The sequence below is a fragment of the Schistocerca piceifrons genome, chromosome 2 (assembly GCF_021461385.2).
Source record: "Schistocerca piceifrons isolate TAMUIC-IGC-003096 chromosome 2, iqSchPice1.1, whole genome shotgun sequence".
NCBI lineage: Eukaryota > Metazoa > Arthropoda > Insecta > Orthoptera > Acrididae > Schistocerca > Schistocerca piceifrons.
In genome coordinates, this window is record NC_060139.1 from 1,546,548 (window position 1) to 1,613,545 (window position 66,998).

Below are 66,998 nucleotides of genomic sequence, written 5' to 3' on the forward strand. Positions count from 1 at the left end.
GGAGGGTAAAAATCGTAGAGGGAGACCAAGAGATGAATACACTAAGCAGATTCAGAAGGATGTAGGTTGCAGTAAGTACTGGGAGATGAAGAAGCTTGCACAGGATAGGGTAGCATGGAGAGCTGCATCAAACCAGTCTCAGGACTGAAGACCACAACAACAACATCGCAACGATTTTAACAATTCCGATGAAATGGTATCCATCCATTCTGCTTTATTTGTTCTCAAGTCTTCCAGTACTCATTCACATTCTGCCTCTAATTCTGGATGCCCTAGGTCTTCCTTATCGACTCAAGTTTCTTGCTCCATCACATCCTTAGACAAGTCCTTCCCCTCACAGAGGCCTTGAAACACGTATGTAACATAGCAGCGATGGCGAGGCATTGTAGCATCTGTGACCAGAGAGTATGCGCTTGACCGCGCGAGTGTTGCGAGCGGTTCTCAGTCTGTCAGTCAGTCGTTGCGAGTCTGTAGCTCTGTCTAGTTGAGAGCAGTACTCTAGTAGTAGTCGTGCAGTGCAGTACGCCAATAGTCGTCATGGAGAGCGGTCGGCAACACTGGTCAAGATGGTGAATAAGGTATACTGTTAATTAATATAATTATTAGATAATGAAAAATTTTATTTATTGTAACTATTCTCCAACAAGTCCCCAATAACAATTTTTATTTCAAAAGCATTTTTTTTCAAAAATTTAATTTTAATTGAACTAAAGATTTCGTTGCACTTCCCATTTCACTCCACTTCTTTAAAAGAAAATTTTTAGTAAAATCACAAAAAAAGAGAATATTATTATTTGCAATGCAGTTCCTCCAAGCGGTGCGCAACAACAAGAGCAGAAATGTGACATCCGTTTATTCTGAGGTAAGACTTTAACTCTGATTGTTTTACACAGGGCCAAAGACCGATATTTCGGTTTAATTGTATTTTCTTGTCACTGAACGGACTTTAAATTTTGTGAAGAATTTATATTTGAGTCAGATTGCGAATTTCACATTTTTGTTGCCATTTTCAATACCTCTCATTGTGGGCGAGGTTACAATTAGCGCAATGACCATTAGCATTCACAATTAAATATTGTCGTATTTCTTTCTTTCAAATTTTTGTGGAGAGGTTACAAACGGCTCTTATTTGTGTTAAATATTGTCATTTCATTTCCCTTTTAAATAACGGTGGGGAGGTTACACTTGGCGACACCCAGTCCAGGATCGAATTTCGTTGAGAGTCTTTTGAACAACAGTCAGATATCTGCTCTTGTTTGCTTAACTATAATTAGGATTTGGCGCTACGCTTTTACTAATTTTGTGACTCTCTTTCCACAGATCAACGACAATTCGTTTGCTCTGTTGTATTTGTGTGTTGCTTTTGCATTTGTGATTATTTGTTTTGTGAATATTTGTGACTATTGTAAAAATGCCGCGAAAGACTGTGAATAGTGTATCGCGAGGTATTGTGAATGAAATTACCGACTTAAACAGCGTGATCGATAGTAATTGTGACACGCAGTGTAATGATGACAATCCTGCGTTCACTGACAATCAATGCATTCCAACTACCAATAATGATGTAGATCTTAATGATGAACAAACGAACTCAATTGTCTCGTCTGTTAATTTGACGACAATTGATGACGCGGGACGCTCTATTGCAATGAGCGCTGCCGAGCTTAACACACCCGATTTGGAAAATTCAAGTAACGTACAGACAAATATTTTTGATGAAAATGAACAAGCTACACAAAGTACGCCGGAGTTATTTAATTCCGAAATAGTGAATGAGAGTGTACATTTGACAGGGAAAGCCTTTTGTGAACCAAAGAATGACCAAATGGTCACACAAAACGCGACAATTGCAAATACGCCGTCAAATAGTACAGAGAATGGAGTAGATAATGTTACATTGGGTCAAATTATGGCAATATTGCTACAAGATAGTAAAAGACTAGAAATGATGGATAAAAAACTTGATGAGCAGAACAAACGACTGGAAGAAGAGAACAAACAATTTAGAGAACGGAACAAACAATTTTCTGAAGGTATTAAACAGCCGAGAGAAAAACACGATAACCTTAATGAACAGAACAAACAAGCTAGCGAACAGATTACAGCTGTTACCATACAATGTCAGGACACTAAAGTACAATTACGTGAGGATACTAAGGCTTGTGCTAATAACAGTAATGAAGAAGGTGGCACTGTTGCACAAGAAATAAGTAGCACACGTGTAAGCACAACAGAATTACATAAAGACGAAGTTAATGCAGTCACTGAACAATGTTCAGCAAACGCAACACAGATACACGAAATTAATGCAGTCACCGAACAATGCCCTAAAAACGCAGTACAGATACGCGACGAGTTTAATTTAGAGCCACTGGAAGTTTCACACACTCCGAATATGGAAGTTGACGAGAAATTAGCAAGACAGATCAACCAAATTGACGAAAGTGTTACAGTAACAGAGTTGAAAACTATTTCAGTCACCAATACGTCACAGAAACCGCCACTTTGCGAACATTTGTCAGACTTACGCAGCGCGTATAATGTGAGCAATTTACAGCAACTACGCGACTTAAAATCCGAAAAGCCACGCGACTTAAAATATGAAAAGCTACGCAACTTGAAATCCGTAATTACACAGACGAACAGATTCACACACAAACCTGAACGTGTTATCAAATTCAGTGACGAGAAGGTTGATAATAAACAGTTTGCATTTGTAAGAAAATGTAAGGAATTTAATAATGACAGCGTACAGGTACACGCTTTGCACTGTATACAACAATTTATCTTTGTACATTCACCGCTATTACCTGTAATGCAGAAACTAGCTTTGAACCAGATGCGACAATTTATTTTTGTGTTTACAACAGCATTGCCTATAATGAAGAAACTAGAATTAGCATGCAGACAGCAATTTATTTCTGAATTTGTACCGCCATTGCCTATAACACAAAAGCTGAAATTTATTTGCAGTGCGTAAAGGACCTCAGGGGATTCATTACGCTTTAATGAATATGTGCCGTAGCGAGCATAGGGCCCCGAGCTGTAGTAGTGCTGTTTCATCTTTAGTTTTCTGCACTGCTGCCTTTTCTTCTACTATCCTTTATATCTATCAAAACTGCTCTTTAACTATTGCTCTACCTAGAATTAAGAAACATTGTAATGAAAACCCGATATGACAAATCTTTTACCGAATGCGACAATTTTCAGTAGGCACTCCCGTAATGACAACTACCGCCGTAATTTTAATAACAGATAAAATCGTAATCATCAGTATGTGTAAAATTTTCGGCAGTCGCAACCATATTTTTGTAACAATAGACCTTTTCACCACAACAGCATGAAAGTCAACCGCTTAGCATACCTAACCAACAATGCAGTCTACAAGGTCAAGCAAACTTTAATGTTTCGCCGCGTGCACGTATAGTCCCAGCTCCAACAAATAGTAACGCATGGCAGCAAAGAAATAACCACGTACAGATAACACACTATTCCAACTCGTATCGCAATGCGCCGTATAGAAGTTACTATCTTGACAGACGTAAAAATGATGAGCACAATTTTCAGCGTACATTTAATAACAGTCGATCTTATGAGCAGCAACAACATCAGCAACAACGAATAATCATGAATGAAACAGACAATAGGTGTCATCCATAGCGTAACACGTCAGTAAGAAATAACAGAACAGTTCATATAGTGGATATGCCACAACATTCTCCCGTAAATAATAACACGTACGATAGATTTTAACCAGATACAGCACAGATTGCATATTCCAGTAACGTAAGCAATAATTTTGACACGCAGAATCTTCTTCACGAAAATGTTATTATTTTTGACGCCATCCGACACACGTTTGCATTAAAGACAGAATCACGACGTATGTAGACGACATTCTTATCGCAGAAGCTAACTGGTCTGAACACAATCTGATTCTTGAACAACTGTTACAAACTTTTCATGCACAAGGACTTACAGTTAACCTCAGTAAATCGCATTTTGGCAAAACTTCTATAAAATTTCTTGGACACGTAATTTCAGCAGAAGGCATTGCACCTGATCCGGAAAAACTTCAAGCTCTACGTGACATTACTGTTCCTACGACGAAGAAACAACTACGCAGTTTTTTGGGTTTAATTAACTTTTTTCGTAAATTTATTCATCATTCTGCTTTAGACACACCCAGATTATGTCAATTAACAGGTAAAAACAGTATTTGGTCTTGGGATAAACAAGCACACTCTGAATTCATGAACCTGAAACATGCTCTGTTGAATGCTCCACTTTTATCGCACCCAGATCTTACTAGGAATTTTTCCATTGCTACCGACAGTTCCAACACCGCTTTAGGCGTACACATTTTCCAGGAAATAGGAGAAGATGGTTCAACAGTAATTAAAAACATCGCATTTGCAAGTCGCATTTTGTTACCCGCTGAACGAAATTATTCCGTTACAGAATTAGAAACATTATGTGTTGTATGGGCTTTCACGAGATTTAGGCATTTTCTTTACGGCAGACATACCACAGTTTACACAGATCACAGAGCGATACAATTTTTACTTTCGGCCAAATTCACTCACGACAGATTAAGCAGATGGAAACTATATTTACAAGAATTTAATTTTACAATAGTTCACATTCCCGGTACACAAAATGTCATAGCAGACGCACTATCGCGTTCTCTCAGCAACAATCAGCAAGACGTAGCAACCAACTTCTGCAAAACAAATTTCAGTGTCATGTACATTCAGCAAGTTGCATTTGAAAACTTTATTTCATCGTCATTACAGGACATAGCAAAGGAGCAAAATAAAGACAATGTGTGGAAAGAAATTAAACACCTTTGGCAAGATAGGAAAAATGTTACGATTAGAAACCATTACACTGTGCGCAATGACGTTCTGTTTCGCCGCTCTCATCCTGACAGCAACAATTGGTTATTATGCATACCTGACGAACTGGTTAACAAATTAATTTGATACACTCATTTAAGTTACGCACATTACGGAGCACGAAAATGTTTTCTTATACTGAGACAGAACTGTTATTTTACCAACATGGAGAAACGTATTCGACGAGTTTTAGCGTCTTGTAAAATTTGCCAGAAAGCTAAATCAGACACCACTTCATATATTCCTCCATTATATCCCATTATACCTGTTAAATTAAGACATATGGCCGCTGTAGATATTTTTGGTCCGATTCCCAGAACTAACAGAGGTTTTTGCTACATATTTGTCGCTGTTGAGCTTACTTCAAAATTTGTTACTTTCACTCCATTACGCAAAGCTACTGCTAAAACTGTTTCGAAAGCATTTGTAAAACATTTTCTACTTCATGTAGGGCATGTAATGAAAGTAATTTCTGACAATGGATCTCAATTTCGTAGTAGCGTATGGACACGCATGTTACGAGCCAGAAACATTTCTCCGATCTATATATCCAAGTACCACGCTTCTTCGAACCCTTGTGAAAGATTAATGAAAGAAATTGGTAAGCTGTGCCGAATATACTGCCACAAAAGACATATTGATTGGGACACACACATATTCTCATTCCAAGATGTAATTAATTCCATTCCAAATGAATCCACTATGCTATCTCCGTCTGTTATACTGAAAAATGCTGAACCACCTAACAAAATTAAAGAATTAATAACATTTCCTACATCTCGTCGATTACGACACCACGAAATAATTGACATTGCGCTGAACAACATCAAACGTGCCGCAGAGCGCCGGAGAAGACAGCAAAAACAGGTTTGTACACGCCGCGTCTTTCACGTTGGACAGAAGATACTAGTACGTACACACTATTTATCCAGCAAATTAAAAGGTAAGTGCAGTAAATTTGAACTTCTATACGCAGGTCCATATCGGATTCGCAGCATCCCTCACCCCAATGTTGTACACGTCGAAACTTTGAGAACCAGAAAATCGAAAGGCAATCACCATATCTCAAACATTAAACCGTTTATTGAGTGAAACCACTGTATGATTCAACACACTACGATGCCACTTACTAATGCAATTATTTCACCTGACTAATTACTGATGATTATTGTATTTTTTCTTGGCAAGTGCCCGGCAAGGTAAGGTTAGCAGGTCGCTTTTCTTGTCGTTACACATCAGACCGTGCATACTTTTCCAGACGAACTTACGTATTTTATGACTAATTATGCAATATTAGCTAATGACATGTTAATTTCATTACATTTTTTATTAAAGTCTTTAATTCTCGCCTTGATTAATTACACTACATACAAGCTGAACACAACGAACGTCACATTTGTCTTTTTATGTACGATTGTATTCCAGTTTTGTTAGTATGCACTGTGAAATAGTTAGGATATAACACACACCAGTTGACTTTGACATTTTTTGCTTTATGACATCTCAAGATCGTGACTGTTTTACATTTTTTGCTGCTGCATCGTATTATTCTGTGTACATTTTTGCATCTGAACACTGTCAATGTCTTTGACATATTACGTTTTCTGTCATGTTATGCTGTATGGCTAATTGTGTCACCATAAACCAGTCATTATTTAGTGGGTATATGATTTAAATGCAGGACATTAATCTTTGTTCATCAATTTCAGAAAAGAATGATGATTCTAAGAAATAAATTTAACATAAATGGGAATTTCACCTACGGAATAAATGAAAGAAGATGCAATAACTTTATGAGGAAGAGTAAATGGATCAGGATTAACAAGCATTAACAAGAATATACTATACTCATCATAGAATAGCAGTCTTAACTAATTTTTTCTTTCAGAATACAAGGCAATTGATGCAGGCTGTCAGACTGAACTACACATCTTAGTTTTAGTGATGAAATATGCTAGAGATAAGGAATAGTTGTACAATGAGTAATGAAGTGATTTTTTTTGCAGATGATAATGAATACTGATGAATAATGATGAAGGAAATGGTATTATGAATAATGAAGTTTTTCTTTACAGGTGATGATGATAATGAAGTTATGATGGTATTGATAATGAAGTTTTTTCTTTACAGATGAGGATAATGTTGAAGTTATGTATTTATGCTACGTAGTTATTTAAGTATTTGTTGCAGTTTGTTTTGACAGCAGGTGTTACATTGCATAGTAGGATGACGGAAAGTTTTGGAAAGGACAGCTATGGAACACATTTTTATACACATTTCACTACCTGTTAATTCGAAGTTCACTACTTTTCAGCATACTAATGCGTTTCTTCTTTCAGGTCAATAATCCATTTTGTATTTTTTCAAGAGAAGCTTTTCATGATACTTGCTAAACCTGTTACTTATTATACCTGTTCTAGTACTTGCATTTTAATTTTTTACCCATTTGTGTTTATCATTTATGAATGTGATCACATATACTGCCTTGTTGCATAACCTTGCTACAGCTGACTCATGACGAATGACGTTACCTATCCTCATTTGCAGCAATAGGTCAAAAGCAAATAGTGTTATGCCTCAGCAATTAATTATCGATCCCAACGCAATGCATTGCTAACAAAAAAAAATGTTACCAGTCCCAAATAGTGATACCAGTTTGAGAAAATTCTGAATAATACTGATTAGCTCTGAATAGTATGTCACTTGAGTAATGACTTCTTAATGAGACAAAAAAAAGTATATATTTAAAATAATGCTTTGTCACTAGTTAATAACTGCCACTGTTTATTGTAATGAGACTACTTATAATGCCTATGATTACTAATGCTATGACTAATTAACTGATTTTAATAATGACTTTGTAATGATCTGAATACTACTGAATGAGAAACACTGTTTATTGTAATGAGACTACTTATAATGACTGTGATTATTAATGCTATGACTGTAATTAACTGATTTTTAATAATGACTTCGTAATAATCTGAATAATACTGAATGATGATTCTATTCAATACTTGCTGGCCACTGAGTGCCAATAATTAATGTCACTTGAAGAATTGTTATTAATTATGCCATTAATTAGCCCTTTTTTCCCATGTTGAGTTTTCATGTTTTGGTTAATGGCCAATGAGTGCCAATAATTTGTATCACTCAATGTATTATGTTAATGCTAGGCCAATAATTGACTCTCCTTTTCAACTAAGACTTATGATGAACATTATTCTGTCATACTAAATATACTTTGTAACTGGCCAAGGACCGCCACTGTTTATTGTAATACGATTACCCATGATGCCAGCTAGTGATTCTTAATAGATTGGAATGACACATAATTAATTAACTATGGTACTGTTTAATAATGCTTTGTAATTAGGAGAAGACTAATAATTCTTACTATTGGAATGACAAATGATTAATTAACGACAAATGATTAATTAACTGTAATTAGGAAAAGGCTAATGATTATTATTGGAGTGACAAATGATTAATTAACTGTAATTAGGAGAAGGTTAATGATTCTTAATTACACTCTGTAACTGAAAAGAATGCGATTATTTAATAATGCTTTGTAACCAGGAAAAGAAGGCTACTGATTCCATGTAAAACAATTAATGAACATTTTTCTGTAATACTACATACTCGGTACAGAAATGTTCAATAACTGGGCTATGAATGCCACAAACTAATTAAGTCTCTAATTGTCAATATTATGTGACTTGATGTCCTTCACCTCATAAGCTGACTACCCTGAATTATTGCAATGTCCATTTGTCCTGTTTATCCTAGTGATCATGGAGCACTATCTTTGGTTTTGCACTAATTCTACGTTGGTGTGCCTTGTAAGAGAGTGGTGTTGACACGACATGCTGTCCACCACCGTGAGCAATGAAGACGTTATTATGGTCCCACTGTTTGGTGTACGTAATGTACTGCCAAAATGAAAACATGGAACATTACTACGACAGTTCAGTGTCTTGGCTACACTGATAAATTCTGATGGGAAAAGAACTTCAAGTTGTGTCACTTGGTGTTGTACTTCTGTGGAAAGATATGGACTTTCAGAACAGCTGTGTGCAATCTAAAGTGCTACAACCATGATGCAATCCTTCCCTTTCCTATCCTGATTCTTGTCACATAAAAAAAAAAAAAAAAATTTTTTTGGTAACATCATTTATGTTCATAGGTTATACATTTTTCGATTTGTTGAACTCCAGTGCGAGTACACTTATGGCACTGGTCGACATGATGTTTTGTCATTATGTTTATTTGTTGTGAAAATGCTAAAGACATTTTTTTCAGTGCGTGTGCACTTTGGACATGATTTTTTTGCCATTATGTTTATTTATTGCCAAAATGCTAAAGACATTTTTCGATTTGTTCTGAAGTACAGTATACAGTATACGTATGTACACTCTTGTCTTTTATATTGTTTATACATTTTTATTTTTATGATATGTTCTGAACTACAGTGCATGTGCACTTCTGTTAGGTGTTAATATGTTTTCTACTGAACTTCAGTGCCTGTGCACTTTTCTCATTTTTCAATATGATTTGTACTATTCTGTATATTCAATACTTCAATGCGTATGCACTTATGTCATTTGTTACTAATTGTATTTACATTTCATCATTTGCTGATATGTTCTCAACTCCAGTGCGAGTACACTCATGTCACTTGTCAACATAATATTTTTTGCCAGTCTGTTTATTTGTTCTGAATATGCTAAAGAATTTTTTTTCAGTGCCTGTGCACTTTGTTATCTGTCAAATAATTTGTATATACATTTTTCTGATTTGCTACTATGTTTTGCACTCACATTTGTCTTTGTCTGATATATCTTGTACTTAGTGCGTGTGCACAACATTTACTTTATGTACTACATCTAATTATTCTGTAAATTGTAGAAGTTTATTAGTTAATTAAAAATTTTGCCGCGATTGGCAAGTCCAAATGACTCACCATCGCTGCCAAATTTTTGCCCCCCCAGTGGAGGGTTATGAAACACGTATGTAACATAGCAGCGATGGCGAGGCATTGTAGCATCTGTGACCAGAGAGTATGCGCTTGACCGCGCGAGTGTTGCGAGCGATTCTCAGTCTGTCAGTCAGTCGTTGCGAGTCTGTAGCTCTGTCTAGTTGAGAGCAGTACTCTAGTAGTAGTCGTGCAGTGCAGTACGCCAATAGTCGTCATGGAGAGCGGTCGGCAACACTGGTCAAGATGGTGAATAAGGTATACTGTTAATTAATATAATTATTAGATAATGAAAAATTTTATTTATTGTAACTATTCTCCAACAAGTTCCCAATAATAATTTTTATTTCAAAAGCATTTTTTTTTCAAAAATTTAATTTTTATTGAACTAAAGATTTCGTTGCACTTCCCATTTCACTCCACTTCTTTAAAAGAAAATTTTTAGTAAAATCACAAAAAAAGAGAATATTATTATTTGCAATGCAGTTCCTCCAAGCGGTGCGCAACAACAAGAGCAGAAATGTGACATCCATTTATTCTGAGGTAAGACTTTAACTCTGATTGTTTTACACAGGGCCAAAGACCGATATTTCGGTTTAATTGTATTTTCTTGTCACTGAACGGACTTTAAATTTTGTGAAGAATTTATATTTGAGTCAGATTGCGAATTTCACATTTTTGTTGCCATTTTCAATACCTCTCATTGTGGGCGAGGTTACAATTAGCGCAATGACCATTAGCATTCACAATTAAATATTGTCGTATTTCTTTCTTTCAAATTTTTGTGGAGAGGTTACAAGCGGCTCTTATTTGTATTAAATATTGTCATTTCATTTCCCTTTTAAATAACGGTGGGGAGGTTACAGCCTTTAATGAAGCCTTACCTCCTATATGCTCTTTGTTTTGCGTTTAACAGTGGAGTTCCCACTGCATTCTTAATGTTACCATCCCTACTTTTAATTCCAACTATGGTTGTTTTGACTTTTCTATATACTTTATCAGTCCTTCCAACGACCGTTTCTCTTCGATTCCTTCACATTTTTCCTGCAGCCGATTTACCTCTGGTGTTGAACACATCCTATTTCTATAATTTCTAAGTGATATATTTCGGTGTATTCCTGTCGTTTCCTAGAGCGCTAATGGGTTGCTTTCTGGACTCGGGTAGGCGCGCTGGCCCCAGATCGAAGGCGCCCAGCGGATTGCCGACGTCGTTCATGATTCTTCGGGGTTATATGGCCGTGGTCCATGGAATTCTGCTATTCCTAACGTTTCGTCCAATGCTACGTTGGACATCTTCAGAGGTATGGCTGGTCCTGCTGAGTCGTGCAGGCAGGAGGATGTTGTTGTTGTGTTTTTCAGTACAAACACTGGTTTGATGCAGCGCTCCATGCTACTCTATCCTCTGCAAGCTTCTCCATCTCCCAGTACCTACTGCAACCTACATCCTTCTGAATCTGCTTTCTGTACTCATCTCTTGGTCTCCCTCTATGATTTTTACTCCCCACTTCCCTCCAACACTATGTGATCCCACAGAATGGCCTACCAACCGATCCCTTCTTCTAGTCAGGTTGTACCACAAATTTCTCTTCTCCCCGATTCTATTCACCACCTCCCATTAGTTACGTGATCTACCCATCTAATCTTGAGTATTCTGCTGTAGCACCGCATTTCAAAAGCTTCTAGTCTCTTCTCCTCTAAACTATAGTCCATTTTTCACGTCCATACGTCGCTACAATCCATGCGAATTCTTTCAGAAACGATTTCGTGACACTTAAATGTATACTCGATGTTGATGAATTTCTCTTCTTCAGAAACTCTTTCCTTGCCATTGCCAGTCTACATTTTATATCCACTCTACATCGACCATCATCAGTTATTATGCTCCCCAAATAGCGAAACTCATCTACTACTTTAAGTGTCTCATTTCCTGATCTAATTCCTTCAGCATTCCCTATTCTAAATCGATTGCATTTTATTATCCTCGTTTTGGAATTTTTTATGTTCATCTTATATCCTCCTTCCAAGACGCTGTCCATTCCGTTCGTCTGCTCTTATGAGTCCTTTGCTGTCTCTGACAGAATTACAATGTCATCGGCAAACCTCAAAGTTTTTCAGAATGAAATTTTCACTCTGCAGCGGAGTGTGCGCTGATATGAAACTTCCTGGCATATTAAAACTGTGTGCCGGACCGAGACTCGAACTCGGGTCCTTTGCCTTTCGCGGGCAAGTGCTCTACCAAGAGCACTTTCCCGTGAAAGGCAAAGGTCCCGAGTTCGAGTCTCGGTCCGGCACTGAAATTGTTAGGATCGTAGAGTTGCATATGCAAATAGGAAGTACAATTCTGGTTGAATGTGAACTGGCGTTACTAATGTTTTTATTTCTTCTCATGAATTTTAATTCCTATTCCAAATTTTTCTTTTGTTTCCTTTATTGCTTGCTCAGTGCACAGATTGAGTATCATCGTAGATAGGCTATAGCCCTGTCTCACTCCCTTGTCAACCACTGCTTCTCTTTCATGTCCCTCGACTCTTATTACTACCATCTGGTAAATAGCCTTTCGTTCCCTGTGTTTCACCCCTGTCACCTTCATAATTTGAAAGAGAGTATTCTAGTCAACATCATCGAAAGCCTCCTCTAAGCCTACAAATGCTCTACACGTACGTTTGCCTTTCCTTAACCCATGTTCTATGAGAAATCGTAGGGTCAGTATTGCCTCGCGTGTTGCTACATTTCTCCGGGATCCGATCTGTTCTTCCCAGAGGTCAACTTCTACCAGTTTTTTCCATTCATCTGTAAGGAATTCGTGTTATTATTTTGCAACCGTTATTTATTAAACTGAGAGTTCGGTAATTTTCACACCTGTCAGCACCCTCTTTCTTTAGAATAGGAATTATTATATTCTTCTTAATGTCTGTAAGTATTTCACTGGTCTCATACATCTTGATCATCAGATGGAGGAGTTTTGTCAAGGCTGGCTCCCCCAAGGCTGTCAGTAGCTCAAACGGAATGTTGTCTAACACCGGGGCCTTGTTTGGACTTCAGTCTTTCAGTGCTCTGTCAAATTCTTCACGCAGTATCGAGTCTCCCTTCTCATCCTCATCTACATCCTCTTCCACTTCCATAATACTGCCCTTAAGTACACCTCCTTTGTTAAACCCTCTATATACTCCTTCCACCTCTCCACCTTTCTGCTTTCCCTTCTTTGCTTAGGACTAGTTTTCCATCAGAACTCTTTATATTCATACAGGCGGTTCTCTTTTCTCCAAAGGACCTGCTGCAGGCAATGTCTGTATTACCCTTAGTGATACATGCTTCCACATGGTTACTTTCCTGCTTAGTAGTTTTGCACTTCCTGTCGATTTCATTTTTGAGACGTTTGTATTCCCTTTCACCTGCTTCATTCATTTCATTTTTACGTTTTCTTCTTTCGTAGATTAAATTCAATATCTCTTGTGGTATCCAAGGATTTCTACTAGTCCTCGGCATTTTACCTACTTAATCAACTGCTGCCTTCACTATTTCATCTCTCAAAGCTACCCATTCCCTTTCTTCATTTCTCCTGTTCTTGTCAATCGTTCCCTAATGCTCCCTCTGAAACTCTCTACAACCGCTGGTTCTTTCGGTTTATCCACGTCCCATCTCCTTAAAGTCCTGCCTTTTTGCAGTTTCTTCAGTTTTACTCTGCAGTTCATAACCAATAAATTGTGGTCAGGGTCCACATCTGCCACAGGAAATGTCTTGCAATTAAACAAATGGTCCCGAAATCTTTTTCTTACGATTATATATTCAGTCTGAAACCTTCTGGTATCCCCAGGTCTCCTCCACGTATACAGCCTTCTCTCATGATTCTTAAACCGTTAGCTATGATTAAATTTTGCTTTGTGCAAAATTCTACCAGGCCACTTCCTCTTTCAGTTCTTTCCCCATTCCATATTCGACTACTACTTTTCCTTCTCTTCTTTTTTCTGCTATCCCAGACCCCCACGACTATTAGATTTTCTTCTTCCTTAACTAAATAAATAATTTTATTTATCACATCATACATTTCCTCAGTCTCCTCCTCATTTGCGGAGCTAGTTGGCATATAAACTTCTACTACTGTGGTGCGTGTGGGCTTTGTATCTATCTGGGCTACAATAACGCGTTCACTATGCTGTTCATAGCACCTTATCCGCGTTCTTATTTTCTTATTCGTTATTAAACCTACTCCTGCATTACCCCTATTTGATTTTGTATTTATAACCCTGTATTCACCTGACCAGAAGTCCTGTTCCTCTTGGCACCTAACTTCACTAATTCCCACTATATCTAACTTTAACCTATCCATTTCTATCTTTAAATTTCCGAACCTACGTGCCAGATTATGGGATCTGACATTCCACGTTCCGATCCGCAGAATGCCAGTTTTGTTTCTCCTGATAACGACATCCTCATCGGTAGTCGCTGCTCGGAGATCCGAATTGGGGGGGGGGGGGGGGCTATTTTTCCTCTGGAATATTTCACACAACAGGATGCTATCATAGTTTAACCATACAGTAGAGCTTCATGCCATCGAGAAAAACTACGGCTGTAGTTTCCCATTGCTTTCAGTCGTTCGCAGTACCAACACAGCAAGGCCGTTTTGGTTAGTGTTACAAGGCCAGATCAGTCAATCATCCAGACTGTTGCCCTTGCAACTACTGAAAAGGCTGCTGCCCCCCTTCAGGAACCACACGTTTGTCTGACCTCTCAACAGATAGCCCTCCGTTGTGGTTGCACTTACGGTACAGCTATCTGTATCACTTAGGCACGAAAGCTTCCCCACGAACGGCAAGTTCTATGGTTTTATGACACCCGTTCCAACCTAACCAGTACCAACATGTACACCAGAAGTTGTGTAAACGTTATATCCATCTGATAAGTACGTTCACACTGCTAAGTTTTCTGTAAATGTGACGCATTTTTTTAATCACTGAAACAGACTGACTTAACCGCTCAACGAGTGAAGTTTCATTTCAGTTGCTCCTCCTCCTCTTTTGTTTACTTCACATTTTTTAATTAAAAACTGTATAAAACACGGTGTAAATTCCGACATTCGTCACGAATACAAGTCCATATCAGCTTCTATGAACAACAACTGGTAGTATCATCAGTCAGAATATTACTGTTTTCGCTTCATATTTAAATGAGGACTATCTAAAAACTAAAGTACCGTATGGTTGTTGTATCGTGACGTATGTCTATTACGGATGTCGATTCTGCCTGAGCAATTAGTCACACAACCGAGAAGGCAACTGTAGCAATCAAGTACAACCATAAGCAATTAATGACGCACTTTTTGAGAAGGGAATCACGTAGCGGTGTTCAGTTAACAAGAACCCGGATCCACTAATCATTAAGCAGACGTTATCAAAGCTTTCAATCACAACATGTTATTATTAATTTAGACAACAGCTACGCAAACTACGGAAAACAACTGTGAAATTATAATCTGTATAATCTGGGATCCGGATTCGATAAAGAAATGAGACGATTTGGCGGCAGTTATTTCACTCTTATCAGACATTCTAAGAATTCCACTTAGTAGACAAAGCAATGCTTAGCGTAGCACTTCAGTCTTGGTGAGGAACTCGCAAGTAGCGTGGGTTTTGTTTGCGCTCGTGTTGGACCGAGCACGCAACTGCAACGTGCAAAAATCCATCAGCATATCTCCATGCCGTACAAAAATATGGAAACCTCTTCGCTACAGACATGAAAAAGGAACTTGTACGAACACTTACACTTACACTTACAGTTATTGATTACAGCGATGTTATGCTGTAAGTACTCACGAGGAAAGCTCTTGACAGACAGTTCTAGTGCACTCTGATTACCGTACCAGGTGGCACAGAGAAGAGCAACTGTAATCATTTATACTCGCCAATATGTGTCTATTTGCGCGAAGTTACATTCACATTCGACCAAGTCTTCTGCATGCTTTGCTTTACTTTCAAATATTTTAGAGAGTTCATAAAAATTGAAATTCATTTACTATGGAGATACATCTGAATTGTTGTGGCCAATATTTTTTATCAAGACACTTCATTTAATTAATATTGTGCAATAATGCTTCGTTTTCATTACATCTCTGTTTCGGTGGGAAAAGTTACGGAAGGGTAGTTTTATGGTGATGAAAGGGGAGGGGCGGGGGAGGGGGGGGGAGGGCGTAGCGTTAGCAGTTCTCCGAGGAGCGGTGCGACTCCGCCCATTTATATTTGGTGCTAATGGCAAAAAACTCTGAAGGTGGCAGGGGTAAAATACAGGGAGCCAAAGGCTATTTGCAATTTGTACAAAAACCAGATGGCAGTTATAAGAGTCGAGGGACATGAAAGGGAAGCAGCGGTTGGGAAGGGAGTGAGACAGGGTTGTAGCCTCTCCCCGATGTTATTCAATCTGTATATTGAGCAAGCAGTAAAGGAAACAAAAGAAAAATTTGGAGTAGGACAGCACTTAAAGGGTCACTTTGTTATCCGTCTGTCTGTTGACACCCCTTTTTCTCAGGAACAGGTGGAGGCGTCAAGTTTAAACATATGTCACACGCCAATGTCTGCCGTTCTCTGGTATTGTAAATAACTTAAGCTTCAATGTCAATGCAATGACAAGATACAACCATCCCTTATTTTTATACTCGTAAACTCACTCATTAAAATCTCTGGGGTACTTCCCACTGACCTAGAATTGTGAAATTCGATAAGAAGTAAGGTTTTACAGTACAAAATCAAATGAAAAAAGTGAAAATTGTTAATTTTCTACTTAAATGACATAAAAATATTTTTTGCCATTAGTTGTATGTCTGCTTGTCTGTCTGCGTGTCCCTCTTTAAGGACCCATTTTTTGTCAGGAACGGATACAGGCATCAAATTTAAATTTGCGTTAAATACTAATACCTAAAGTCACCTGGTGGTGCATATAATTTAAGCTTCTAAGTCAGTGCAATCAGAAGATACGGGCATGTGAGTCACATATTTTGATACTGGCAAACCCTCTCAACAAACGCTATTGGTTAACTATCTACATCGTATCTACGTGGTGGTGAAGCAGTAAAATGCATACCTTGAAAGCGAGAAGTTGCGAGAACGAATCTTGGCTAGGCCACTGATCTTTCAGTCTCTGTCTGATTTAATCTACTCTTCACCTCTTAATGTGAGGAACCACCAGAAACAAGACTTGGTTCAGATTCCCCTACTGGATAAGTGGGGTAGGTGGGGGACACGCTTGTCACGGACATGGCGTCCAAAATCCACTCGCACCAGGCCGTTGAGCCACATTAAGTTATTAATATTATCTGCTAGAGAACCTGGCAATGCTTGGTAATCACTAAATGTGTATAAGAATCGGATCTAGATCCTAATCTCCTTCTTCCTTCCCCTTATGTCTATCCCTATCCTCCTCCCCCTCAATTTGTCCACTCCTTCACCTCCCCGCACCTCTTCCCCTGCTCTTCTCCCACAATCTCTCCATCCATCTCCTGCTCCCTCATCTCTCTATCCATTTATTCCCTCCTCTTCTTTATATTCATTTCCTCCCCCTTCTCGCTCCATCTTCTCCTCCCCCTCCCCTCCGACCTTATTTATTGTTATTGCAAGCAGAATCTTGATTGCAAGTAGAAGTTAAAATGAATGGGCAAATCGTTTGGAACCATTAGTGCACATGGTATGAGAGAGACCTAGCCAGCTGCTGGATCTACTTAATGATAAAATTTCGCATGGTTTTATTCTACGAAGAGGTTGGATTATTAAGTTAGCCATAAATACAAGTTTCCTGATTTCTGTTGGAAGTAATTGCGAGAAGAGAAACATAACCACCCATTTTCACAGCACATCTTAGCGTGTTCTTTCTCGCAGCCGTTTCAAAGGAAGTGTTTGTTGTATAATACGTGCCTAACTCCAGTGGTTTAGACTAAACGTCGTTTATCAGTGAGTCAGATGATCGAGAAAGGAGTCACCCAACCGAATCGTTTCTTGCAATTTGTGTGAACAGAATCTAAAAGATGTCTAGGCCCTTCGTCAATCTCATTGACTCGAAGATCGTATAGCTAGCCAGCGTTGCGCGTGTGCCGACCGATATTTCGAAGCCAAAGAAATAAACCACGAACTGAAATCAACTTAATGTTTGCAACACACCAAATTACCACGAACAGACCAAAGATATAATCGCCACCGATAACACACAGAAATATCGTTTTCAATTGTATTCGTTTTCGAAAAATATCAATATTCAACACGGCATTTTTTTTACGAAAATATGCGACAGTAGAACTATCAGACTGAACATAACTATTATTTTTTTATGAAAACATGTGACAGCAGAACTGTCAAACTGACCGTTACACTTCTTTCATTGAGATTTTCATACAAAAGTACCGTCCACATGTCCGACTATTCCACAAGCTTTTCCAAAAATTTTCGTTCATATGAACCTTGTCCTAACAACAAAAACAAAAAAATCAATCAGATCGCTCCAGCTGTTGTGAACTGAGGATCTTTCGTACAAGCAGTAAGTGATTTTTATTTATATAGACATACGCAATTAGTTTTTACTATCAAAAACAGTCTTGATCACAATTTATTTAGTACGGTGACCGGTTTCGACCACTACTGTGGTCATCTTCAGACCAATGAGTAAGAAACTCCTTCTGCTAGAGATTCTTCAGCAGAAAGAGGTTCTTACTCATTGGTCTGAAGATGACCACAGTAGTGGTCGAAACTGGTCACTATACTAAATAAATTGTGATCAAGACTGTTTTTAATAGTAAATATGTGTAACATATTGATCACTGTCACTCCCATAATGTATTCAAAAGTAATACGCAATTGAGTTTATGCGGAACCCTCAGAATCGTTATAGGTACAGAAAGCTGGCTTAAGCCAGAGATAAATTCTGCCGAAATTTTTACAAAGGTACAGACGGTGTTTAGAAAGGATAGATTGCATGCAACCGGTGGTGGAGTGTTCATCGCTGTTAGTAGTAGTTTATCCTGTAGTGAAGTAGAAGTGGATAGTTCCTGTGAATTATTATGGGTGGAGGTTACACTAAACAACCGAACTAGGTTAATAATTGGCTCCTTTTACCGACCTCCCGACTCAGCAGCATTAGTGGCAGAACAACTGAGAGAAAATTTGGAATACATTTCACATAAATTTTCTCAGCATGTTACAGTCTTAGGTGGAGATTTCAATTTACCAGATATAGACTGGGACACTCAGATGTTTAGGACGGGTGGTAGGGACAGAGCATCGAGTGACATTATACTGAGTGCACTATCCGAAAATTACCTCGAGCAATTAAACAGAGAACCGACTCGTGGAGATAACATATTGGACCTACTGATAACAAACAGACCCGAACTTTTCGAATCTGTATGTACAGAACAGGGAATCAGTGATCATAAGGCCGTTGCAGCATCCCTGAATATGGAAGTTAATAGGAATATAAAAAAAGGGAGGAAGGTTTATCTGTTTAGCAAGAGTAATAGAAGGCAGATTTCAGACTACCTAACAGATCAAAACGAAAATTTCTGTTCCGACACTGACAATGTTGAGTGTTTATGGAAAAAGTTCAAGGCAATCGTAAAATGCGTTTTAGGCAGGTACGTGCCGAGTAAAACTGTGAGGGACGGGAAAAACCCACCGTGGTACAACAACAATGTTAGGAAACTACTGCGAAAGCAAAGAGAGCTCCACTCTAAGTTTAAACGCAGCCAAAACCTCTCAGACAAACAGAAGCTAAACGATGTCAAAGTTAGCGTAAGGAGGGCTATGCGTGAAGCGTTCATTGAATTTGAAAGTAAAATTCTATGTACCGACTTGACAGAAAATCCTAGGAAGTTCTGGTCGTACGTTAAATCAGTAAGTGGCTCGAAACAGCATATCCAGACACTACGGGATGATGATGGCATTGAAACAGAGGATGACACGCGTAAAGCTGAAATACTAAACACCTTTTTCCAAAGCTGTTTCACAGAGGAAGACCGCACTGCAGTTCCTTCTCTAAATCCTCGCACAAACGAAAAAATGGCTGACATCGAAATAAGTGTCCAAGGAATAGAAAAGCAACTGGAATCATTCAATAGAGGAAAGTCCACTGGACCTGACGGGATACCAATTCGATTCTACACAGAGTACGCGAAAGAACTTGCCCCCCTTCTAACAGCCGTGTACCGCAAGTCTCTAGAGGAACGGAGGGTTCCAAATGATTGGAAAAGAGCACAGATAGTCCCAGTCTTCGAGAAGGGTCGTCGAGCAGATGCGCAAAACTATAGACCTATATCTCTTACGTCGATCTCTTGTAGAATTTTAGAACATGTTTTTTGCTCGCGTATCATGTCATTTCTGGAAACCCAGAATCTACTATGTAGGAATCAACATGGATTCCGGAAACAGCGATCGTGTGAGACCCAACTCGCCTTATTTGTTCATGAGACCCAGAAAATATTAGATACAGGCTCCCAGGTAGATGCTATTTTTCTTGACTTCCGGAAGGCGTTCGATACAGTTCCGCACTGTCGCCTGATAAACAAAGTAAGAGCCTACGGAATATCAGACCAGCTGTGTGGCTGGATTGAAGAGTTTTTAGCAAACAGAACACAGCATGTTGTTATCAATGGAGAGACGTCTACAGACGTTAAAGTAACCTCTGGCGTGCCACAGGGGAGTGTTATGGGACCATTGCTTTTCACAATATATATAAATGACTTAGTAGATAGTGTCGGAAGTTCCATGCGGCTTTTCGCGGATGATGCTGTAGTATACAGAGAAGTTGCTGCATTAGAAAATTGTAGCGAAATACAGGAAGATCTGCAGCGGATAGGCACTTGGTGCAGGGAGTGGCAACTGACCCTTAACATAGACAAATGTAATGTATTGCGAATACATAGAAAGAAGGATCCTTTATTGTATGATTATATGATAGCGGAACAAACACTGGTAGCAGTTACTTCTGTAAAATATCTGGGAGTATGCGTACGGAACGATTTGAAGTGGAATGATCATATAAAACTAATTGTTGGTAAGGCGGGTACCAGGTTGAGATTCATTGGGAGAGTGCTTAGAAAATGTAGTCCATCAACAAAGGAGGTGGCTTACAAAACACTCGTTCGACCTATACTTGAGTATTGCTCATCAGTGTGGGATCCGTACCAGGTCGGGTTGACGGAGGAGATAGAGAAGATCCAAAGAAGAGCGGCGCGTTTCGTCACTGGGTTATTTGGTAACCGTGATAGCGTTACGGAGATGTTTAATAAACTCAAGTGGCAGACTCTGCAAGAGAGGCGCTCTGCATCGCGGTGTAGCTTGCTCCCCAGGTTTCGAGAGGGTGCGTTTCTGGATGAGGTATCGAATATATTGCTTCCCCCTGCTTATACTTCCCGAGGAGATCACGAATGTAAAATTAGAGAGATTAGAGCGCGCACGGAGGCTTTCAGACAGTCGTTCTTCCCGCGAACCATACGCGACTGGAACAGGAAAGGGAGGTAATGACAGTGGCACGTAAAGTGCCCTCCGCCACACACCGTTGGGTGGCTTGCGGAGTATCAATGTAGATGTAGATGTAGAATGTGACTTCCACTCGTACTTGTCCGTTGTCTTTCTCAATTCGACAACAGTAAAGCATAAAGAGACTATACTTTGCAATACAACCATTAGGAAACATTAAAGGTTAGCTGCATTGGGTGATCTATTTACATCCGGAATATCAGTGAAAATCCGTCGGTAGTGGCCGGATGAATCACTGAGTGAGGTTCTGAAAGCCCCAAGGCCTAGCGCGTGACAACCCACGCTCATCACAGTCGGTTGTATCTTATCGAAGGTCTGCTCTGCGCTGCGCTGCGCTGCACACATATCCGGGACGCCCGTGACGTAATGTGCCCCCCCCCCCCCCCACTCGCCCCTCCTTTGCCTCATCCGAGCCTCCCGCCACCTCGTGCGCTGTATATCAACAGACGCTCGCTTCGCCCTGGGAACGTTCGGCGGTTTCAGGCACGCCCCGCAGGTGGGATAGTGAATGTGCTCTTACAAGTGCGTGGTCTCATAGTTGCTGGAGTTATACTGTGCGATTAATTTGTAAGGTTTCCTGCAGTTGTCGGGGAACGTGTAGAGGAAAGAACTTGGCAGCAAATACAGGTAAGACATAGTGAAATAGATTGTGCGAATGTAAATCCATGTTATTTGAGGGAAGAATAACACTGATGTCTTCTTATTTTACACAGAAATATTCGTATAGAAGATAAGGTAGCACTTATCTGTGATTTCGCATTGTAGTCGCAGAACTGAGAAACTTCCTCCCACTTCCGACGCAACGCTGTAATGACAGGATATTTTGAATTTCATCTATTTGCTAGATACAAAATGAGGAAGAGTGTTGTTGCTAGAAGATAGTGTACCTAGAATATTTTGCTCAGTGCTTCAGGCAAGTGACTGACTTCAGAATCTCATAAAGCAAAAAGCACTAGAGATCGCCATATGCAATTTCCGCCATTTTCTACAGTTTTTGTTGTTGTTAGACATCAGGTTATGTTTTGTGCATCACTTCTAAATATTTCGCGTTCTACACGTGTAACTGGTGCGTACAATATTAAAGCTATTTGAAATGTACTGATATTCTTCAGCCACAGAGTGTTCCGTATTCGATTTTTAAATAAAAATCTCCTTTATCTTGCTGCAGTGTATTTCATTTGTTCCAGCAGCGTTTCGTCTCCTACTGTAAGGCATCTTCAGGGAAGTCCAGAATGATACAGGTTCATTTTGATATGCGGCATTTGTAGATTATAAAACGGTTCACGTCTTGTTTTATAATCTACAAATATCGCATATCGAAACGACTCTGTATCGTTCTAGATTTCACTGAAGATGCTTTAGAGTAAAAGAGGAAACGCTTCTCAAATAATATAAAATACAATGCAGCGAGAAAAAGGCGGTTTTTATTTAAAAAACGAGTATTTCTGTGCTTGCAGCGTATGATGGCCACGCAACCAAATCTGTTAAAATGCTGTATATTTTTAAAACAGTTTATATGACATAAGCCATACTTCTTCGATCGTGCACCATCTTGTACCACGAAACAGAAGGTCTTACAGCATCGAACATGTGATACTTGCAAATGAATTGAGTTTCTTTGATGTCTTAACAGTTTTACCTGTCATGAAAATGGAGACAGGTTTCAGTTCCAATAGCTTCTATTTCAAAATCAGTTTTAACTTGTAACTGTGGCGGGGAGTTCCCAGGCGGGAAGTTCGGCCACCAAGTGCAGGTCTTATTGAGTGCGACGCCACATTGGGCGACTTGCGCTTCAACAATGGGGATGAAACGATGATGAAATCGAACATGGGCCCCCGTGCGTGGCATACCAACGCGCTCACGTTTCAACTATTGGGGCAGACTGTAGCAGCAGTAACCCATCTAACAACTGCGCCAGACACTGGTTGTCTTATATAGTCGTGCCGACCGCAGCGCCGTATTTTGGCTGTTTACATATCTCTGTATGTGAATACGTGTGCCCATACCAGTTTCTCTGGCGCTTTAGTGTATTTGGGTAGGGCCGAAATAGAGAGGATATAAAATGTAGAGTGGCAATATCAAGGAAAGCGTTTCTGAAGAAGAGAAATTTGTTAATATCGAGTGTAGATTTAAGTGTCACGAAGTTTTTCTTTGAAAGAATTTGTATGGAGTGTAGCCATGTATGGAAGTGAAACATAGACGATAAAAAGTTCAGACAAAAAGAGCTTAGAAGATACCGAAATGTGGTGCTACAGAAGAATGCTGAAGATTAGATGGGTAGATCACGTAACTAATGAGGTACTGAATAGAATTGGGGAGAAGAGGAATTTGTGGCGCAAGTACAACAACAACTACAATTACAACAACAACAACTGAAGTTTATTTAAGGCTAAGCCGTATAAACGTCGTAGTAAATGTAATTAAATGTTGGTAAAAGCTACAAGAACATTAAATAAATTAAAGTTCCTGAAAAGGTGAGGTATTTTTCAATTGTATCGAATTTTACTGGAATGTGTAAGTATTCATGTGTATAAGCATAGACAGTATAGACAGTCGTCGCCATTGAACAAGTACCGCGGAAGAAGTTCCCTATTGAAACTGTTTTAATTTTATCACTAATTTTCCCCCAATCTGGATCCAGCATACAATAATCATCTGAGTGTATTACTGCACATACCAAGTAGCCACGTCTGTCTACAGTAAAGCTGTATGAACAAAGAAGGTTCCAGGGAACGACGGAGCCCAAAGGCATCGGCGGCGCGGAGCAGAACTAAGCTGAGACGTTCCAGCACAATTCTCTTTCAGATTACGGCGACTACGGAAAGTGAAGTAATGTAAATACATTTTCATAACTTGCTAGGTAAACTCCGTCCCGATGAAGGATACTTGGACATTCAAGAGGCGACACATACGTTTTAGTATTACATAACCAACATAGCAGAAATATTTAAAATTTTATTAATTCATGAGTGATAAGTGAATATAAGACCATTAAAAGTATCGTACCCCCTGTGAGTGTATCTCGTTGCTTTGTCCATAGCATCCTTGGTCATGATGTCTTTTCCAACTTCCAAACATGTTACAAGGCGGAAACATCACCGAGAAATTAGGTGTTTCTACCAGAGTGCTCGAGTTATTTCTTCGAACCATTGCTATTATTTGTGTTAGTTGGAACCGACAGACGACACTCACCACAGTTTTCCGCACACTCTTCCAGACCATGGTCCCGGACTGGTGGACGCTGTGCACCTCGGTGGTGGCGGGCCTGCTGGTGCTGGCCGCCTTCCGCTGGTACCGCTTCCACACGCACTTCGCGCGTCGCGGCCTGCCCTACGCACCGCCGCTTCCCTTCGTCGGAAACATGCTGGATGTGGTGATCGGCAGGTGGTCCCTGACTGATCACGTGATCGTACTGTACAACAAGTTCCAGAAACATCGATATGCGGGAGTCTACTTCTTCGGAAATCCCCTCGTCATGGTGAGGGATCCGGAGATCCTTCGCACCATCACCATCAAGGATTTTGATCACTTTACCGACCACCTTGACATGGCAAATGTCGACAAGGAAGATATTCTGCTGCAAAAGATGTTAATCACCTTGAAAGGTAAGAGCAATAATCGCAAATCGATCTTCTTTCAGTTAGTATTGTTTATACGCCGAACTTCCACGGCTGTGAAAGCTATTCGCGTCACATAAAACTGTGGTGACAGAGTAACCAAGAAGTGTGTCTTGATGGCCTAGACCAGCAGTGGCCAAGAATTCGGCTCGTGGACTGTGCCATCCAACTCAGCCTAACTGGCACGTTTCCCCCACCACCACGCCACACCGTTTGATCGTGGGGAGAGGGAAGCTGCATAAGACTGTTTTACTCGTATATTTCACATTTCTTGACAACATAGATAAAAAAACAACTTTTCAGTACTTTTTATTGGTGTGCTGAGGACATAAAATTTTCATCTAGTACAAACTGTTGGCATACGGACAGACACAGATAATTTCCCCGATTTTCACCCTCAGGTTGCCACGTAATATGATTTATTTAGTATATATATATATATATATATATATATATATATATATATATATATATATATATATATATTTATTTATTTATTTATTTATTTATTTATTTATTTATTTATTTATTTCGTATGGCTAATAGAATACAGCAGTAAGTAAGTAGTAACACAAACAACGTATAAAAACAATGAATGGTCAATGTTACAGGCAACAAACAATTATTAGATCTAAAAAAGGAAGTAAAACACAAAATACACAAAAATACATAGAAATTATAGTAATAGTATCTAGTAATAGGTTTTTCAGAACGAGAAGAGTAGACCAGACTCATGGTTGTATGTCCAAGTCCCTCAGCCAGCCAGAAGCATCTCCCTCCAGGAGGTGCAGCTCCTGCATTGTGCCAGGGAATCTCCTCGTAGGGCAGTCCATTGCGATACGATGTAGAGTTTGTGGATTCCCACAGTCGCAGTTGGGTGAGTCAGTCTGTCCCCATTTGTGCTTCCAGTAATTACATCTACCATAGCCTGTTCGGATACGATTTAAAGTTGTCCAAGATTTTCTGGGAAGACCGAAGCCCTCGGGCCGTACGGTTGGGTCGAGACTAAGTTAAGGTGATCAGGGTTAGGCATATCCCATTCCCGACGCCAGGCTTCGTCGATATCATAATTGTCCTCGGTCAGCTGTTGCCCTAATCTCCATGATGGCTTACGGGACTTGAGCCTGTGGCTGGGATTCTTGCAGTCTTCGTGTAAGGGTAGGTCACGGTTGTTAGCGCACTTTTGCCATTCCCTTTTCAGTGCAGATCTTCGCCTTAGACGAGGTGGGGCTATGTTAGCCAGTACCGGGAGCCATTGGTGGGGCGTCGGTTTAATAGTGCCTGAGATGAGCCTCATGGTGTCGTTTAGCTGGGTGTCCACCGTTGCTGTACGAGTGCTGTTTAGCCAGATCGGAGAGCAGTATTCAGCCACCGAATATACTAGTGCAAGAGCAGATGTTCTGAGAACTGTGGCGCTTGCTCCCCAGGTACTTCCAGTGAGTTTGTGTAGGACATTATTTCTGGTTTTGATTTTTGCTGCACATCTGTATAAGTGCTCCTTGTACGTCAGAGATCGGTCCAATGTAATTCCCAGATACTTTGGGAGGGGATTGTAGTTAAGCACCTGGCCTCTGAACTCTACGTGGGGTGCATGGTTTGCCTATCTTTTGTTGAGGTGGAAACAGGAGACTTGGGTTTTAGAAGTATTAGGTCTGAGCCTCCATGTTTCGAAACATTCATCCATTTTGATAGGGTCTTCCTCAATGATTCTTTCGGAATTGTGGAAGTCTTGATGTCGATACGTGAGAGCAATATCGTCTGCATAGATAAACTTCTTAGAAGATGTCTCTGGTAGGTCTGATGTATATATATTAAAAAGTAATGGAGCTATCACGGATCGTTGGGGCAGGCCATCATTTAACCTGTATTTCTTGCTTATCTCTCCATCTAGGTGTACTTCAAAAAATCTATTTGAAAGCATATTGTTGATTAGGGTAGCCGTTTTCTTGCAAGGAATAATGCGTTGGAGTTTGAGAATCATTGCCTCCCTCCACACTGTGTCATATGCTGACGATAGATCTATGAACACGGCGATTGTCTTTTTCTTCCTTTGAAATCCACTCTCGATATGTGTGGTAAGAGATATACTTGATCACAGCAGCTCCGACCGGGTCTAGATCCGGCTTGTTCAATAGGAATGAAATTCTCAGCAATGTTATTTAGTTGCATAATCGAAAAAACTTCTTCTACACATGTATGTCGATCGAAATGTCGTAACACTTTTACTGTCTCATTATGGAGACGTGGAAACTCTGAGGAAAGAAAGCCAAGAGGACTGATAATTTTCGCCTTCAACTCCACTTGTTCCCGACGTGATGTAATGTCGAAAGCTCATAGCTTTTCATTGGATACAGGCTAATACAGGCAACGCCTTTTGATCTTGTGTGTTTCACAGGCTGAGTGAAAGGAGGGATCTGGTCTTTGCTTTATTATATTTGGTCTAATTCTAGGCCTCTCGTTGACTGCATTCCACGAGCCCTCTCTTTATTCCTCGTAGTTCAATAATGGATTCCCCACCCATACCAAGGTTGGCTCGAACAGCAGATACAGAAGATTCTCTATTACAGACAGAAAGTGTCGTGCTTATTTGTCAGAAACACAGATTCTTCATTTGTTGATAGAAACTGATCCTGAATGTTCTTCAGCTTCGAACTGAAAAGTGTATTGTCAGCTAATAGTGTGTTTTCTTAAGCACTGTGTTTTAGAAGTAGTAACATATCTTTCATTTGTGGAAACGAAAAAGGAACTTCTTGTTGGGTTTTCGACGAATTCACTTGGCAAATACAGAGGCGAAATCTCACTCCTCGAATTAAAAGACCTTACGAGTGTTATTTTGACAGTAAAATACACTAGAATGAGATCAGGAGTCCAGAAATCTGTTGTGTCAAATGTGTAACATTATGAACTGGCTGATTAAAAGGATCTTGTCCCATGCCTTTTTGCATGCTGTGAAATGACTGGAACCCAAGGTTCATGCATCCGACTGCTGATTCTGCTTGACAAATATATTTCGAATTAGTTCATAGCCCAAACATACTGTAGGTATCCGTCTGTAGAATCAGCAATTCGACTAATTCCTCATGGACCCGGCCTTCCCATACTAACTCGACCAGACGACAAATACGTACGCGAAGATTGTGAAAGTGTTGATATTAATGAATTACAACAACAGAGCGATCCAGACTTTCTGAAAGGCGTTACTACAAATTAACCTCACTTTCTGACATACGAGGATTTGATAGATTTTGGTTGTTGAATAAAATCAGAAGGTTGACGCCTGTTCATTGGCTCCTCGAAAACGAGCTTGAAAGGGATTTTACCACGTAAAGGAAATAAGTTTCAATCCATTCTTATGGCCCATGCAATTGTTATTGAGGAAAATTACATGAACATGCTTTTATTTCTGTCAAGTATTCGTTATTATGACTGTTCATGGTAGATACGTGCAGATTTTAAAGTTATACGTATTCTGCTTCGATTATAACTTTGTTATACAAAATTTTGCTACTTCTTGTGCATTTGTGATAGCAAAGATAGAATCAATCATTTTATTAAGAAAATCTGGCCAAAGAGAGAGTCATTCAACCTAGGACAGGTAAACGTTTTTCATCAACCACTTGTAAGTGCTGACAAAATGTTATTGTCTCCATTACATATCAAAATATGTTTGATAGAGAATTTTGTGAAATCAGTGGAGCGTGAGAAGAAAGCATTTCTCTCCCCAAACACCAAATACCCGAAGATTACTGAAGCGGAAATAAAAGAGGGAATATTTATTGGTCCTCAAATTACACATCTTATTAATGATTCACACACTGGAAGCCTTTTAAATATGCAAGAATCGGCTGCATGGAACTCTTTTAAAAAAGTTGTCATAAACGTGGGAAACTGCAGGCCTGAACATTAGAGAACTGGTCAGGGAGTTGACTGAGAGCTACAAGGTCATGGATTGTAATACGTCATTGACAACACATTTGTTGGTCTGCCATCTTGATTTACTCCCTGAGAACCTCGGCGCTGTCAGCGATGAACATGGCGAGCGTTTCCAAATGGAGTCAAAATATGTCGACAGATACTCGAGGTAGATGTTGCTCAAACGAAGTGTAGTCGAAAATCTGCTTCACATACATTTCAGGACGGTAAAATGTATTCCAACTAACGTTTTACATTTACTCAAATGATTACCAAAAATGTTATTAATGTGATTTTTCACAAACAGTGGATGACGAAAAAGTTACTTAAAATATTTATAATCCGCAGAGAAAAACTCAGTAAGGCTCGCCCATTTTACTTTTTTTAACATTTAAAAACTTAAATGTTATTGAACTGTGTTATCAACGAGGCGAGCAGAGAGATGGAGCCTCGTGCAATTCAATCATATCACCAGTATTGGTGTCATCCTTCGACATTAATATCCTTAAGATGATCCACTCTAAGTGAAGGTAAGTTTTTATTCTCTTAAATAAACGAGATTGGGAATGGTTAGTGTCACAAAACCATTCACTTCTTAATACTGTGGATTGCTGTGGCACCATCTGCATCATGATAGTTCATATTTGGAAGTTTCCTTGAATAGTTGTCAAGCTATTACAGAAACATTTTCTTGCAAACTGTAAAACAGTTTTACAGTCACCTGCGTCTCATCATGCCAGTGGTTCTTTGCCCTGTTTACCTAAAAGCGTTAGTAGCTTAGTAGCTTGTGTTGAGACCATTTTGGAGACAAACAGGAGCTTGCTCAGAAGAATAACATTCAGTCTTTTCTCATCTTAGGAAAGGAATGGCACGACATGCGGACCACGCTGAGCCCAGCATTCACTACTACGAAGATAAAGAATATGTTCGTGCTGATGACAGAGATTGGACAGCAAATGATCAGTTATCTTTCTGAGAAGACAGCTGAATACAAAGGTGAGTAATTACTCCATTAGGGTGATTTCTTAATCAGATATATTCTAGAGTAGCGTAAGTAGGAGAAACGTGCACTTAAGATAATTTCAAATGGAACCTAATGGTATTAGTAAATATTAATCGGAGAGAATCCACGGTGCGCAAATGTCACTCTATAACATCCAAGAGTGCTCAGCAGCACTGAGGACTGGTAACCTGAATGCCAGCACAAGAACCATCACGTCCATAGACTGTTCGTCGAATCGTTTCGGCGATTCGAAAGCTGTAGGGTGGTATATTGTTTTTCAGAAGATACAACTCGTATGCTATAGGCGAATAATAGTGTGCGCACGGCCAAACATTACACTTCTGTATCCGTCCCACGTACGAATTTCGACATAAAATTTCCATTCAACAGCTCCTGCTGTTTTACCTCACTTTCAATGTGGATAACAATGAAATCAGCAAATCTTATCATTCGTATCGTTTCACCCGAAATTTTAAGCCCCCTTTTGCACCTTTATCTGCTTCACTGCTTCGTCAATGGTTGTATTGATGAGTAAGGCCAAAAGAGTGCATCCTTATCTTACACCCTTCTTATCCGACCACATCGTTCTTCGTTTTTCATTGTTATTTTTCACTCTTGGTTGTTGTAAAACATGTATCTTACCCATTTTCCCCGTAACTGACTACCGTTTTTTGTGAGAATATCGAAAATGCTGCGCCCTGTTACACTGTCAAACGCTTTTTCTAACTCGACAGAGATGATACGATTTTCTTAAGTCATGCATCCGTTATCGAGTGCAAGTCAGAACAGCCACTCTTTTGTCTTCATGTTTCCTAAAGTCAAACTGATCAGTCTAACATATATTGAATTTTCTTTTCTGTTCCTGCGTATTCTTCTCAGAAAATTGGATACACGAGTTGTTAAGCTGATTGAACGATAGTGGTCATACCTATCTGTCCATCTTGTTTGTGTGGATGATAATTTTCCGAATGTCAGGTGATACGAATCAAGTCTCATAAAGTCTACATACCTAGCTGAATAGTTTGTTGCCACTTCCCTCAATAATTTTAGAACGGCCGTGGGACTGTTATCTGTCCTTTGCACTTTACTTTATTCTAAGTCTTTCAAAATCCTGTTAAATTCTGACTGTATTGCTGGATCTCATGCGTCTTCCATATCGGCGTCCATTTCTTCTTCTGTCACACCAGACATGTCTTTCTCTCATAGAAGCCCCCAGTGTACTCTTTCCACCTACCTGCTCTTTCCCCTGCGTTGAGCAGTGGAGTTCGCATTGTACTGTTGTAAGTAGGCTGTTTATGTTTTCTTATTGGCAACGTTACGTAGCGCTCTGTATGAAAATCACTGGCTGTGCTGTGTGCAGTCTGTGGCTAGTTTGCATTGTTGTCTGCCATTGTAGTGTTGGGCGGCGGCAGCTGGATGTTAACAGCGCGTAGCGTTGCGCAGTTGGATGTGAGCCGCCAGCAGTGGTGGATGTGGGGAGAGAGATGGCGGAGTTTTGAAATTTGTAAGACTGGATGTCAATTATGACTATTAAGGTAAATACATTGTTTGTTCTCTATCAAAATCTTTCATTTGCTAACTACGCCTATCAGTAGTTAGTGCCTTCAGTAGTTTGAATCTTTTATTTAGCTGGCAGTAGTGGCGCTCGCTGTATTGAAGTAGTTCGAGTAACCAAGATTTTTGTGAGGTAAGTGATTTGTGAAACGTATAGGTTAATGTTAGTCAGGGCCATTCTTTTGTAGGGATTTTTGAAAGTCAGATTGCGTTGCGCTAAAAATATTGTGTGTCAGTTTAAGCACAGTCTTGTATAATTGTTCAAAGGGGACGTTTCACTGTTAGTGTTGCCGCCTTTGCTTTTAATTTCACCGAACGTTGTCATGACTTCTCTGTATCTTACACAGTAATGTCACAATGATGATGTTTCTGACGACCCGCTCAGCTTGTCTCTTGGGCCTTAAACCGGTCCAGCCCATCCCTGAACAATTATTTGTTTCCCAACATATTTGTACAGGGTCCTTTTTTTCTAGTATTGACGAGAATTTCTCCTTTAAGAATGTTGGTAACTCTTCTTGAGCATCTTGGACAATTAATGCAGCTGAATGGAGCCTTTGTGTAACCACTCAAGTAATAGCAAAGAACCAAAATGTCATGCTGGAAACAGCAAATAATTTGGAAAGAACGTATTATCATCTTGGGCAACCCTAGAACTCATTAAGTTGTACAACAAATAGTTTTAAGTATCTGACTGAAACGGTACAAGCTATTGATCATAGCTGCTTTTATTTCCTCAAGGTTCCAGTGGAAATGACGTCCTGACACTGGAGATGAAGGAATTTTTCACCCGTGTTACCAACGATGTAATAGCCACAACAGCTTTTGGTGTCAGGGTGGACTCGCTGTCGGAACCCAACAACACTTTCTACAGCATGGGCCGCGCTATGAGCAATGTGAAAGCGCTTGTTGCTTTTGGTTACTTTTTCTCGCCGAAGCTCATGAAGGTAGGCATTTTATTCAAACGCACAGTACATAGGTTCATCATCTCCCCTCCATTAATATAATTTCTCTTTTCACGCACGGTAGCTGTTGAACATTCCGTTTTTCGACCGAAGGGCGGAGCAGTACTTCAGGTCGGTGGTTGCAGATACTATCAAGACGCGAGATAAAGAGGGAATCGTGCGTCCAGATGTTATCCAGCTGCTGATGCAGGCTAGGAGGGGTGAACTGAAGGCAGAAGAGGACGAGCAGAACGGCACCAGTGGAGGGCGGCGTATGAGTAAGTACAGAGCGTTGGCGTCCAACCATTAAATTTACGGAAATATACCACTGAACGGGAGTCGGAATGCAACAAAATAGCAAAAAATGACATTTCATTTCTTATACTTGTAAAAATTTTTTGATTTTTCTACTTAAAATCCTCCAACATTCTTTAAGAAATTCTATTCAGAAATACCTTACCCGATTATCTAAATTATACGTGCGCTCAGTAAAAAATCACCTACCTTACGGTGTGTTCGTATTCAAACCTCCGAATTTTCGAAAACATGAGATAGAAGTCGGTGATTTCACTCCTTTGCAGTAGAAACTTTGATATTTCCGTTGGTATCATCGTCATAAAAGCCAGCCAAGTTTACTGTTCGTTTTTTGATTTTTGATTTACTGTTTTGGGTCCTGAAGCTAAGAACATTAGAGGACGCTTTGAGATATAACACAAAGAAACTATAGCAGTGCAATAGCATGGAAATAAGACATAATGTAAATAATTTGCAGTTAAGGAAGCAAGCTTATAGGCAACATGTTTTCATCGATTATCAAGTGGCGGCAATCCTCCACATTTTGATTGTCCAATCGGTCCTAAGTTGTAGTGCCAAGAAAGGGAAGTTCAAACTGTTGGAGTTATTTATCATCACCAAAGTGCTATCCCAGGAGCAGTTATGTAAGCAATTAAACCAGAACATAACGCTTTGAGACTTATCTAACGAAATGTCTTCACGGTCGTACTCAGAAAAAAATGAGTTATTTAATGAGGCCACGTGAGTAGATTAAAAGTTCTGGAAAGGGTCTGCGTTGTTCCTGTTGTTAATACCATCAAAAGTGTATCTGGACAGCATACGGGCAATGTGTGAATGCACGAGGCTCAGTGTCAGCTGAATTTTACAACAAGAATGCACGGGTAACAAAGGTAAGAAAGCTGCTATGTAAACAAGAAGAACCGGGAGATGACCCGGATTATTCTCCTGGACACGTTTTGATTATAAAATTAGAATTTCATGACAAATTACTTTAATCCAATTTTGTAGCATTTCAAATTTTCAGTGTGATACGTATCTTTGCCCCAGAAACCACTTAACCAAGATATTCAGAATTTCAGAAATGCCACAGAATACTAGTAGGAGCTACTCAATTAGAATCGTGACAAGTACTGGCCTTTCTCTGAATTAGAATTCCGTAGAAATTTTCCCAGTTAAAAACGGCTTAACGGAAAAAATCATAAATATCTTACCAACAAGGAAAAAAAATTTATTCTAGTTCAGTGAAATAAAAATACCTGTTGAAAATAGCAGTCAAAATTTAAAAACTCTAGCTGCAACAAATCCAGAGATAAAGATACATAAATATGGCAGGTGGTGACACCCATGTTCTCTGGGTAGCGTCTTTGATTAGTAATCAAAATGTTATCGGTATCGGGTTCGAACCCCGTCACCCCTTAAATTTTCAATAAAAAATTATCTGTACTGGCAGCTGAAGACTCCCGGCATAAGAAGTCACCCTCATTCTACCAACGGCTTTGTCAAAGAGGGCGGAGGAACGGACAGAGCTTCGGGGCACTCTCTTACCGTGGAGTGGGAAACTGCCCCTAGAGCCGGAAGAATCGGCTATCATCAGCGGCATGAGGACGGGAGAAGGCAATGGAAACCACTGCTTTAAAGACACAGAATGTTTATTCACACGACGTGTGGCCTGTACTGAAAAAGTGTCATGATGATCTCTCCATTGGCAAAATATTCCGGAATAGTCCCCCATCTGGATCTCCGGCAGGTGACTCCAAGGGGGAGGTTTCCATCAAAAAAGATTGAATAACCAACGAAAGGATAACGTTCTACGAGTCGGGGCTTGGAATGTCAGGTGTTTGCACATGGTAGGAAAGCTAGAAAATCTGAAAAGGGAAATGCAAAAGCTCAATCTAGATACACTGGGGATCAGTGAAGTGAAATGAATAGCAGAGCAAGTACAGGGCAACATCAACAGTAGCAGAAAATGGTGTAACGGGAGTATGGTTCGTTATGAATAGGAAGGTAGAGCAGACAGTGTGCTACGATGAACAGTTCAGAGATGAGGTTGTTCTCATAAAAATCGACAGCAAACCAGCATCCAAAGAAGAGCGGCGTGTTTCGTCACAGGGTTATTTGATAAACGTGATAGCGTTACGGAGATGTTTAGCAAACTTAAGTGACAGACTCTGCAAGAGAGGCGCTCTGCATCGCGGTGTAGCTTGCTGTCCAGGTTCCAGGTTTCGAGAGGGTGCGTGACTGGATGAGGTACCGAATATATTGCTTCCACCTACTTATACCTCCCGAGGAGATCACGAATGTAAAATTAGAGAGATTCGAGCGCGCACGGAGGCTTTCCGGCAGTCATTCTAACCGCGAACCACATGCGACTGGAACAGGAAAGGGAGGTAATGACAGCGGCACGTTAAGTGCCCTCCGCCACACACCGTTGGGTGGCTTGCGGAGTATAAATGTAGATGTAGATGTAGAACTCACCACACAAATTAAATGAATACGAACCTTCCTTAAGATTAATTAATTTGGTGGGTCTGGAGTACATGATTACGTAAATGAGTGCCTGTACACACTGCATACTTTGCATATTGAAAAAATTACTACTAATGCGCTTTCACATATTAAGAAAACACACTTCTCAAGTGATTGCTGTTGAAATTGTCAGATTTCTGTGATTACATTCGAATAACTTTGACTCTGGGTGTATTTTGACGTATCCGGAAGAAGAAATCGTCCTCACTGTGACTGTAACCAGTTAGATAAGAAACAGATACGAATAACAAACAGCCAGGTGCTGAGGTATTTTCGTGGTACATCATCGCTGCAGTTACTGGCGTCCGTGTTACGTCATCTCCAGATCTGATACACAGCAATGATGCACGGTCAAGCATATCACCTCTCACCCTGTGGGAACAGCTCCCAAAGACGCTGACTACGAGTTTTATTCATAGCACTGAATAAACTGCATACAGTCCACAATGCGAAAGAATACTAATAAGTCAGTATTGTTCTTGCCTGTCGAATTTCGTTGCTTTCCAAACTGTTGATTAAATCGTTGTTAGTTCTGTTAAAGTGTTGTTCTGCCTCGGCACAGAACTCACCGAAGAAGACGTGGCAGCGCAGGCGATGTTTTTCTTCTTCGCTGGCTTCGAGACCGTGGCGAGCGTGCTGACGTTCTGCAGCTACCTGCTGGCGACGAACGAGGACGTGCAGCGGCGGCTGCAGCGTGAGGTAGACCAGCTGATGGAGAAGAGCGGCGGCCAGCCCGGCTACGAGCAGATCGTGGGCAGCCAGTACCTCGACATGGTCGTCTCTGGTAAGCTGAAGATACCGACTCCACACGGCGAAGTTTTGTAAGAGCGTGCATTTCACAAGAGCTAATTAGCGTGCACTTGTAAAGCCGCACACTCACATCCGACACAGTATATTCGTAGATTATAAGTATCTCCACGTTGAGAGACTGCTGTTGTTTCGCAACTGTAAGCGCAGTTACTGAAAGACCGCTCCACTTGTTGATACGTTCTTTAACTCCACGGACCTGAATGTGTACTTAAATAAAGAGTAAATCAGCAACCGGTGTGGTGTTTCATTAACCAATACTCGTGCCTCTTAGTTCCTAAAGGAATGATGCATTACTTGGCTGCCATTGTACTTCTTAGTGTCGTAGTCTATGACGACACTTTTTCAGACCGATAATCCATGTAGGAACCGTCACGTATTCCGCAAGCAACAATTGTCTGAAACTGTGCTTGCTATACTCGTTGACGACTTATAGAAAGCCTTCGATATGGCTCCGTATGTCAACTAGTAAGGTATCATATGTGTTTACGGAAGATCGGAACAAGGTCTCTTAATTGAGGACTTGCTAGCAAGAGGAATCTCAGTGGATAGCGCCTAATAGCGAGACATGATTCCAAGTGAAAGGAGCACCCAGGGTATGTACTGAAGGAAGTGTAATACTTTTCAGGCTGTATACCGAGGTGACTTGCGGCCATATCGGTTGGACCCTAGACGACTGGAAAACCATAGCTTCATCATATGAATACCGATTGCAGCTGGTAAGAGCTGATGAGAGGGTTTGAGCGTGGCGCAGACCCCACGATGTGCAAGCTGATAGTGGTCCTCGTTCGGGCGTTAGTGTGTGTGCTGTCCTTAGCGAAAATTATTTTAAGTTAGATTAAGTAGTGTGTAAGCTTAGGGACCGATGACCTAAGCAGTTTGGTGCCGTAAGATCTTACCACAAGTTTACAAATACTCATTTGATCACTACATGTGACGCTAGGCGGACCCGCCATTATTAAAGGAGACGAAGGGTATTGTGTCGTCAGTAGAGAAGCACTAATAGAAGAATGGGTCGGCAATGAGAGCTCAGTGCCTCCGTATCGCGAATATTGAGTGGATGTAACTTGAGTAACATTTCTTTTGGAACATTTCAACTATTGTGAATGTGCCAAAATGGACTGTTGCTTATGTCATTGCGGAAGGGAAACCCAAAGGAACAGCCACAGGTACACCGAACCAGAAGACGCTTGAGCGCCGACGGGCAGGGACCAGCCGAGCACTGCGGAGGGCGGCCGTGAAACGTCGCATGAAAAAAGCAGGATAATGAATCACTCTTTGGTTACAAAGTGCTTCCTTCTCGTCTCGTCGTGTACGATTGTAAGGCCAATTTGACGCTGTTTAAGGTCGCGCTGTGTGATAGACTGTCATGTGTACGTAGTGTAAAGTCGTAGACTTTCGAACCACCTAAGAGAAAAGCGAATTTCTCTTCCATCTCATGTTTTTGCCTTTTCTACCGCCTGCCTGGGTGGCCGAGCGGTTCTAGGCGCTACAGTCTGGAACTGCGTGACCGCTCCGGTCGCACGTTCGAATCCTGCCTCGGTCATGGATGTGTGTGATGTCCTTAGGTTAGTTAGGTTTAAGTAGTTTTAAGTTCTAGGGGACTCATGACCTCAGGACCACACCTTGCTGAAAGTGTACGTAGCAGATTTCAAGCCGTTACAAAGGCAAAGTGTGGACACGCCCCATATTAATCTCCAGTAATGGGTGTCCTGAAACCTTCGACCAGATATCGTAACTACTTGGACACCTGATCTTTGCTATACAGACGCAGCCTCCAGTGAGTTGTACAATATTCTCCATCTTATGATTATATACTGTGTACGTTTCTCAGCCACATGCTTTCCCTGTAGCCTAGCCCGTATTGTGAGTGTAAGCTGCTGGTGAGCCAGACCTGACTGCTCGTCCCGTTTCCACAGAGACGCTGCGCATGTACACCCCTGGCTCCGCCTCTGACCGCAAGTGCGTGAAGCCGTACCGCCTGCCCGCCACCGACACCTGTCCTGACGGACTCCAGCTGGAGCCTGGAGACGGCGTCTGGATCCCCGCGCACGCCCTCCACCACGACGAGAAGTACTTCCCCGACCCCGAGCGCTTCGACCCGGAGCGCTTCAGCCCGGAGAACAAGCACCTCGTCAAGCCCTTCACCTACATCCCGTTCGGCGTTGGACCTCGTATTTGCATTGGTAAGCGATTTTCTGTTCCACTTTCTTCATCTTCTCTACACGTTCTTTTTTAACGTAACCATCCCGTCGATACAGATTTTCCTCTCCACTGTTACTATTGATGCTTAAATGTTTAACGAAAGCTATTTACATAAACACTTTACGTGTATTTTACTCGTCATCTTCACTATTAAGTACTGTCTGGGACACTGGGAACGTCAAAGCCATCCACACTGTGTTTAGTGCAGTGGCTACAGAACTGTTTAAAAACACACTGGGTGTCATTATGTGGCTGCACTCAATTTAGCGTTTAAGTGGATAGTATTTCGCTTGAGGCTCTGGTTCAACGCAACTTTATTTTGATCCTCGTTAAACTATAAATGTATTTTTTAGTTTAATTGCAACTGTCAAGTGTCAGATATTGCTGTGTTATTTTGTCGAGTGACGTTGAATGTAGCAGAACCGATATATTAAGCAGCATCTTTAGAGTCTTATGACAGGTGTGTGAGGGTACTGCGAGGCCAGCACAGCGTACCACTTATTCATTGTAGTCGTACAAAGTTTTTTTAATGACTCTGGTGGTAGTCTTCTCAAAAATTTTCGTCCGCTGTTACACTTGGAGTTACTTCGTGACCCCTTGAGAAATGAATACAGCCAGAGCAGCAGTAACAGTTAATTATACGCACTACAAGTCCTGCGTTAGTTACGTGGTATGTAGAGACCTGGCTCAAACAATTTTTCTGACTGAAGACAACAATAGGTTCTGCATTCAACGCTCAGTTGGGCCTGTGTTTTTTATGTGTCTCATAAGAGGGCCATTTCAAAAGTCCTGCACGCTGCACATGCCCGACTGTTAAGGTGGCGTTATAGAGTTGAAATTAATGTCAGTTGTGCGCGAGATTTTAGTTGTGACAGTCGTACATAGCGATCAACCAGTACATTATGACGACCCACTTAGTAGCCGGTTCGTCCATCTTTGGCACGGATAACAGCGGGAACGCAATGAGGCTTTGGTAGGTGGGTGGAGGGAATTGGCACCACATCTGCACACACAAGTGACCTGACACCCGCAAATTCCGGTGTGGGGGTCGGTGACCTTTGGCGCCATGTTCAGTCACATCCCAGATATGTTCGATCTGGTTCATATCTGACCAGTTGGGGAGCCAACACATCAGTGTCAACTCACCACTGCCTTCCTCGAAGCAGTCGATCACACTCCTGGGTCTTGCTACGTGCCGTGTTATCTTGTCAAAAAAAGCCACTGCTGTCGGGGAAGATGATCGTCATGGAGGGCTGTACGTGGTCTACAACCAGTGCACGATACTCCGTGGCCGTCACGGTGCCTCGTACGAGCTCCACTGGAACCACGGATTACCACGGGAATGTTCATCAGCGCACAATGGAGTCGCCGCCAGCTTGTCTCTGTCCTGCAGCACAGGTGCCAAGCAGCTGTTCCCCTGGAAGACGACGGATTCGCGCCCCCCGACCGACACGATGAAGAAGGCATGGGCGTTCATCAGATCGTACAGCAACGCTCCACCACTGTACCAACGTCCAGTGCCAGTGGTCAAATGTGGACTTCGGTCATAGTTGCCGATGTCCTGGCTTTAACATTGATACACGCATGCGTCGTCGGCTATGGAGGCCCATTGTTAGGACTGTTCGGTGCCCTGGGTGTTCAGACTCACTTACACTCTGCCCAGCATTAAAATCTGATGTTAGTTCCGCTACGGTTCGCCGCCTGTCCTGTTTTACCAGTCTGCCCAGCTTTCGACATCCGACATCCGTAATGAGGGGGACCGCCCAGCTCCATTAAATCCGAACGTGGTTTCACTTAATAAAGGCAAGGCCTCCGGTCCTGATTGTATAGCAGCCACGTTCCTCTCAGAGTATGCTGATAAAATAGCTCCACACTTAGCCATTATATACAACCACTCGCTCACAGAAAGATACGTACCTAAAGACTGGAAAATTGCTCAAGTCACGCCGATACCCAAAAAGGGAAGTAGGAGTAACCCGCTGAATTACAGGCCCATATCACCAACGTCGATTTGCAGTAGGGTTTTAGAACATATACTGTATTCCAACATTATGAAGTACCTCGAAGAAAACGATTTATTGACATATAGTCAGCACGGATTCAGAAAATATCGTTCTTGTGAAACACAACTAGCTCTTTATACTCATGAAGTAATGAGTGCTATTGACAGGGGATGTCAAATTGATTCCATATTTTTAGATTTCCAGAAGGCTTTCGACACGGTTCCTCACAAGCGTCTTCTAACCAAACTGCGTGCCCACGGAGTATCGCCTCAGTTGTGCGACTGGATTCGTGGTTTCCTGTCAGAAAGGTCACAGTTCGTAGTAATAGACGGAAAGTCATCGAGTAAAACAGAAGTAATATCCGGCGTTCCCCAAGGAAGTGTTACAGGCCCTCTATTATTCCTGATCTATATTAACGACATAGGAGACAATCTCAGTAGCCGTCTTAGATTGTTTACAGATGATGCTGTCATTTACCGTCTTGTGAAGTCATCAGATGATCAAATCAACGTGCAAAATGATTTAGATAAGATATCTGTATGGTGCGAAAAGTGGCAATTGACCCTGAATAAAGAAGAGTGCGAAGTGATTCACATGAATGCTAAAATAAATCAGCTAAATTTAGATTACGCGATAAGTCACACAAATCTGAGGGCTGTAAATTCAACTAAATACTTATGGATTAGAATTACAAATAACCTAAATTGGAACGATCACATAGATAATATTGTGGGTAGAGCAAACCCAACACTGCGATTCATTGGCAGAACACTTAGAAGGTGCAACAGGTCTACCAAAGAGACTACTTACACCACGCTTGTGCGCCCTATTCTGGAGTACTGCTGTGCGGTGTGGGATCTGCATCAGGTGGGACCGACGGATGACATCGAAAAAGTACAAAGAAGGGCAGCTTGTTTTGTATTATCGCGAAATAGGGGAGAAAGTGTCACAAACATGATACGTGAATTGGAGTGGCAATCATTAAAACAAAGGCGTTTTTCGTTGCGACGGGATCTTCTCACGAAATTTCAGTCACCAGTTTTCTCCTCCGATTGCGAAAACATTCTGTTGGCACCCACCAATATAGGGAGAAATGATCATCACGATAAAATAAGAGAAATCAGGGCTCGCACGGAGAAATTTAAGTGCTGGTTTTTCCCGCGTGCCGTTCGCGAGTGGAACGTTAGAGAGACAGCTTGGAGGTGGTTCATTGAACCCTCTGCCAGGCACTATAGTGTGAATAGCAGAGTAATCACGTAGATTTCGATGTAGACATTGGTTTCGCCACGTATTGGAGACACCCACCACAGCAATCCTCTAACACCCTACAGGTCGTACAGTTCCCGAAATGTTCGTGCCGAGCCTCAGGGCCATCACAATCTGCCCCAAGTCAGACTCAGGTAGTCCACGCGCCTTCCCCACTCCATTCACGGACAGCACGCTCACCGGTACTACATACGTCGTGCGTGTGTGTGGCTGGCAGACATTCCTCGCCAGGTGAAGCTGCTGTCGCCTGGACGGGCTTATATCGTCATCAGGTCAGTGGTCATAATGATCTGACTGGTCAGTGTATGTGTTTACCGGTTTGCGTGGCTGTGTTGTGACTACTACAGTTTTAAAATGGAAGCTCAAACCGAGCCTGATCGAATTACACGCAGTGAGCACAGTCCTACATCAAAATCGGGTACCTACGTGTAAAGGACCCAACGCAAATTCACAACGCTTTGAGAGAGGTGTGTGTGTGAGATAGTGTAGTGGATCATAGCACAGTGTCGCGGTGATTTCCACGTTTCTGTGGAGGTCGGGTAAGCATTGAGGACAACTCAAGACGTGGAAGGCAATCAGCTGCAACAGACTACACCTCTCAGGTTATTGTTAATGACGTTTTCAGAGAGAATCGACGAAAGACACGTGAGGAAACTGCGTATGAGGTCAGAGTGGCTGAATCTCCAGTTTAAAGAACAAGAACTGAATAGTTAAAGATGAGAGACATTGCTGCCAGTTGGGTTCCGCATGATTAGAGTGAAGAGCAGAAAGGAGGTTGCAAAAGAATCGCAGGAGAATTGCTTCAACGTTATCTGGCAGCAGGAGAACAGTTCCTGAAAGTATTGTTGCACTTGTTGAAATCTGTATACGAGATTCTGAGCCAGAAGTGAAGTAGCAATCGTCAAAGTGGAAAAGTTCCGACTGACCACGCTTGCAGCTGGTGTCCTGGTTTTTCGCGATAATGCGAGAGCGCATATTGTCCTACCACTGAGAGAAACGCTCGACAAATATGGATAGTCAGTACTCCCCCACCCACTACACAATCCTGATATGAACCCATCAGACTTTTATTTGTCTCCCAGATTGAAGCAACAACTTTGTCGAAAACGTTTTGGTACAAATGACGAAGCTCGCAGTGAGGTTATCCCAGTAATCAGACATTTCAACAATGAAGGTGGCCTATCCGGCTTACAGAGATTGCCAAAACGTTGGGAAGCTGCCATAAGCAAGAATGGAAATTGTACTGAAAGCCTGTAAAGGTATTTTATCAAATTAATTGTTTTCTTCGATTCTGTCTTGCAGTGTGCATAACTTCTGAGGCGACCCTCATAGCAAAGCAAGTTAATTAGCACCGTTGTTAGGTGTACAAGTTCAATTATTGATACTGCCACAACTACTAGTTAACTCACCCCAAAGATCATAAGAAATCAGAGGGTTACCACACACAACAGGATTAAGCCAGCTGCACGTTCAGGATACCTTTGTTTATATTTGGGCGTTTCATTAAATAGTGCAGCTAAACAAGTTATATAGGAAAAAGGCTCCCGAACATCCAAATGAACTTACATTTTGTGACGTTAGGTTGTGCACGGAAGCGTGAAGTGGAAATTGGTCGTCACGGTAGGATTTTTTACCCAGTAATAACCAACCAGAAGAATTAAGATAAAAGAGTGCGTGATCGTACGGACCCACGAATCCGGACATTCCACGAGAGAGATTGCGCATGCGCGTAGCATCACAATTAGCGACGTTATTATGAAGAGGTTACTCCAGGAGGTCACTGATCCCAGTCGCAGCTGTGGTGTGTTAAATTAACCGGTGCGTCCCGCCGAACTGTAAACTACACTGCTGGAATCAATCATGAGCAGTCATTATCAACTGTTGCACAGGAACAGTGTTTGTTGTTGGCTGGGAAACGCCGTGTGATGCGTTCAGCTCCCTAACTGGAAAGGTTTCCTTCCGTTGTGTACGTTGGGACCTAGTAAAGTTTGAGAACCGCGACTTATGCATATCTAGTACATTTGTGCGAACCTTAAGACACCATCTCTCCTCCCAGTGCAGGAGAAAGACAAGCTGTGAAAACGTCTTCCATAAGCAGCATTCTAACCTCCTACCTCCCAGTCTAGCCCCAACGAACACTTCCGCGTTAACAAGCTCTGTTACGGCGACAAGTCTCTTCTAAATACAATTCACCGAGAGACAATAGAATTCTGTCTTCTTTCTTCAGCTGCTGCTCGGAAGCCATTTCTAATAGCTACAGCTACGATCGGTTAATCATTTAGACAACTTGATCATGGTACGAAGAGATTCGAAAACAAGACATCGATTCCCGAAATGCAGTCGCATTCCAGATACAGCGTGTGCAACTAGGTGCTAATGATGACAGGATCTCTGCACTTACGTCGGCCGAAACAGTTTATATTGACTTAATAATTTAGATGGTAGTGCCAATGATAACGTAACTGGAAGAGCCAAAAGTGCTCACCAAATAACTGCAAAGAAAATAATTAATTTAGGCATTTACGCTCCTGTGTTCACAATGAACAAATACCGCTGTTTAGCTGCTGGTCACATAGGAGCCATTTAATTAATCTGAAAGTACCATACATGTACACTACACAGAATATCACAGAAATTTGAGCATAAAGTGCACTATTTAAATAGCTAGAAAAAAGCAGTGTGTGAGTCTATTCATACGTAGTCTTAACAATTCGGAAAGTAATAATACTGAAAATTAACTGTAATTACTGAAAATGGGCTGTAGTTACTGAGAATCTATTTTTCTCCACCGGACAATCCAAACTCACCACAACAGATTAATGCTAACTGCACAGGGCTCTTGTTATTACAATTAAATCAATCACAGTTATCCAAAAAGTGTTAAAACACTGCTCACGAAGCCAATACAAATACAGTAAGCCACAACGACCAGTAAAACGATGAAATCAAAATTAGGAAACGCGTCGTAATTAAGATTACTAGAGCTACTGAGATTCTCTCAGACAATTCAGCTATTGAACAAATCTTACACTTGCGGTACCTGAGGGATGACTTTATGTTTCGCAGCGATAAGTAATAAACTGAAGTAATATTTGTAAATATTTGGAACAATAAAGGGAAATCAGAGACACCAAGTGCGAAGTAAGTTTTTAAGTTTTACAAATCGAGTGCAGTCCCGCAGTTATTTATGACAATGAAATTGGATGTTAACGTAAAAAGACAAAAGAAGAATTCGAACTTTAGAGGCAGAGTTTGTGACGAGAACTAGTAGAGTTACAGTATCAGTGACAAAACTAAACAATATGGGTTTAATTAAAAAACTTTCGCCATCTTACACTTTTACAATATATGACTCTTCATACTGAATATCCTCTATTAAGTGTAACGAATAACGATTAACTTCAGATCTTCAATTATATACACGATCAAACTATTAGTCTGAAAACTGCATAGTTCCAGTACTACTTAATTTATGATCGTGTCTCTTATAAATGGTACAGAGACTTCCAACAGCGTAAAAATAAACAATATTAATTCAGATAATAATAAATAAGACTATCACATAAACGATTATAATCAAAGTTTTATTCAAGAGAAATCTTAATTCCACTAAAACCGTCATATATGTACTGTTGATCTGAACTTCCTTTTTTAAATGCTAAATAGGAAATCACTTTCTAATGTTGTGCAAAATTATATTTGCTTGGTCGCAAACTGGCTTTCGCGTCTTACGTCATCTTCAGGCGATGATAATTACGTGCGACTTGCACAGATATTATTCGTCAAAAGATACAAAAATGGTGTCTAATGTTTACATACGAAAACAATTTTTTTTCTTTTTTGGTAACCTAAAATTACATTACATTAACTAGAAAGGTAGAGGAACAAACTTCTCATGTTGAGATATATTTAACAGTTGATGCATTAATGGCTTGAATCTAGTATTTGTAACAGAAACTTAACAAACAGGAAAGAGTAAATTGAGTCTGATCATTTAATATTATATTGTGTGTCATGTGTTTGGTTTATTTGGTCGCGAATACGTGGCACAGAATGCCAGCTTAATAGCAAGTGGTCAGACTCAGTTTCCTTTTTCCCATTTGTTAAATTAAGTTATAGATACTAGGTTCAAATTGTAAAAATTTGCTTTGTTTCTTATCGATTGTTAAATGCATGTCCATTTAAAAACTTTGTCCCCTCCACCTTTTTGTAGTAAATGTAATTATTTCTGTGTGACAATTGAAAAAGATTATGATGTTTTGCTTCGCAAACATTATGAGTCAATTTTGTAACTTTTGCACAATCAATTATGTGTTTAAGTCGCACATCATTTCTAACTGTTTTTTCGACATTCGATTGTCACCTGAAGACGGCCTAAGAACCCGAAAGATGAATCGTTAGAAAACAAATTTAATTTTGCAGAACATTAGGAAATGTTTTCCCATTTAATATTATTAAATACTACTATCATGTTGTGCCAAGCACCAATGAAAAGTTTTCTTGAAAAAAAAACCAAAGAAAAGACCTCACATAGCTGCTTGTTATGAGAGAGACTCCCATCATCTGGCTGTGTTTGAGTTACCAAACAGACGTACCTGTACATGCGAAATAGCTGTCGTAAGTTAAAGGTATAGGCTCATACCATACTCGTCTTACCTACAACCAGTTGTTCGCGTCCCTGCATCCCATCCCATCCCATCACACTGCTGCCTCACTTTCTACAGCAGCCTCACTGACCAATTACGCTCCTCTTACAGCTCTACCCTAATTTCTGTTTTTCTGACTCATTTAGGTATTGTTACTCCTAGCTATTTATATAATTCCTTTCATGTTGTTATTTTTTATCATAAAGAGAATAACGTTTGCCATTACTTGAAATGTAATGCTAAATGCAAAAATAGCATCTAGAGGAATTTGTAGGGCTAATAAGTACTACAGACAGGAGGAAACTATAAGTGTACTGCAAAATCTAACAGAGCATTTGAAATAAGTTGTGGCTAATTTTGCGAAGTTTAATATAGAACTGAAATTTTTCTGTTTGTCAAATGCTTCTGCCCCAAGAAGATGGCTTTCATAAAAAACTCAAATTTAACATTTCTGTGTTATGACATAATTAAAATGAGCGTTGTAGTATATTAATACTTTTGTAATGTTGAGTCGATTCCTTGTGTTGCACGTGAATAATATGAACAGTTTGACTTCTTTGCACATCTCGCACTGTCCTTCACGTCTTCATGGAATACGAGTGACGTCGTATAACAGTAATAAACCACCTCAGTCGCAACTGAACTGTTTTCATTAACGCTACTGGGTTCAGTTTGGTTATGCCATCTTCAGGCATATACATTATGTTGCTTTATACCTCTGCCTAAAAACATAACAATGTGCTTACTAGTATCTGAGTATTCAAATCCCAACTAAATGGACGCCACATTCTATGGACTTCCCACATGATGAGCATGCAGTTTTCATTACGATAATCAGTAATAATAGAAATGTCTACGGAAATACGTGCATTTTTTCTGTGTGCTAAGTTTTACCTGTACGCAGTGCTGGCTATTCAGTTTACGTACGTTTATTCACTGGATGAACCACCCGTGTTTCAGCCCAGAGGTTCGCACTGCTGGAGTTGAAGGTGATGCTCATCTACCTGCTGTCCAAGTTTAGTCTCCGCGTGGTCGACAAGACGCCGGTACCTCTGCAGATCAAGCCGAACACCCTCATGTTGTCCATCAAAGGTGGCGCCTGGCTGGGAATCAGTCCCAGACTGTGAGGCATTAAAAAGTGATTGGAAGAGCCAAAGCCACCTGACACATACACTCTGTCATTTGCACTTAAGCATAGCTTCATTTAACTCTAGGTGCTACTGAATTACCGAGGTCAGCATAGACTCTGACTTCCCTGATGATAGTGTATCTTGATGGCATGGACTCCGCAAAATGGGAAAGCTTGCAGCAGAACGTAGATCGTGCCATTGAGGTTACTGGTCTCTCAGATTACGCTTTTTCAAGTCTGTAGAGTGTGAGACACCAATTACGTAGCGTCCTGCGATTTAACACGTTCTATTCCTGAGGGGTAGGGAGATGAGCTTGTGGCAAACATCGTCTACCAACAGGTCTGTGCATAATTTATGTGTTACCGCCGGTATCAGATGAGCTACGGGTTTCAGTGCTTCCAACACACCACACCCAGTGAAAGTAGAACCAGTTCACACGAACTCAACAACTTTTAGCTGCTGAGTAACCGGATTCCACAAAGTTTCCAAAACCGGCCATACCGCCAGTACACGAACTTCGCAACCAGCAGCAGCTTTTCGATTTTATCTTGGCCACTCCTCGAACCACATTACTGAGACATGTTGTGAGTATGTAACAACGTTAAGCGAAAAAAAAAATATTACATTATGATTACAAAACTGACAAGAAGCCAAGTTATTGCCATGAATATCCTAAACATCAGAAGGAAGTTGAAAAAGCTTTCAAAGGAAGTAACTTGTACAAAGTGTTCCACTATTATGGGTACAAACAACAGGGGTGCGTAGAGTACTATGATATCAGTAATTAATTCCAATAAATGTAGGTCCGGAAACCAACTGTTTCCTCAGTACAACATATACACCGAGTACATGAATATCTTACAACTGAGTCCCTCAGGATTCAAGCAGCGGATACATACACGAGGGCAAACACATTACGATTGTTTGGCATGGCCACCGTTCATGTGAAAACAAGCCTGAGCACATCTCCTCATCGACGCCCATACACGTTAAAAAATCCCAGACATGTCCAGAATACTTTGACAACCATCCCCTAGCTCATAGACACTAACAGCAGGTCTAAAATACACCAGAGCTTTTAAATATAACCACACAAAAATGTAGACGTAGCCTTAGACGTTATCAGTGTTGTAACATTGAGATGACTGCCCTTGTACAACATCGTATCGGGAAAAGAATTGGTATCTGGACCTGTATTTACTAGTATTATTTGCTTGTGTCATTCTTCTCCATGCGTCCCTTTGGTTTATACCTACAACAGTGAAACACCTTGTATCACAACTAGCTTCAAGTATAATAACGAGAATATATTCAGAAGGTATGTTTAAGCTAAGGATAGCATTTAAATTATGTGAGAGCGATATTTCAGTTTGCACAGTCTGCCATTTCGTCATTGCAGAGGTTTCTTTTTCTGAATGAATACTTGTCTTTCTTTGATATGGCATGGGACCGGAGCCGGCAAAATTTAGTGTACTGTATGAGTCTCTTTGTACTTTTCTCAAATTACTCACAAAAATCTATGTGTTAGAGTGAAGTGATTCAAGCGAAGAGTTAAAACGAGAATGAAAACTCTCTCTGTACTTCTCAAAAGCGCAGAAGACTGGTCTGCCCAAAGACACAAACGCGCTCTTCTACCTGAAGAACAAGGTACGCGATTCGGGTATGGGGTTAATGGATCCTCCCCTGACCTTTTATGAATTGCAGAGTTCCTGTGCGCACAATACAGCTGGAACTCCAGCGACACACAATTGGTTTTCCACGTTCTGTTTACTGCTGTCGACATGTAGCAACTGTGGCGCGAGGTTAACGTAGCTTCTATTGGGGAACGGTGGCGCACGTAGTTCGTGGAGAGGAGATGATGATGCGTGGTATAGTTTCACATACGCTGCTGCCGTGGAACAAAGACTCGGCGGCTGGTGTGCGGTACAGCAACTGCTCCACTTGCTGTTAACGACTTTATGTAGCCTACGAAGACCTCTGACAGTTACGCGTTACAATAACAGATGAGACTGTGGTGGTGGATTTATCCGAGTCCAAGTGTTTGAGGCGGTAGACTTTTGATATGAGGGCACATGAAATGCGATTGCTTGAACGATATTAGGAACAGAGAATACGTGCCTGTGGCTATCAGAGGGAGAAGTAACACAGCTCACTATCGTACAACGTATTAAAGTAGATTTGTAAAGACTACTGAGTTTCTCAAAATGCACATTCTCCCATGGCATTATGTTCTGCCGCCTCTATACGGGAAATGACAACGTTGCAGTGATCCAACACACAATGCTGCTTCCTACTGCCCATCCAGCGTTTAAAGCTGAAAATAGGGAGAATCGTAAGTAACAAGCTTCTGTATCCCGCCCAACACTCGACCATTTGATTTGTTGTTGTGAAACGAGTCAGAGTGTAGTTTACGTTAACGCTGCTCTAAGGACAGATTGACTTAAAAGCATGATTTGTTGTAATAAAGTATTTTTGTAACAATGTCTCAATGACAGCTGATTTAATGTGTGTGTTACAGCTATGATGAAATGTAATGTATTCTATTATTTATCAATAAAATACACATTGTCTTACGCCACTGAATTTTTTACTCGCTCTTCATACGATTGACAATACAATAGTAACAAGCTAAATCCTTGTGAAGATTTTTTTTTAATTAATCTCCTGTACTTGTCCAAAATTGAGCTAGTGTCCCACAGCTGTAATCACGATATTTCTGGAAGGATATGAGCCACATTCATTTTTTTTAAGTTGTGCCGGAATATGTTATATTGAGAGCCAACCAACGAAAGAAAATTAACGCTGCTTACAAGGAACACCTTGAGTGCGAGGACGCTAGTTCAGTCTTCATTAAGGCTCATTAGAAAGTGTTGTGTTAACAGTTACGACAGGAAAAATATTAGGTGCTAACGACTAAACATCTGCATCAGAAGGGCGACCCAAAATGAGTGTCCAGGAGGTGCAGAGATCAACCTTCTATGGGATTTATGTATTACATTTGACAAAATTGACATCATCGACAGTCAAGAAATGCTCAAAACAAACTTCTAACTTGCCCCATTAAAACGGAATGAAAAGTGACGCGCAAAGTGCATCACAAGGGTTTGCACCAGCAAGATCTCCTTGGGCGTTACAAACGATGCAGGACTTTCACCTAGGTATCCACTCTTAAAGGCTGCACGTAGAATCGTATTGGTGTAACGGAGTAGTGACAACTGATGCAGTGTGATGGCGTGCAACGGAATGCGAAACCGTCTGTCGTGGAGCTTATCGTGAAACCAGCTCCACACAGTACGACCATAATGTTTCATAGGCACGAAAAAAAAGCATTCAGAGGCTGAATTTGTGTAGTGGTTTCAGGCCATACTCACTACAATGTCACTCACTTTTCTGGGCGGTTGGTTTACTCAAGGAGTATGGTTTTCATAAGCAGACCGGGAACCAATCAAAAACAAGTTATTTTGACCAGTTATTGGCCATAAGCACTGCTCATACCATAGTTGTAGTTCTCTTACGCCCATTTTTCCCATTCGTGGTTGCTGTGACGTAAGTATTCCCTACTGCCCCTGCGATATCACGCACACAAGAAAGGATGGAAGGGAGCAGAGCAGCTCCAGATTTTCGCACCACAATGTAACTTTCCATCCAATTTAACATCCAGATTAACAGTCGGCGTAATTGTTGAGAAATACGTTAAGGCCATGTTCCCATTCAAATCAGCAAAACTGGCAGTGTTTGGAAAGTTTTTTGATACAATGAGAAGACATAAAACGGATTTATTTGGGGTTATGATTGATCATACTTTTAACTCTGTTTTAGATTTTCAGTGCAAAAAAAATTACGTCTGTAATTATGGTTTGGTCAAGGGCCAGCGTGTTTGACGTACGCAGACTGCGTGCAGTATAGGCCTTCACGAGTTAAATCAAACAGGGATAACATTAGACTATACCACCTTAAATTTATGGAAGCTTATATCTAACTAGAATGATATAACCTTAACTTTAACGATATGATACTAACCCGAATGGTGCAAATGGTTCAAATGGTTCAAATGGCTCTGAGCACTATGGGACTTAATATCTATGGTCATCAGTCCCCTAGAACTTAGAACTACTTAAACCTAACTAACCTAAGGACATCACACACATCCATGCCCGAGGCAGGATTCGAACCTGCGACCGTAGCAGTCGCGCGGCTCCAGACTGAGCGCCTAGAAACACATCTGCACAATAGTGAAAATGTTGACGGTATGAACCGTGTATCTTATTTGGAAACAGACTTGCCCCGTTCGCTCACGGTACTTTCGGTTGGCAACAGTAAGGTCTACTTTATTCTTGGTTCTCAAAGACTCCATTCATAACTGCTCGGTCAAGTCTGGGGTTGGTTTTTCCAGCAGTGTTAATTGTACGTTACGTATGAACAGGTTTACTGATCAAAAATCGACGGTATGCATCTAGTACCGGCATATGGGTTCAGTGAATGCAATGGAAAAACCGGAAGACGACGATATGCTCAGCTGTTTCCGCAGCGACGGTAACAACTCAACAGCAGTTTTGCATCTGTTCTTAAGCGCCCACAAAAACCTGATCCTTTCGTGTTATTACGTTTTAATGATCGCCCATTACAGTCTTTCTCACTTTTGTGAAAGTATTTTCACAGAAACAAAGATAATTCCCGTAACAAAGCCTATTAAGTCGTAATTACATTGTTACTCTGTACGCAGCAATCGGAGGCCACAGGTCCTTATACCAAAATATAAAATACCCCTGCACAAACTGAAATTTTGTCAGCGAAGTTCTGGTTCACCCTATAGAAGTGACCTGTTGCTAGTCTGTATCTGACAAACACGAAAATAATTGTTATAATAATAATTCTACACCTAAACCATACGTGCAAATTAAAAAAAAATGGCTCTGAGGACATTTGAGATCATCAGTCTCCTAGAACTTTGAACTACTTAAATCCAGCTAACCTAAGTACATCACACACACACCCATGCCCAAGGTAGGATTCGAAACTGCGACCGTAACAGTCACGCGGTTCTGGACTGAAGCGCCTAGAACCGCTCGGCCACCGCGGCCGGCACGCAAATCACCGTATGATGTGCATGACACAGGGTACTTTCCATTGCAATACTTATTAAGGTTCCTTATCGTTCCATTCACATACGGAGTGCGGAAAGAATGATTGCCTAAATGCCTCAGTGGGCCCTATATTAGTCTGAACTGTCCTCGTGCTCCCTGGCTTTCCCTCGCTAGTTTGTCCCCATCTTCAAGCGTCTGCCAGCTCAGTGGTCAAACAAACTTGTGACTGTTATTGCTGTCATTCCCTTTTTCGCTGAATATTCCCTGTGGGTCCCTTGCTAATTACGTCCTTTTCTTTCTTGATTCTTCTCGCGTTGCAACTTGTGGGTCGTTGCATCTGGTCTTTGCTGGAGTTCTTACAATGGTTCTACCAAAAAGTTTTACTTATAACCATCTAACATATGTCTAGTACCTTCATTGTTTTACGCCTTCTTAAAAAGCTTTACAAATTTCGGCGCCCTTTCCATGTTACAATTCTAAGATATTTTGAGTCTTAACTTCTACAAGAATCCTCAAATTCGTTTTTTATTTTTGTGTAGTGTTTTGGTGTATAGCATTTTAGTATTTCATGCTGTTAGACTATCTACGTTTTATCCCTTCACCTTAATCTATGGTACTATTGGTGTTATTTTTGTTTTTGTTTCTATTGAAACTACTTTCTTTTTCCCACCTTCCTCTCTCTTCATTCTTCTTTCTCCTGACGATCTTATCTGCAACATAATCTTGAAATATTGTGCTGATTATTTACCAGTAATAAAATTAATACTCAAACTTGTACTGAAAGTGTTTAATACTGCCAGTCTTAGGTAAAAATAACTCTGCTTTATCTCGTAAAATACCCTCTAATTCTCTTTTACTGTGTTCCAAAATACCTTGAACTTCTTGCAATTTTTCGTCGATTTCTTTATGGACTTCTAACATGAGTTGAGGCGATTCCCCCTTTTGTGCATACCATTCTAATTCTTCATCCTCTTTATCTCGCGTCATTCTTAATTGTTTGTTTATAACTGGTATTTCTTCTAATTTTAGCTTTTACTCAAAGAGAAGTGTGACATTCCCGAATGTTACGCTGCCTTTCCCCATATCTATTATCGCTCGTCTCTCATTTAAAAAATCTGCACCTATAGTCAAATCTACAGTTAGTTTAGGTATAATCACGAAGTCGGCTTCGATCTTTTGACCTTGACACGAAAGAGTTAACCTTGTTTGTCTCGTAACTTCCGCAGCATTGTTTCTAATAGGACCTCCTACTTTAATCTTACGTGTTTTCAGAATTGGCTATTCCTCATTGGCGTTACACTGCATGAATAAATTTTCTGAGATCGCAGTCAGTTCACTTCCGCTATCAATTACAATATTGACTGGGATATGCTTTACCATGGCCTTCACAATTGGTTGAATTTGAAAGGGTTGGTTCTGTTCTTCTTCTTCTTGCATCAACGAATCCTCCACTGAATCATACATGAGTCTTTTCAGGAATTTCCCTTGTGAATTCGAACTTTCTGTAGGATAAGCTTCGACTGCTACTTCTCTCTCTTTTATTTCCTCTTCTCTATTTCTTACTTCATTTACGCTTTCTTCAACATCCTCTACTTTTTCCTGATCCTCGTCTATCTTCTCCTTCTTCGTCGCTACTTCCACATAATCGCTTCTAAATGCTCTAACTATCGCTTCATAACTTACTTCATTATATGCGTTGGGTTGCGTGGCCACTAGTAACTTATTTTCAACTTCTGTCGACTGCGCATTATCCTCATTGAATTCGCTTTCCCTGGTTTCCATCTCAAATACCTCTGCAATACTCACTAATTCGTCCTTTCCTCCTACATTCGTTCTGCATGCGTCTGGTAATTCATCTTCCTCGTCAGTGTTCTCCCAATTAATTTCGTCCCAACACGATATTGTTATTTTCCTGTCTTCGTTTTCATCTGGTCCCTGCGGATTTGTTTCTTCCTTCTTCTCTTCTCGTGATAAGGTATTTACTTCTCTGTTCAAGGTGCTGCAATTGTCCTGGGTCGGTGCGTCATTCCCTTTGGCATGGGCGCTTAACTGTCAATTCGAACGTTTATCGGGGTTTGGTGGTCTTAACCTCCACCTCTTCTATCTGTATTCTCTTTTCTTGCTCCGCTTGTTGATACTGGTTTCTTTGTTGATAATTTGTTGGTCTATTGGCCCTCCAATATCCGTTCCGGTTGTCGTTATTCCCTCTGTAATAGTTGTTGCCGTTCCTGGGTGAATTATAGTTATTGCCATATTCTATTCAAAATCCATAACCGGTTCTTTGTTGAAATCTATTGTCGTTTTTTGGTGCGAAGTTATCACGTGGTTCGTAATTATTGTTTCTTCGTACTGTGTCTTGTGGATTCCACTGCTTTTTGCTTTCGTTTTCACGTGCGCTTCGTCTTTTTCTTGCGTCATCTTCCGAAAATATGAACTCTAGTTCCCTTAGAATACGTTTAAATGCTTCGACGTCATTGCCTCCGCGACCTACTAATGATTGCTGGTATTTCAATGGTAGCTTCATTGCGCATAATTTAATCAACTCTGCGTCACTGTATGGTACATCTAAGCATTGATTTTTCTTTGCCATTAATTCGAAAAATTTCACGGGACTCTTCTCTCCTGAATTTTCAAAATATGGGTTCTGTAATAATTCGTATTTCACTCTGTTCTGTGCTTCGCTGGATCAATATCGCGAGAGAAACTTCTCTCTGAAATCTTCGTACGATCGGCATGTCGCTGCAACATTTTGCATGGTTTCTGCGACTGTTCCTGACATGTGTGCACATATAAAGTCTAATTTGTGTGCTAGCGTCCAGTGTTCTGGTAATTCTACTCGGAAATGATCAATAAAAGTTCGTGGATGTAATGAGTTTCCTTCTCAAAAGTGTTGAAATTTTCTGACTGTGAGGAAATGATCGTTGTCGTACTTCGTCATAGTTCCATATGAAATTCGCGATTCTTTGCCACTTTTGTTTCTGATCATTTCTCCCATCGTTCTTTCCGGTTGTGGTAGATCCATTGGATATTGTCCACTGTAACTTTCGCCTATCCTTGCGTAGTATCGTTGGAGTGGTACGCAATAATTTTCTTCCATCGTTCGCAGCTCGTGGTCGTGCGGTAGCGTTCTCGCTTCCCGCGCCCGAATTCCCGGGTTCAATTCCCGGCGGGGTCAGGGATTTTCTCTGCCTCGTGATGACTGGGTGTTGTGTGATGTCCTTAGGTTAGTTAGGTTTAAGTAGTTCTAAGTTCTAGGGGACTGATGACCATAGCTGTTAAGTCCCATAGTGCTCAGAGCCATTTGAACCATTTTTTTTCTTCCATCGGTTATGAACGTGTAGCTCTTCGCGACCTGGCTTTCCATTGTCACGTATTGGTTGGGTATCTTGTCTGGCTAGCCTTGCCGCTTCATTGCACGATCCAAACTGTCTTGAAACATACATTTGTGGTTCTGCATGTGTTTGTGGAGCCGTTTGTTCATCAAGAATTTCGAAACGTGTTTGTTGCGGTGCAGGCTGTCTGATTGCACGTATGTTATTTTCCGCCTGTGATTGGAATCGAAAATGCATGATATCTTCGTTAACTGCTTGTTTTTCCGGTGCTGTTACAGATACGGATGTGGTTGCAGACTCTGTGCTTGTTCGATCCTGTTCACTACGCTCTTCAATGGTTTGCAACAACTCTGTTCGCAATTTCTGAAATTGTCGCTTCGTTTGCACTTCTATTTTGACTATGTGGTTATCATATCTTTTCAGCGTTGCTTTTGTGATACGTTTGAGTAACACACTGTTTACAACAATTTTACGCGCTGTACCTGCTGCTTGTCTAGTAATTACGTTTATCTGTTTCTCTAGTTTCTTGACTTCTCCCTGGGTCTTGTTACGTAATGTTTTGATCTCGTCCTGAGTGTCATTACGCAATGTTTGTACGTCCGCTTGTACCTTGTCAATCTCTGTTCTCAATTGATTGTGACCTGTTATTAAGTTTCCTATCACTTCTCGAGATTCTTTCGCCTCGTCTTCAATATGACTTAGGTGTAACTGATTTTTTTTTTTTTTTGTTTTGTTCTTTAATCTCACAAATTTGTCTCGTGGTTTCTGCAATTTGTTTCGTCGTTTCTGCATTCTGAATTTTAATTTGGTTCGTAATTTCTTTATTTTGTCTTGTCATGGTTTCCGTCATTAATTGTAATAATTCTGCCAGATTGGTGGGTCCTATTGCGTTTTCTTACGACGTCCTACGCTCTGTGTTTTCGCCCAAGAGTTGGTTTGCAACCGATTACATTGAACTGTGCAGTGACACGTTTCAGCTCGAATTCCTTGTACTCTGTGGTGAGAGAGCTCTGATTACTTGTACTATGGGTTCTACGTATTCAAGACGCAAGTTAGAATCCTCATCGGCTGTCTCTCTACTTTCCTGCTCCTCTGTCGTATGCTGATCTACGATTTCTGTGCCTTTCCGAATCCCTTATTTTCTGTTTTAAAAGCAATTCACGCGCCCTACTTCGCGTCAACAAGCGCTCATACGATCTCACGCGTTTCATAAACTTTTTGCACGCACGACTTGACAAACCATTCACTTACTTGTTGGGTCAGAACCAACTTGTCAACGATGTACCCGCCACCTGTGCGCTTGCATTGGAGAGAAAACTTAATTCTAACAATATCAAAATTCATAACTTAATTATGCTATTGCCTCTGCCAGAATGTCTCACTTTCTATTGAATACTTTTACTATCTATCACTGCAGCTACTGTTTTCGACTACGTATAACTTTAGGAAAAAAAAATTGTTACAATAATTTTTCAACAAGATATTTTTCTGACCTAGTTAGGCATGTGGTCGACCTTCAATCTAGGTATTTTACCATCCTGGTAGGGTCTCCATTCTCTAACATTCTGCGTGGTGTCTGTTTGTTCTAAGTCGTGTCTCCCTACCACTTTCGCACAACGGCGCTCTGAGCGTGTTTTTAGGGAATTGACTAGTTTGAACTTGGGACCTGTTGCTGGTAAGGAGACGCCAGACCACACATGACATGTAGAGTTGAGAAGAGTTCAGTGAGACTAGCAATGATATAACCAAATACTTAATGATTTCAGCGTCAGCTCCATTGCAATCCCTGTAAAAGAATCTTAATAGTAACTGAATTTAGTGGATGGGGTTCAAGGCTTTCCTATTTTTAGTTAGCTGGTAAAATAACGTCGAAAAAGCAGTTAAGTTTACCATTGGAAATTTTATTCTACTCACAAAACATTGTTTATAAATTGCACTATTGATAAAAGGAAATGTTTTAATACAGGATGGTAAAAACCAACTGCGTTCAACAAAAATGTGAACGAATATTCCCTGAGTGGGTTTCCAAGTTCTACAATGGATCGAAGGATGACCTATGCCATATCACATCTATAATCTAGGTTTAAATTAAGTTTCACAAAAGAGGAAACTATCAAAATGGTCTACAGTGACCTTCAATTATCTTTAATTACTTATCTAACTTGTCGTAAATTACAGTGGCTGATGTGGCTTCTCAATAATTATATAACAGAAAAATCATCATGTTTCAGATTTTAACTTACATAGCAAATGTGAATACCATGAGCTCACATGACGATCGACACTAGTATTACGTAAAAAGGGGATGTAACAGATGAGACTTCTGCAGTTCTGAGTGCAGCTTTATGAGCACTTATGCGGCATCACGTGCGTTCATTACCTTGTCGGTGTTCTTCAGGGGGCGGCGGCCGGCGCGGCTCCATGCATCTCGCCGTTTCCGAAGCAACTCCTTTCCTAACTTCTCCTTACTACAATTTACCGAAGTTGGTTTAAAAAAACTATCTGGCTGTGATTTCATCTGACCAATCAGGGACTCAATGTGAACCTTAAGCTCCGCCTACAAAAATTCTGTCTATCCAATGAGAAACGTTATACTTTCTGTGGTAGGGCAATGTTTTTTAGGTTTGCAACGTAACAGAGAGCGAAAAAGTCTCACGCTAAAACTTGCGGCTGGTGTGGCCCTTTTTGTGTTATCGTAAGATCTATACTGTTCTTCTGGAGGGCTCTAGCTTTTAACATGGGCTAGGGGGTGGTCCTGGTGGTTAGCAGGCGACGTAGGTGTCCGTCCCTTATCGTGGGCCATTCTAGCTTAACACGGTTCTGCTCTGGGCTTCTGTTCTCGTTTCTCCCCTCGGAACTGCGTCTGTCTCTCGGTGGGAAGGTGTGACATGCATTTAGACATTCTTGTGTTAGTCTGTGGTATTCCATTTGCTCACTCGTTACTCGTATTACTTTGGTTAATTTAATGTCACGATTTATTCGGAGCAATGTGACATACTACTGGATTTGCTTATCATATCAGGGTTTTCATGGAAGGTGTTGGATTTGTCTGACACCTTACATCCTTTGTATACTGATTTCATTTCCCTAGAATGCTAGCAATGAGCCAAAGTTTGTCCCTTGTTTTACCTACGACGTAGCCTATGTGAACGTTCCACTTTATATCCCTGCAAAGTGCTACACCCAGGTATTCGTAAGTATTCACCAAGTCCAGTTGTGACTCGTTAATACAGTAGTTACAGGATTGACGTTGTTTTCGTTTTGCGAAGTGCACAATTTTAAATTTCTGAACATTGGGAGCAAGGTGTTAATCTTTGCACCACTTCTAAATCTTATCAAGATCTGACTGAATATTTTTGCAGTTTTTTTCAATCTCATCATAGACAACTACATCATTCGCGAAAAGTCGGAGGTTACTAAAATATGTCCGCAAGGTCATAGACCTACACAACATTAACAGCAGGAGTCCCAACAAACTTCCCTTGGGCATACTCAAAGTTACTTCTACAGCTCTTGATGACTCTTCATCCAAGACAACTTGCTGCGTTCCCTCAGCCAGAAAATCCCCAGTCCAGTCACAAGTTTCGATTGAAACCCCATACGATCGTATTTTGTTTGTAAGCGTAGTTGTGGTACAGAGTGATATGCTTTTCGGAAATCGAGAAATACTGAATCCATCTCACCGCTGTGATCAACGTATTTCAGGATGTCATGAAAAAACTGCGAGTTGGGTTACACGTGGTCGATGTTTTAGAAATCCATGCTGTTTAGCATGTTTAACATTGTTTGAGCTCAGAATATGTTCTGATATTCTACACCAACTGGACCTCGGGAATAATGGACGCCCGTTTTATGGTGCACTTCCTACACGCTTCTTGTATATGGGTGCGACCTGTGATTGCAGCAGCGACTCGAGTTGCTGGACATGGTCTCTCTTCGTGTCAGCAATGTTCCATAAAACCCCCGTTAGAGTGGCAGTCGTTGAGATTTCAGTATCTAATACCATATGTGTGTAATCGGATTTGAGTCCACATATGAGACGGCTCATGTAGGTGAGTGCCATTCCGATCTCCCACCGTGTTGCTATAGTGAACGACTGTATGTCCCTGTAAGGTGTGCTCATGCCACCAGAGTGCCGAGCAGTGGGATCAGAGGGCGCAAGGGAGGCTGGCCCCCCCACTTTTCTGTGGCAGAAATGGTACTAGCACAGTGGTTCCCAGTCCCTGTTTCAATCACACGTTAGCTAGTATTGACGCCTTTCCTGCTGCCGTTGCCTTCCACCAATTGTTTGTTTGATAGAATGAATGATGAAGGAATTCGTGGTGCTTTGCAAGTGCTACCCACAATTCCTTCTTAGATAAGGAGGCTAACTATCCACAAGCGAGGGCAGGCACTTGTTACAAAACATACTTCCCCTGCATTAACCCTCTCCATTGCGGCACTTGCTTAAACTGCACTCTATACTTACAACCTGTAAATCACTTGATCGTTGCACTCCATACTTCTGTACTGGCGAAATTTGGAGACTTCAGGCTGATAATGCTTTGTGTCTGACCACAGCCACTAATAGCAATAGCAAAAATAACAAAAATAATAATTGCTGTGAGCAACACTATAGTATGCATTACTTAGTTACTGCTGTGTTGTGTAGTCAATTAATTCATTTATCTGTTTCGAAGTGAGTAATGAAGCAGTTTCTGGACAACTACAAGTACTATCTAAAACATGGAGAAGACATTTTCTTGAGATATTTAACATCTGTTACGTATATGCCCTTAATCATCAGCAATGTAGTGGATGGACGATGTGAGGAACCTGTAACCTCCACTGCATTAATGCTACTAATTGAGAAAAGTATTTATTGATAACTTATACAATTATTAGAATCTTACAAAATTGTGATCATAGTAACGATTTTTTGAAAATAATTTAATTTTGTGGGTGAAACAGAATCAAATAGTTCAGTTTTTACTCCTCAGAAAATTTCATTTTAACACTCGGCACGTAATTACCGCCAGGTTTTACAACACATCTTCGTGTACTTTTATCTGTGAGTGCGAAACGATTAGCTTGTGTTATTCCTTCCAAACCGCCAGCACTCGAGAGCAACTCGAAGTGAGAAAACGTAAATCTAATAGAATGCAAACGGAGGAGGCTACGTATATGCCAGGCCTCCTGTAAATGCTTGGGGTAACCATGACGTTACCACTAGAAACAGGAGAGGGAGGTACAGACTGTCGTAGCGATGACGCCGCGCACTTTCGCAGTATGGGGGGCCAGCAGCTGTAATGATGCCTGTCTAGGTTTCTTCTACGTTAGTTGTCCCATGTGCAGTGAATATGGATGAAGCCCTGCCTTGTACAAGTACTAACACTTTCGAGTGAGGACACAATTTCTTCCTTACAGGAGCTGTCGTTTTCAAGGAGGTGTGCAACTGAACGACATCAAACTTTGAAGAAAGGACGTCCAACACTGGCGCTACAGAAAGATAAGTAGGAAACACGTACATTCCAAAGTTCATGGAATGAGCAGCACAAATGGTTATGTGCTAGCCTTATAAAAGGAAAGTTATTCTGCTGGCCATGTTTGCTCTTAAGCATAAAAAAAGCTGTATGACCCGTTGACGGTTTTGCGATCTGAAGAAGCTCTCTACAGGTTAGCACGGCATGCTTCTTCTAAAGATCATCTAAGTAGTTTTATTTCATATAAAGCACTATCCAAAGAAATGTTTAGTAGTTCAGAACTACTTAATGAACATCACAAACGGATGAAAAACAGAGACAGCAATTAAGTGAAAGGTAACAGAGACATCATTAAAATTCTGATTGATGTTACAAGTCTTTTGTGTAAGTAAGAGCTAGATTTGAGAGGTCATGATGACACAGAAAATTCCCTGAATCGCAGAAATTTCAGAGCCATTTTTAAACTTGTGCTAAACAGAAGCGAAGATATGAAAGCACCCTGGAATAAAATGGATTACTTCCAGAGAGTTTCAAAAACTATACAAAATGAAATGATTTAATAAATAATCGAGGAGAGTTGTGAGAATATACATTAAATTTGGATAGAATCATCTTTTATGTTTGCATTGTGGACGAAGCTTCTGACATTTCAGCCAAGTCACAATTATGTATTGTTGTCAAATTAGTGACTGCAATGGCGATATTCAAGAACATTTCCTTGTTTTTTCCCTGTGCTGAGTGGTGTGTTTTGGAATTATGATATGAAGAACAAACTGAACAAAGGACAAACAGGTGCACTTCAAGGTACTGGATACACTGTAACACAACTGGAAACAAGATTTTCATATTCAGGTAAACTGCTACTTCTTAAATTAGGCGATACCACTCAGTTCGCCAATTATGGTCAGCATTTCCCAGTGGATGGTGTGGATTCGTTGTTAAAAATGTATGGAGCGTCCTTCAGTCGCTATCAGTTGCGTGTAGAACCGGAGACTAAATTTCCTTCGCAGTGTGAAGCAACATTTGCAACGGCCTTGCCGCAGTGGATCCACCGGTTCCCGTGAGATTACCGAAATTAAGCGCAGTCGGGCGTGGCCGGCGCTTGGATGGATGACCATCCAGCCGCCATGCGCTGTTGCCATTTTTCGGGGTGCACTCAGCCTCGTGATGCCAATTGAGGAGCTACTCGACCGAATAGTAGCGGCTCCGGTCACAGAAAACCATCATAACGACCGGGAGAGCGGTGTGCTGACCACACGCCCCTCCTATCCGCATCCTCACCTGAGGATGACACGGCGGTCGGATGGTCCCGATGGGTCACTTGTGGCCTGAAGACGGAGTGCTATGAAGCAACATTTCACCCTGACAGTCTGCGAGTCGTTATCAAAAGAATGACTGAGAATGGAACGAACCAAATTCTTCCAGAAACTTTCAAACCGTTTTGTCTAGTTCTGCAATGCTAGGGTTGAAAGGAGTTAGTAAAAACGTATTTGAGAGACAGTGTGGCCCAGGATCGCTTTTGAGCTCTTGCTTGTACCTCAGCTGGAAGGCAGTACTGCGAATACCCAAGCCGACACGCAAGGTATGAAGATGTCATCGAAAGATTCGGGAAGAGGGATCGACGAGTCAACTTTTTTTACAAGTAACAATGCTGAAACTCTCGCTCAATCAGTTAGTTTGTAAATAAAAGTGAATGTTGTTATTATTATTATTATTATAGTTATTAGCAGTGGTAGTCGTCGCCTTAGTAGTAGTAAGAGTAGTTGTAGTAGTAGTGGTAGTAGCGATAGTGGTCACTAGGAACGCTACGTGTTGTGTACATTAAAAGGGAAGGAAGGGGATTTTTCCGATCTGTTTCCTAGTCTCTCCAGAATTTAGGCCCATAATTCGCCACTGGTACCTACATGATTTGTATAGCGGGGAGCTTTAAAGGAGTCAACTCAGTTTTCACTCCTTTGTTCATTTTTCACATATCTACAGTTTACATGTATTAATACATAAGGGGTTTCCCCCATCGCTAAAATAGGTGGCAAATATTTCATTGATCGCACGCGTATACTAATTTCTTTGAGGTTAGAGTCGCGCTAGTAATCTTTGATACTATTATTCCAGCCGTGTCTGAATAGAAAACTAGCTTCTTTCTTCTTCCTGGCTTGGCTGGTGCTGGACTTGGCGCCTTGCACGCAACACTATGTTAGACAGCTTAGGGGAGCTGCAAGCATAGCGTGCAAAGCTAATGTACTCTGTTTATTTCCCAGTTTCATTGTTGTGTAATAAGAATCAAATGACTATACTTCCATCTTACATAGAACGTAGTGAGAATCCCTTCTAACACCATATCTTAGACACTACATACCTTTTGTTGATTCATTTAGCTTTCTGTTTTGTTCAAAATCCCATTGTTGAACTTCTGTAATCAGTGTATGATTAATTCGTTACTGTAATGAAGTGTAATCTCTGTAATATGCACAATATGAACAAATGATATGTTTTGTCTTTCTCACATAATCTCTTTGGTCTTTAAAACTGAATAATTTTATTCAAATAATTTTGTGTAGAACTACCAATATGTGCAAATCATATCTTTTGTTTAAAGTGATTGTTTGCTGTTATGTGAACTGCTGACCTTCACTTAGGGTTCTTAGTTATTTTGCATGTAAAAGGTGGTGTGGTTCCCCTCCGGAACGGAACTTTGGAACGCGCGCAAAATGTGGTTGGCAAGGATAGAAAGGTGGACGGAAGAGTCAGTCGGGGCGAGCTACCAAACTGCCAACAGGTTATGTAAAAGTCGTGTATTGTGCTGATGGCGAGAGAGGCTTTTAGGGCCGTTTTCCAATGCGCCAAAGCCTCGGAGGCATGGATTTGTAAGCTAGCTCTGTTTTGGGAATGGTATCTATCATCACCACAAAGAAACGACAGAGCTTTATCGTTACCAACTGTAAATCTACCTGCCAAGATGCACTCACCACCACACTGCTCAATCACTGAAAAGGGACTCAAGAATTATAGTAATGTACAGTGAAGGATCAGCTCATTGGATAGTTTAGTGTGTTCAAATATATGGTAACGTATACTCGAACTCTTATACCTACCTTGATTTTTTTTGTCCCCAGTCACACAACCATTTAGGGTCCTTCCCATGTTAAAAATGCTTACCGAGTGTCCATATTGTGAAAATAGGAAAGCCCTGTTATTAATTCAATAATGCCACTTGAAGATAGTAAGAAGAGTTTAACTTAAAGTTAATGTATCAGAACTGAGTAATGTAGTAAACGATCCATGCTGAAAATATTTTTCCTATTAAAACTGCTTATTAATATTTTGTTGCCAATTTCTAAAGTGAATGTTTTCAAAACTGTGGCATATAGAGTTTTGCATATTAAATGATCACAGTTGCAGCCTGTTGAAAATCACCCAAAGGTGAGCTGTTGTCTTATAACCACGTCAAGTTGTGTTCTACTGCAGTAAAAGTTGAGAACTGTTACTGTTGAAAGTTACATGTTAATGCTTGATAAGGGCTTGTTTCTCTAGTGTATTGAATGTGTGTTTAGTTTGCTCTGCTACAGCGGTCAAGATTAAGCCCCCCCCCCTCCATTGAAAGTAGTTCAAATGCACAAAGTTACTTAATTATAGAAAGTTTCAATTAGTCTTGCTATTCAAGTCAAATTCTGTACAATATTGGGTTACTCTTGTGTATTAAAAGTGCATGTTAATGGTGTAACAGGATCCACAGTTTGTCTATTGTGCTCATGCTAGATAACGGTTAATAGAAAGACCACTATCTATGAAAACAGTAACTTCTTTATTCAAAAGACAGTGAGAAGTAATTTGTTAGTGAACTCCATTTAATTTTCATTCTAAGTAGAAAGGTATTTAATAGTGAGAGACTGAATCCATGCACAATGACTAATTTTGCTGTGAACCATATCCATATTTCATGTAGGAATATGTTTGAAAAGTAATATTGAACCTATGTCCAATTTACGATTCTACAGTGTATATTAACAGTAACGTTATTGAGACCATTCAGTCTGACTAAGTCTTCAGTGTAATAGTGTGTTTCGTTATCTGTTATACTTATGCAGATAGTTTGTTCTGCTCTGACTGTCAGCTCCAACCTTAACGTGAACATATGCAGCTGCCAGAGTTCATTGCACTCTCGTGTGGCAAAGTATAGGCTGTGTTTGCCCATTGAAGTTACTTATTTTCAGTTTCTTGAACACTAACGTTACTCATTCTCATGCCTAATTAGGATGGCGACCGTTATTATCATTTGGACACTGTGGATAGGTAATTTATTGTTTGTTACTGTTTAAATATTCACGTAATTCTAACTGTTACTTCCGATAAGCCACCTCCGTTAGGTATATCACGGTCAACTCAACTAAATTCCTTCTTTATACTGCAATTGCTTTAATAAAAGTAATTTCATTATACGAACTTGCTCCAGCTTTAGGTTATGGTATAACAGTAGCAGGCGGTTGTGTTATATCCTACACTCAATACCTCTGCCCACAGGGATGGTTTAAGGCACCCTGAGTGGTCACTTAAGTATGTGCCATGTAACTCCTCATTTTTCCACATTGCCCGTCAGTTTACACCATGACAATGATTCTTCGTGGATCTTGTGATGTGTGTATTACCACAACGACGCAAACGAGGGTGGCTCAAATCAATATAGCATTCTAGCAAATGGTTCAAATGGCTCTGAGCACTATGGGACTTAACATCTGAGGTCATCAGTCCCCTAGAACTTAGAACTACTCAAACCTAAGGACAGCACACACATCGATGCCCGAGGCACGATTCGAACCTGCGACCGTAGCGATCGCGCGATTCCAGACTGAAACGCCTAGAACCGCTCGGCCAGCATTCTAGCAGTCTAAACCAAACGAGTCACTTACTACAATAATCATATTGCAGTAACTGGCCAAGAAATTAAATTTCTTATATGAAACTGGGTGCTTATTATTTCATTATATTTTTAACATTCCTTAAAGAGTTAATTGACAAACTAATAATAATGATGCTGGCTGAAGCAGAGAATTGAAATTTGTGCCAACACCAGCACTCGTGCAGAGATGTGCGGCTTACTAGGAAGATGAGCCACGAATTGCGCCACACCGGCCTTCCAGCTGCAGTACCTGCCTGCACTCACTACCATACCGTAGCATGTCCCCCCTCCCCCCTGACCAGCATTCCAGTTCACGCCCCCAGCCCATTCCTGTTCCCCTGTACACATGCATCAGTATTACCAGCTGGTACTAATTTTAATTCATTGCGTCAGCCTACAACATTATCGTAGATACAGGTGGGACTCAGCATGTCTCAGGAACATCAACTGTATATGTTTAAATTACTAACAGATATCTACAATTACATCCTTACATATATATATATATATATATATGTCTGGATCTTTAATCCCCACTACTATGAAAACTGTGCAACGAATATGTATGTATGTGCTACTACCGAGGCGACAGGATGTTTGTAAGGCAAAGTATATTTTATTGATGTAACAAAACATCACAAATACTGTATATATGATGACAAAAATCGTTAATATACACATGGAAATGTTTGATCCATAGCAAAATAAATTATAAAAATACTGTAATTTATAAATATCATATCATCATCATCAGTTATCTGCTATATTAGCAGGTCCTTTGCCTCTCCATTTTCTGCGATCCATTGCTTCCTTCTTAAGGCTGCTGTATGTTGTACCGTCCATCATGTCATCCAGTATCTGGAATCTCTTCCTTCCTCGCTTCCTTTTCCCTTCTACATAACCTTCTAAAGCTGTTTTTATCAGTCCGTCATTCTTTCT

General features: G+C 40.7%; 1 protein-coding gene across 1 annotated transcript; it reads left to right on the top strand.

Moving 5' to 3' along the window:
• The first annotated feature begins 21,841 nt into the window (after nucleotides 1-21,841).
• On the top strand, nucleotides 21,842-49,865 carry LOC124775444 (cytochrome P450 9e2-like). Its single transcript, XM_047250277.1, has 8 exons — nucleotides 21,842-22,010; nucleotides 24,601-24,988; nucleotides 29,771-29,908; nucleotides 32,208-32,413; nucleotides 32,496-32,688; nucleotides 35,793-36,014; nucleotides 37,957-38,223; nucleotides 47,118-49,865. The coding sequence occupies exons 2-8, from the start codon at nucleotides 24,604-24,606 to the stop codon at nucleotides 47,282-47,284; spliced, it is 1,578 nt and encodes a 525-aa protein (XP_047106233.1). The 5' UTR covers nucleotides 21,842-22,010; nucleotides 24,601-24,603; the 3' UTR covers nucleotides 47,285-49,865.
• The last annotated feature ends 17,133 nt before the right edge of the window (nucleotides 49,866-66,998 follow it).

Excerpts from the sequence above, each read along its gene's own strand:
- LOC124775444 (XM_047250277.1), top strand. The coding sequence starts at position 24,604 with ATGGTCCCGGACTGGTGGACGCTGTGCACCTCGGTGGTGGCGGGCCTG. Across the intron at positions 24,989-29,770 it reads GATGTTAATCACCTTGAAAG|GAAAGGAATGGCACGACATG; the intron begins GTAAGAGCAATA and ends TTCTCATCTTAG. Across the intron at positions 32,689-35,792 it reads CAGTGGAGGGCGGCGTATGA|AACTCACCGAAGAAGACGTG; the intron begins GTAAGTACAGAG and ends GCCTCGGCACAG.